The following is a 72,089-nucleotide window of genomic DNA, read 5'->3' on the forward strand; positions in this document are numbered from 1 at the left end:
TTTCCCATTAAATATCGCACCTCAAATTTCCGTTAAAGTGGACCCCAACCCTTTTAAAATTGCACATGTCTCATCCTTCCAAGATGATTCAACATTCCTCGTGGGCCCTTGTTCATCGTACTAGCGAATGGAATGGTTCCTTTTTACTCTGTTGCACTTGTTGCATTGGTCTTTTCCACATTCGCCTAGTGCCTAATCACCTCGACACTCCTTTGTGCACATCTCCTTTATTCTTCTGGGTAACAGACTCCGAGGAACGAAAATTTTCCCATCTCTATTATTTGATGAACTGTTGATGCTTTGTAAACCACATCACATGTGCAATTTTCTGACATGTCTTCTAGTCTTTTCCATGCCAATCTTCTCCACGTCACCTTGTCTCCCAGTCATCCTGAATTTCTAGTTGTGTTCTCCCTCTTTCGATCTTCTGGGGAAGACACTTGGAGAAATATCACCCTAGAATCTATCTCTTGATGAATACTTTTTACATAACCTTAGTTTTGTTTCCCTGACCTTTGTCGGTTGATGGATTCTTATAAAAAGCTAAAAAACTAAGTTTTCGCTCCTTTGTCCATATCCACCCTTTATAATCTCTACTCGGCCCTTCTGCCTGCAAGCCTTACTTAAGTCTTGACCCAGTTACAAGAAAATGTTCTAATGCGCAAACTTCAATACAGACTCTCACACTCTTTGTCTATGTTCTTTGTGATTATGGGAGATCCTCTAGACCTCCATGCTTCCATTGCGCCTCTAATATTTTATCTAGTTCAAAGAAACAACTCCAACACAGGTTCAACAATCTTGCAATAATTCTATGACATATTTGGTGCTCCTCTTTGGTTTTTTATTGAACCTGGATCGTTGATCACACTGTTAATCAATTATTACAATCTTAGTTGTTCCAACTGTGTTCTTGAAATTCTCTCCCTCCCGAGCGTTTCTACTACAAGCCTGCAACACACTCATGCTTAACAACATAAATAAAATTACATATAATAATAAACAAAGGCTTACTAGCACACTCGAATAAGGTGTTTTCTCATATTATATGCATATTGTTTACAAAGGCATCCATACCCCCTTAGGCATGATTTACATCAAACTAGCCCCTTTTATCCTATTTGGCCCACTTTTCCTCACTCCTCTGCTCTCGACTCTCCTTTCCACACTCCCACATATATTTCCATGCTTTGGTTACATAATTATACAAATAGGGTTTTGAATCATAATTAGTACACATCTACTAATTACTCAACAAATCCCTATTTCTAGATCCTCTAGCTCCACACATCTCTCAAGAGATCTAACTAACTCTAAATATCTCTAACTCTCTCGAATATTCTTGGTATCTCTCCTAGGAGTAGATCTTATTACAATATTCCTCACTCTCATCACTTATGTACAATTCTTCTAAAAACATAGGAAAATACATTTAAACTAAATAATCCAATCCAAATTAGGGAAACTAATCCCTTGATAAATGAAACCCATAGGTCTAGTAAAAATGAGTTTTGATTTGGAGGTAAGATGCTCATGCATCATCCTTCTTGGATATGATTGCAGTTACAAAGAAACACAAACTCAGTGGGTTTATTGTTGACATTGTAACATGTATGATTGTTATAAGGTGTTTTACTTTCTTTCTTCATGTACCACCTTCATCCAACATCTACCCAAGTAATTGTCCAACCAGGGTAAACACATGACGAGAGGTTACTATGATATGATTCAACCTCCTAGGTGACCTTAAAGAAGTGGAATCAATGGAAACACATCAAACATACCTTCCACATCAACAACAACACTCCCAGGAGCCATCCCAACCAATCAAGTATCATGCCCCTGGGTCCCACTTCATTTTTAATATATTAAACCTCTAGACATTCCCATGCTATGTGCATGCCAACATCCAGAGAGATATTTATGCTCCCACAAGCTTGCATGCCTGCGTCTAGGGACTATTTCTAGCAGACCTGTGCCAGAGTCCGGGAATTTAAGGCACTTTTCAAGACTACAATTCCTACCACTGCATAGAACTTGTTGTAACTTTCAAAATCCATTAAACACATGATGAAAAGACTAATAAACTAAAAGCTAACTCCATTACTAAGCCTAGCCATCCCCAACTGAGACTGACATTTGGTCAAACAATTGACATCAATGCAATCTACAGGTGTAAATGACATATCTAAGCATAGGGGTTTTATACTTATCTGAGATTTTCTATGAGGAATTGTTTCCTTATCACTTTAGCTGCAGTTTCATCCATTATTTTATAGATACATTTTTCATTCACTTACAAGTAAAAACATGATGAGAGCCGTACATAGCCACTGTCATAATACATATTTTAACTAGCATAATGACAACAAAAATACCAAGGAAACAACCATATAATCCACATATAAAACAATATAATACTCATGAGCTAACAAGGATAAATAACCTCATATCAATGATGCAAAATCCAAACACGCGATGGGACTACCACGCTCCACCTGATCATAGAATGTCTGAGCCAAATCTCTCTTCAGCCATTCGCCCCCATGCCATATTCTAAGCATGAATGTGGGACTCATAACCAACCAAAAACAACCAAACTAGCATGGATGCTACCAGATTTCTTTACCTACACCTTGAGGAATTTGAGTGCTTCCTAATTTCTCAAGATTTACTGTAATCCACAGTATGATCCAAGGATCACTAGGCCCTACACCGAGACCCACTCTCTAGGCTTTACTGTACATCCCATCCCGAGACTATTAGGACCAACGGAGAGCAATCCACCTCTTGGATTTATCGTATATTCCACCATTCACGGGTAAGTATTTCTAGGCCCACCAAGGCACATAATCCTAGCTTTACCACAACCCACATTCTAGCTCAGGGGTTACTAGGCTAGTGGCTTTATCGTGATCCATCGTCCGGTTCAGGGACCACTAGGCCATGTGTTTTTCATTTCTGAGATCAATCCCACTCAGCTTCAAATCCATCTGGAAATCCAGCTCAACCGAAGTATGAGAACCCATTTGTTATCGGGAAAACTAGTGTCCATTCAGAGCTACTAGTCCCACTAAGACGGGTAGCTATCTTAGAAACAAACAAACTAAAGTTACTTGTGTTTTCCTTTATGAGAGATAAACGAGAGAGAAGTAGAGAGTACCAACCTCAGTCTTTCGCTAGTCTCCTTGCTTGTTTCCTCTCTCCCTTGATAGAGCCTTCGCCACTCCTTTCTCACTTGTCCCGCTTCAAAGAACACCTGTAGAGTCAAGGTAGCAAAATACCATCAAAGCATAGAGATCTATAACCATAAACAACGTAGGATCAAATGTACATTAACCATATAAATGCATATACAAATACAAGATTCAGAGATATACAAGCATATGGAGGAAAACTCAAATAGCTTTATTGATAGAAGTAGTAGAAGAGAGGATTACAACCAAGCTGTCTGATCCAGCATCATCCTCCCAACATGAAAGCCCTCTTCACCTCATACAAAGCAAGATCACCCAACAATGTCTTTAAAGAGAAACCAACAACACTTCCTCGCAAATTACAAAATTCCAGACTTTGGATCTCTAGGATGAGGGATCCATATATAGATGTTTACAGGAGAGTGAGTCAGCTTCTGGGATTTTGATTAGTGTCATTTCATTGATAGTTCTTGGTTCCACTTGGAGATTTCAGATCTCTTACTCATCCCTGGGTGAATTCAGAGAGGCAAGTGTCATATGAGCAGTTTCTAGAAGATTCTATGGGTTTCCACCTAGAAAACTGCTTCTGCCATTTATCTGCTCTCGCTCATCGTACCCTATAGAAGGGCTTTCCAGTATGCATCGCACCCCCCGTGTGTAATAGGTGAGATGCATCGCACCCTATGCATGGAGCAGTTTGTATGGTCCAGTTTTGACCAGTTCTGAGTAGTTTTTCATGGAGAACTTCTGGGAGATGATGTAATCAGCTAACCTTGTTCCTTTAGGGTATGAAACAACACTTTTAGGGGTTTAGAAGCCCTTGGTTTATGGACATATGTGATTTGGGTTGCAGTGCCCAAATATGTCTATAACAGTTGCCCCCTAAAGCATGAGGTCGTAAATCTTTTGATGTCGGGTGAAATGCTTTATAATGAGGATCTGAGGTTTTTCAAACTGGAAGGTGACCTGTAATAAGATACAATACAATACATTATCTTCATAATATTTTCATGATCTAGCTGAGGCGGGCATTCCCATGCTCAACTTTATAAATTCATTTTCATGTACATAAGGCAGACAATCGTCTGTGTGGCAGACTGATGATTCTGGTAGAGCCATCATCCTTTAGTTTGGATGATTATCTGTGCAGCTATGATGTACATTTGATGTCTTTATTTTCCTGAATATATCGCAGCCCGGATGGATGCAACTAGATCTGGGGTCTTAAAAATCGTTCAATCTTCGCTCGAAGTACAAGTCAATCCATGTGAAAAGATGTTCTGATGTCGAACATGGAAAGACATCGCCTGATTACCATCCAATGATGTAAGCTGTTAACAGGCGCGAGAGGAATCACCGATAATGATGATGACCCTCAAAGTACTGTAGTAAAATTCACGTGGTGTGAATACATGACTTGATGTCAAACACCACGTAAAATCTTTCGGTCGAAGGCCATTGATGTAAAGCTATCGTCGGAAGTGAGAAACTTGCCATTGAGGCATGCAAGCTTCAAAGTACTGAAAGGGTTGTACCTAAGTCAACTTCTTGGATAATGAGCTGATGTCGACAAGAAGTGATCCGTCATAAAAGGGCCTTAATGAATCCCACATCTATGACACAGAACAGAGTAAATGATTTTGTGGAGGTGAAAACGATCTGATGATATAAGGTTCAGGGTGGCGGTCATGAAAAATGGAGAGTGAAGGTATTGCAACGGATGAGACGTTAGCTAGGTTGGTGAATTCTCTGAGCGACTTCTCTTGAAAATACCGATGACACTAAAATGGATTGGTAGCATTAACCCCAAGGTGAATGGTACATTGGACCAATGGTGATATGACCGGTGAACGGAATAACCCAACCTGACTCAATCATGGTGACGGAGTGAAAGTGTCATGTTCAAGAGCGACCTACCAGCAATGAAGCTATTCAAGTTTTCTTCCCTTTTTCCCCAGTCATTGCTGACCAGTACCTCTTTATTTTTGTCAAGCTTGAGGAGGATAACATATGCTTGTTCTATAATTTGCCCTTTGGGCAAACCTATTGCTATGTTTTAATGAGCCTAGCAACAGTGAAACTTGCTCTTGTCTGCATGGACAAGTTTGTCGCTATTGTTTTAATGAGTTTAATGACAAAGATAACTCAGTCCTTTTCAATTTTAGAGAGTCTAAAAAGGGACGGAAAGGCAACTCCAGTGGTCCTTTTTCGTAATGTAATCCCTTAAGTCTAAAAAAGTGTAAAATAATACGAAAGGGATGACTTTTTTGATAGTTTTAATGAGCCGAACAAGACAAGCGCTTGATCTTTTTGTGTAATAATCCCTCAGGTCCAAAAAGATTAAAATCTAGAGTAGGGATGGAACTTCCGATCGCTTTAATGAGCTGGAGAGGCCAATTGCTCAGCAATCTTTTCATATTTTACGATTCATATGAAAAGAGCTTAAATGAGACTCTTTTTTTGAGGAATGAGTGATGTTTTTGGATAGCAATAGGTTCCAGGTAAGGTTTGGAACTTTTCAATCATGGCAGTGTAAATAAGGTGGCTAATAGAATCACTCGTCGCAGCTGTTCCTCAAAAGGGTAAACAATCAAATGGAGGATTATGATCGGCTAAAAAAGAGTGGAGGTGATGGTAAGAACACGACCAAGGTTCAAAAGATAATAATTATGTGATCACAATGGTTATTTACTGAAGGTGGGGTTCATTTTTTAATGAGCTTGAACTCTATGGAAACACTTGCTCATTGCTAAGTTTATTTTTTAACGAGCTTGAACTTCGCATAAAACTGCTCATGGCTAGGTTTATTTTTTAACGAGGTTGAACTTCGCGTAAAACTGCTCGTGCTAGTCGTATAATAAGGATGTCTCATCGATAGGTTCATTTTTTAGGGGGTTTGCACCATTCGAAACTTTGCTCTGGAGCCTTTCATTATGCAAGCTAGGAATGACCAACCTACAAGTTTAAAGGGTTAAGAGCCTACAAACTAAGAAAAAAAGTGGTCGCTTTTCACTTGCATGCAAACCTTTCATTATGCAAGCTAGGAATGACCAACCTACAAGTTTAAAGGGTTAAGAGCCTACAAACTAAGAAAAAAAATGGTCGCTTTTCACTTGCATGCAAACCTTTCATTATGCAAGCTAGGAATGACCAACCTACAAGTTTAAAGGGTTAAGAGCCTACAAACTAAGAAAATAAATGGTCTCTTTTCACTTGCATGCAAAAAGGTTTGCATGCCCCCAGGTATAATGTAGAGTTTCCAGGTCACCATATGGAATTTCTTGCATTAGCAAGATTGTTTCATCTGCATTTGCAGAAAAAACACTTCCTTGGCTTTGTCCATCGAAATGGACGAAGGTGATTCAAGTTCCAATCACCTAACCTTTTACAGGGGAATCCTTTTCCAGTCTGATCCATTTTCCTAGACAAACCGGATTGTCAAACTAGTCATATTCCTCCGCGGAAACCTACCTTATATTTGGGGTTTTCCTTTCGAAGCAGACCAGGGCGCATGCCTCCTGGGTTTCAGTCACAATCACCGAATCACTTGTGATCATCAGGTGGACGGACTGGAGAGTGATGAGACATTCCTTGTGCAAAAAGACAAGTTAGGGATGGCATTTGACTAATAGCTATGTTTGAACCAGGGAATGAAAGCTTGTCAACTAGGTGGACCACTCTGCCTTCATGTGGAAAACACATCATTTGGAAGATTGAGGAGACTATAGCTCCCATGCTATAAATGTAGTCACGCCCAAGGAGTAGATTGTAATCTATAGGTCCTTGGACTACCATCACGTTTAGATGAACGGTTTTCCTTCTCAAAGTTATACGCATGTTTGGAAGGATCCCTAACGGTCGACTGGTTCCTTTGTTGAAGCCTGTTAGATTTCAAATCTCAGGAAAAAGCGATGGCAAACCAAGCGCTTTCCAAGAAGTTGAGGAAAGGATACTCACAGAAGCCCCTTCATCTATAATAGTACCAACCATGATCATTCTGTAGGCTTTTACTATGATTCGGAATGGTACATTAGATGGTAGGCGGGGTCTGCCTAGTAGATTCCAATCGAAGGAAACGACTAGATTGCTTGGAGGTGGGACCGAATAAACGGCCAGATAAATCTATGACGAACTTCCTTCCTGCGGTAAAGGAATGGGTAGATTGCCGCCATGTTCATTGAAGTCTGTGTTTACGAAGATAATTTGAATGGTGTCATTCTCATTCTCTTTGGTGACAATATCATCTAAAGGTGGATCCTCTGAAGACAATATTAGGTCGACTGCCGTCTCGAGCTGTTGACTTTGGTCCGGTGTCGACTTCGAGGGTTTATCTTCAATGATAGGTGCTTCAACTGACAATAGTGGCGCGTCAGTCAGATTTTCAACTAGCGATGGACTCGGTAAGAGTTTCTTGTATCCAAGAGGAAGTCGCTGCAGTGATGCAGGACGGTTATCCAAGACTCTTTTAGCTTCATCTAGGAAAGGACAACGGTGGAGGACATGATCACCTTCACACAATCTACAAGGAAATTTAGATCTTCCTTTCTTTCCGTTGGCTTCGTTTTCACTAGTTGATGGTGTGCTCTCAACGTGATCATCAGAGGTTGAAGACACCGAATTATGCAAGCGGGGAGACCAGTCCCTCAGGATCCATGGGATGCAGGGACAATCTCGATGATAGTGGTCTCCCTTTCAAATGACACATGGAGATTTAGGTTTGGAAGGTGCAGTGTGTGGATTTTCGCTAGATGATGCACGGTTGCCCCCTTTCGTGGTTGGATTCTTCTTCTTCTTCTCCTTCCCTTTCTTCTTCTTCTCAGTCACTTGGTTTTTAGTGTTACTAGCTTCACCAAGTGAAGAGGAAGAAGGAGACGAAGAAACAAACGAAGTAGAAGGTTGGGGAGCAACTTCATCTGGTTGCTGATTGGATTGCTGAGGAATTGCGGTGTTTTGAACAACAGAGGTCAAGAAAAGCCATACTGGCAGGCCAATTGTGAGTCATGGGAGGGACAATGTAGCCATGTGTGGAGCACCAACATCCGCCTAAGAGGAGAAGGGACTAGGACTTCCCCCAAGGGGAAATCCTTGATTTGTAGACTCCATTTCTCAACCTAAAGACCAACGAGGGAACAATGACGTTATTCTGATTAAAATAAATTTTATGACGCTTTGACACAACTTGCTTTTTCAATCTTTAAGAGTCGAGAAAAAGCTAAAGATGACTCTATTCGCCTTCGATTTTTAATGAGCCCGAAGTGACAAGTGCTCAAATGGACCTTTTCTTTTAAGGAGTTTGAAAAGGAACGAAAGTGACTACTATGGAAATCTAGATAGAGGGGATTACCAAACCAATCGCAAAACTACAGAATACTTTTTACGGTACGGCAGTCAATCTTCCCGAATGTTGTGTTCAGTGCATTGTGATCGATAGGGCGGCAGACACGACTTCCTAAGGATAAAGGATGTAGCCTATTTTGGTCTCCCAATATATACTTGACGGTACGTGGGAGCACAAGTCCGTACTGGCACTTGTCGTCTCAAAGAGGAGTAATCACCCAACCTACAATGAAAGCAATAGTTACCAGGCTTTACGACACTGAAATACGTCTCTAGCCTAGACTTCTAAATGTTGTGCGTTAGGTTCCAAAGCGTTTTTATCTTCATTGAAGTTTATTTTACAGTTTATCTTTCTTAAGAAGTTTTCCTTTAAGGTTCACCACGTGATGTAGATATACAATTTCTAAATATGCAATCTAAGATGATAAACAGTCGTTTACTTTCTTTTTGCAATGAAAATCTTAGCTACTAAGGAAAGAGAAATGAAATTCTTTCAACATAGAGCAGAGAGCACACACTAGATGCACTTTTCCTAAATCAACTTCACCATGCATTCTTAATGCAAATGCACATGCATGTATTTTTTTTCAGTTTCCTTAATGTGAGAATGACAAAAAGAAAACTAAGTATAGATCTGAACTATTTTCTTTCAAATCGATAGTACTAACAATTTTCTTTCCAAAAAACGAAAGTAAAGCCAAGACGACACTTTGCGATTTCGAATTTAAAATTGCTTTCGACACTTGAAATACTAATGATTCAAATCAAATACAATGGCAAAAGTGTAATCAACTATCGAAAAGAGGAATGCTTTGTGATACTCTTTTCTTGACTGAAAACGACACTTGCGACACTTTCAAATCAAAAGACGACAGTTCGATTAAGCTACTATTTGCAAAGGATAACTGTAAATGATGAAAAAAACATAAAAAACATTCACAATTCCTTCTAATGGAGGATGAATAATGCAAAGGAATATGGTTTCAACAGAGATATACTGATCATAGACAACAAAACTACTGAATAAAGCTGAAGACAATGAAGAAAAAACCAAAATCTGGAGGCAGAAACAGTCTCATTCAATCATCGCACCTGTAACACAGGGAAACAAGGATGCATCTCACCTGCAACACACGGGAGGTGTGATGCATCCAGGTTGCCAAGAAGAGACAGTGCGATGGTCCAGGGATGAGACTATGCTTGGTTTTCACTCACAGTTTGCAGCTAAGTTCAGGGATTTAGGCTGAGCTAATGATTGTCAGTAAACACAAAGTATAGGGGCTGATCTAATGAGGTTATTTTAGCTACCACCAGGGAACTTAGGATGTTTGCAAGCTAGATTTTCAGTTCATAAACCAACCCGGAGATTGACTAAAGCAGCGTTGATCTACTTTGCAGTTGCATAACAAAAGTAGTTCGAAGGGTAGCTAGCATAACTTCAGGCTCCGTCTGTGTTTCATAAAGCAAACAACAATAACAAAACAAACAAACTATTCTCTCCCCAGTGGAGTCGCCATTTTGTTATCGGGAAAACTAGTGTCCATTCAGAGCTGCTAGTCCCACTAAGATGGGTAGCTATCTTAGAAACAAACAAACTAAAGTTACTTGTGTTTTCCTTTATGAGAGATAGATGAGAGAGAAGCAAAGAGTACCAACCTCAGTCTTTCGCTAGTCTCCTTGCTTGTTTCCTCTCTCCCTTGATAGAGCTTTCGCCACTCCTTTCTCACTTGTCCTGCTTCAAAGAACACCTGTAGAGTCAAGGCAACAAAATACCATCAAAGCATATATATCTATAACCATAAACAATGTAGGATCAGATGTACATTAACCATATAAATGCATATACAAATACAAGATTCAGAGATATACAAGCATATGGAGGAAAACTCAAATAGCTTTATTGATAGAAGTAGTAGAAGAGAGGATTACAACCAAGCTGTTTGATCCAGCATCATCCTCCCAGCATGAAAGCCCTCTTCGCCTCATTCAAATCAAGATCACCCAACAATGTCTTCAAAGAGAAACCAACTGCACTTCCTTGCAAATTACAAAATTCCAGCCTTTGGATCTCTAGGATGAGGGATCCATATATAGATGTTTACAGGAGAGTGAGTCAGCTTCTGGGATTTTTATTAGTGTCATTTCACTAATAGTTCTTGGTTCCACTTGGAGATTTCAGATCTCTTACTCATCCCTGGGCGAATTCAGAGAGGCAAGTGTCATATGAGCAGATTCTAGAAGATTCTCTGGGTTTCCACCTAGCAAACTGCTTCTTCCATTTGTATGCTCTCACTCATCGCACTCTATAGAAGGGATTTCCAGTATGCATCACACCCCCCGTGTGTAATAGGTGAGATGCATCGCACCCTATGCATGGAGCAGTCTGTATGGTCCAGTTTTGACGAGTTCTGAGTAGTTTTTCATGGAGAACTTCTGGGAGATGATGTAATCAACTGACCTTTTTCCTTTAGGGTATGAAACAACACTTTTAGGGGTTTAGAAGGCCTTGGTTTATGGACATATGTGATTGAGGTTGCAGTGCCCAAATATGTCTATATCAACATCTCATCAAGGCTATCCATAAATGGCAAGGCTAGGCTAAATACATCATGCAATACCATGCATGCAAAATCTAGCAAGGAAATCACACATGAAATTTAATATCTAGAAATCCTATTGTAGCTGCTTGATCCCACTCTTCCTTGTTTTCTCCTTCCTTCTTCTTTCCTTCTTTTTCCTTTCTTGCTCCAAGGCCAAGTGCTCTAAGAAACTCTTAAGTGTCCAAGGGTGAGAGAGAGAGAGAGAGAGAATAATGAGAGAGCTCCAAACTGAACTGAACAAGCTTTCCAATTGATCCTCGAAAGCCTTTTTATCAATTATTCATTTTCCATTATTTTCCTTCATTTTTATCCTCACATGCAACCTATGACCTTTCCTCTCTCTTTCCTCCTAATTTCCATTATTTTCATAAATAAATGTATCAAAAATGCCATTTTTCCTTTCCAAAGCCTTTGCTATTGCCTTTTCCATTTTCCTTTATCCATAATAACCAAAATGAACACACACTAGGATGTCTTGCCCGTCATTCAACTTGGAATATGTGTCCCATCAACTGTGGTCTTATATTTTCTTACATGGACTTTTAACGAGGGCGGTTACATAACCCTCCCCCTTGGGGGAACATCATCCTCAGTGTTCAATGACACCTATAACCAACAAGACTGCTGAAAACAAAACATATTTCCCATGGAGCTTTATAACATAGATTGATGCAATATTTACAATGATCACCTTGCCGAAACATGACAAAAATACCATTTATTAGAGCTTTATAACACAACTCATTATTGTATTTACAATAATAACCACATAAACACATACACATTTTCTTCACCCAACAAATAATCATACTATCTATGGAGCTTTATAAATTCAACTCGATACAGTATTTACAATAATACACACATATACACATATGCACATTTTTTCAACTAGTAAATAAAAGGATACGATACCTGCATCCACAACAAGGGAATCCAGAGACTCACACCTCCACCCTCAATGTAATACTAGGATTTACCTCCTTCCCAGGAAGTCCAGAATCCACTGTCAAAGTCAAAGTTGCATCATTTGTCAAATGTTGCAATCCTGCGCCACTTGTCCTCTCAGTGAACAGTTATCGGCTCATTGTTCTAGAGTGCACTCCCAATGTGCATATGATTTCATCTGGCAATGCTAATGACCAAAAAACATCCATCCCCGATCTTCCCTTCTCTTCTACACAGTCCCTTGGAAAATCTGGTCACCCCCTTCCGTGCAGTCACTCACCTTCCAAGTTCCCCGACATAACCTATCCCGGGTGATCCATCCCTTGGAAAGGCTTCCTCGCATCGGAAGGTCAACAACCAAGGCATATGCTTGCCTCAAAACCATCATACCGGTTAGCATGCTCATGGAAATCAATGGAAACTATTGGGTATCAGTGTCCCATAATGGCCCTACTCTTGAATACTGATGCATTTTCAAATTCCTTTTGTTGCTGCAATTTATTGCAGTCAATTTCAACCACCCAACTGGGCATTTCATGCTTTCGTATACCAAGAACATAATTTCCATTAGATTCAAAATAAATTGAAACAACATCAAATCATACCTCATTGGTAGTTCGTCAATAAGGTACACTTACAATCCTTATTACTTCGTGTCACAAGTCAAACTAGCATCTTTGACCAAATCATCATGTATAAACACATCACATCAGTTTAGATCAAAACACAACCATCATAGATCAAAATCATAAATCACATGTAACCATCATAAACCAGAATCATATATCACATGTAATCATCATAGACCATAATCATAAACCACATTCATAGTAAAACTGAAATAAAATACTTATACTTATCCTTAATCAATCCCTAGCTTCTACCTTTTTCCTTATTCCATACACACTCCGGATCAGTTTCCACACCCGAGAAGCACTCAGTTTCTTCTCCTCATCCAAGTGCACATACACATAGTCTGCATCACACACATACAACCACATACGACACACAACACCATGCAATACATGCACCTAGACCTCACATACAAAGCATACACCTACACCCAATGTACAAAAAAACACATGCATACACTTACACCCGATGTATGACACAACATAATACATACATACACCTACATCCATTGTATGACACAATACATATACATATACATAGTACAACACAAGGAATACACATGTCACGATACCACGAATACACAATGCACATACATAGTTACGCATGCCTGCAACACATCATGTGAGATATGCATATAATACCACATGTACACCAGTACCATATGTACAACATGTACACAGTACCACCTGTACATACACGACCTGCACAACATCACATGTACAAGGCATCACCTACACAACGTGTACACAACACCACATGTACACAGTACCACATGCACAACATGTACACGACACCACATGTACACAACATCACATGCATGACATGTACACATCACCACATGCATACAACACCACATGTACAACATGTACACGACACCACATGCTCACAACACCACTTGTACAATCATGCACACAACACCATATGTACAATATGCACAAAACACCATATGTACATATCATTGCATATACAACATGTACACAACACCCTATGTGCACAACACTACATATCCAACATGCACACAGTAAAATATGTACACACACTATATATGCACAACACTTCATGCACACAACATCACAGGTGAAACATGTAAAACATATACAAAATATACGCATCAGTAATACCACACATCCAAAGCCACATTGTATCTATGAAGCAACCTTGCTTCTAGTGTTTTACCCATGCCTCTCCCAGCATGTCGCAGACCACATTTCTTTCATTTCAATGATGTATCACTCAACATTACTTGTCCAATGCATAATTTAAACACATAACATCAACTCATATCCACATGATACTGACCTCATAAATTTGTTGGGGCTACTCTTCCCATGTGATTCCTCATAAGACCAGGAACCTCTTCATGTTATTCAATTGCATAAGCAATCATTCCTCCACAATAATGGTTCCTAACAACCTCATCAGATAGTGACATAGGTATATACATTCATACATACATGTATACACATATATAGGCATCAACATAATCATGATCAGAACATAATTACTAGATTAGCCTAAGGTCAAGGTTAAGAGAATGCCCTTTATCCATGCAACACATGTGCAACATCGAGAACAACAGTTCCCAACATAACTAAGGCATCTGACACCTCAGATTCATTTACTTTACCTTTTCTAGTTACCTTTCTCATGTTTGTACTGCCACCGTCCATTTACCACAATGGAACCAACTAGTCCAACTGACTGTCATAGTATTACCTTCCACTGTGCTTACTCATGCACTGGCTTCATTTGTGTCTTACATTACCTGTTGGGTACCACACAGCTCTCCCCGAGCTCCATTGACTTTCCTCTTTTCCCAACCAATTCCCAAGACTCAAAACATAAATTGGCAAGTAAAAGAAACAAACAAGGAGAAAACTATGAAAACCAATAACAATACGACACCATAAACAAAGTGTCATGGCCATGCACAAGATGCCAACAAAACCACAATAAAGCACAACAAATCACCAAAAGACCAAAAACTATTGAGTTCAATTTTTGTTATTTTGTAGCCACGAGATCCAAGAGCTTTAAGAATTCAAATGCGTGAGCCCAACCATAAATAGAACCATCGTGGCCTCAAATCTTCTATACAATAAGCACACACACACACATATATCAATGCACAACTCCACTCTACAAACCTTTGACGTTTGTATGCTTTCCTCCTGCTCTTCTTGATATGTTAAACCGCAAGACCTGGGTCCAACCCTTTTAACCTTGGTGCATAACTTTTATCCAATGAGACATGTCCTCTAGGGCTTACATCACCCTGACCTGTCCCAAAAGTGTGCATAACTTTACCTTCTGGAAGATAGACTCCGAGAAGTGAATTTTCCCATTAAATATTGCACCTCAAATCTCCGTTAAAGTGGACCCAAACCCTTTTAAAATTGCACATGTCTCATCCTTCCAAGATGATTCAAAATTTCTCGTAAAATTTCTCGTGGGCCCTTGTTCATCATACTAGCGAATGGAATGGTTCCTTTTTACTCTGTTGCACTTGTTGCATTGGTATTTTCCACATTCACCTGGTGCCTAATCACCTCCACACTCTTTTGTGTGCTTCTCCTTTATTCTTCTAGGTAACAAACTCCGGGGAACAGAAATTTTCCCGTCTCTATTATTTGATGAACTGTTGATGCTTTGTAAACCACATCACCCGTGCAATTTTCTGACATGTCTTCTAGTCTTTTCGATGCCAATCATCTCCACATCATCCTGTCTCCCAGTCATCCTTGATTTTTAGTTGTGTTCTCCCTTATTTGATCTTATGGGGAAGACCCTTGGGGACATATCACCATAGAATCTATCTCTTGATGAATACTTTTGACATAACCTTAGTTTTGTTTCCCTAACCTTTGTCAATTGATGGATTCTTATAAAAGGCTGAAAAACTAAGTTTTCGCTCCTCTTTCTATATTCACCCTTTATAATCTCTACTTGGCCCTTCTGCCTGCAAGCCTTACTTAAGTCTTGACCCGGTTACAAGAAATTGTTCTAATGTGCCAACTTCAATATAGACTCTCACACTCTTTGTCTCTATTCTTTGTGATTATGGGACTTCCTCTAGACCTCCATGCTTCCATTGTGCCTCTCATATCTGATGTAGTTCAAAGAAACAACTCCAACACATGTTCAACACTCTTGCAATAATTCTATGATATATTTGGTGCCCCTCTTTGGTATTTTTTGAACCTGGATCATTGATCACATTGTTAATCAATTATTACAGTCTTAGTTGTTTCAACTGTGTTCTTGAAATTCTCTCCCTCCTAAGATTTTATACTACAAGCCTGCGACACACTCGTGCTTAACAACATAAATATAGTTACATATAATAATAAACAAAGACTTACTAGCACACTCGAATAAGGTGTTTTCTCATATTATATACAGATAGTTTACAAAGGCCTCCATACCCCCTTAGGCCTGATTTACATCATTAGCCCCTTTTAGCCTATTTGGCCCACTTTGCCTCACTCCTCTACTCTCGAATCTCCTTTCCACACTCCTACATACATTTCCATGCTTTGGTTACATAATTATACAAATCGGAATTTGAACCATAATTAGTACATATCCACTAATTACTCAACAAATCCCTATTTCTAGATCCTCTAGATCCACACATATCTCAATAAATCTAAATAACTCTAAAATATCTCTAACTCTCTCGAATATTCTTGGTATCTCTCCTAGGAGTAGATCTTATTACAGTATTCCTCACTCTCATCACTTATGTACAATTCTTCTGAAAACATAGGAAAATACATTTAAACTAAATAATCAAATCCAAATTAGGGAACTTAATCCCTTGGTAAAAGAAACCCATAGGTCTAGTAAAAAGGAGTTTTGATTTGGAGGTAAGAGCTCATGCATCATCTTTTCTTCTTGGATATGATTGCAGTTACAAAGAAAGGGACTATTTCCTGCAGACCTGTGCCAGATTCCGAGAATTTAACGCACTTTTCAAGACTACAATTCTAGCCACCGCCTAGAACTTGTTTTAACTTTCAAAATCCATTAAACACATGCTGAAAAGACTAATAAACCAAAAACTAACTCCATGACTAGGCCTGAATATCCCCAACTGGTACTGACATTTGGTCAAACAATAGGCATCAATGCAATCTACAGGTGTAAATGACATATTTAAGCATAGGGGTTTTATACTTATCTGAGATTTGCTATGAGGAATTGTTTTATTATCACTTTAGCTGCATTTTCATCCATGAGGTTATAGATACATTTTTCATTCACTTACAAGTAAAAACATGATGAGAGTCATGCATAGCCACTGTCATAATACATATTTGTAACCAACAGAAATACCAAGGAAACAACAACCATATAATCCACTTATAAACCAGTATAATACTCATGAGATAACAAGGAGAAATAACCTCATATTAATGATGAAAAATCCAAACACGGGATGGGACTACCACATTCCACCCAACCGTAGAATGGTTGAGCCAAATATCTCTTCAGCCATTCACCCCCATTCCATATTCCAAGCATGAATGTGGGACTCATAACCAACCAAAAAGAACCAAACAAGCATGGATGTTACGAAAGTTCTCTGCCTACACCGTGAGGAAATTGAGTGCTTCCTAGTCTCTCAAGATTTACCATAATCCACAGTATGATCCAAGGATCACTAGGCCCTACACCGAGACCCACTCTCCAGGCTTTACAGTACATCCCATCTCGGGACTACTAGGCCCAACAGAGAGCAATCCACCTATTGGATTTATCGTATATCCTACCATTCACGGGTAAGGATTGCTAGGCCCACTGAGGCACATAATCCTAGCTTTACCAGAAACCTTAGTCTGGCCCAGGGGTTACTAGGCCAATGGCTTTATCGTGATCCACAGTTTGGTTTAGGGACCATTGAGCCATGTGTTTTTCATTTCTGAGATCCATCCCACTCAGCTTCGAATCCATCTGAAAATCTAGCTCAACCGAAGTATGGGAACCCATCTCATCAAGACTATCTATAAATGGCAAGGCTAGGCCAAAAACATTATCACACTTGGAAAAACCCATGCCGTGATAGAAAAGAACCACATGCAATACCATGCATGCAAAATCTAGCAAGGAAATCACACATGCAAATCAATATCTACAAAGAATCTTGTTGTAGCTGCTTGATCCTGCTCTTCCTTGCTTTCTCCTTCTTGCTTCATTCCTTCTTTTTCCTTTCTTGCTCCAATGCCAAGTGCCCCAAGAAACTCTTAAGTGTCTAAGGGGGAGAGAGAGAGAGAGAGAGAATAATGAGAGAGCTCCAAACTGAACTGGACAAGCTTGCCAATTGATCCTCGGAAGCCTTTTTATCAATAAGGCCTCTATTTTGTTCATTTTCCATTATTTTTCTTCATTTCCCTCCTCACATGCAACATGTGACCTTTCATATCCCTTTTCTCCTAATTTCCATTATTTTCATAATTAAATGTGCCAAAAATGCCATTTTTTCTTTCCAGAGCCTTTGCCATTGCCTTTTCCATTTTCCTTTAGCCATAATAACCGAAATGAAAACCCACTAGGATTTCTTGCCCATCATTCAACTTGGAATATGTGTCCCATCAACCGTGGTCTTATATTTGTTTACATGGATTTTTAACCAGGGTGGTTACATAACCCTCCCCCTTGGGGGAACATTGTCCTCATTGTTCAATGACACCTATAACCAACAAGACTGGTGAAAACAAAACATATTTCGCACGGAGCTTTATAACATAGATTGATTCAGTATTTACAATGATCAGCCTGCTGAAACATGACAAACATACCATTTAATAGAGATTTATAACACAACTCATTACAATATTTACAATAATAACCACATATACACATACACATTTTCTTCACCCAGCAAATAATCATACTGTCTATGGAGATTTATAAATTGAGCTCGATATAATATTTACAATAATACACACATATACACATATGCACATTTTTTCAACTAGTAAATAAAAGGATACGATGCCTGCATCCACAACAAGGGAATCCAGAGGCTTACACCTCCACCCTCAAAGTAATACTAGAATTCACCTCCTTCGCAGGAAATCCAGAATCCACTGTCAAAGTCAAAGTTGCATATGATATAATCCTATGCCACTTGTCCTTTCAGTGAACAATTATTGACTCATTGTTCTAGGGTGCACTCCCATGCAGTCACTCACCTTCCAAGTTCCCCAACATAACCTATCCCAGGTGATCCATCCATTGGCAATGTTTCCTCGCATCGGAAAGTCAACAACCAAGGCATATACTTGCCTCAAAACCATCATACTGGTTAGTATGCTCATGGAAATCAATGGAAACTATTGGGTACCAGTGTCCCATAATGAACCTACTCTTGAATACTGTTGCATTTTCAAATTCCTTTTGTTGTTGCAATTTCTTGCAATCAATTTCAACCACCCAACCAGGCATTTCATGCTTTCCTGTACCAAGCACATAATTTCCACTAGATTCAAAATAAATTGAGACAACATCAAATCATACCTCATTGGTATTTCATCAATAAGGTACACTTGCAATCCTGATTACTTCGTGTCACAACAAGTCAAACTAGCTATCTTTGACCAAATCATCATGTATAAACACATCACATCATTTTATCTCAAAACACAACCATCATAGATTAAAATCATAAATCACATGTAACCATCATAAACCATAATCATAGATCACATTTAATCATCATAGACCAGAATCATAAATCACATGCATAATAAAACTGAAATAAAATACCGATACTTATCCTTTAATCAATCCCTAGCTTCTACCTTTGTCCTTATTCCGTACACACTTCGGATCGGTTTCCACACCCGAGAAGCACTCAGTGTCTTCTCCTCATCCAAGTGCACATACACATAGTGTGCATCACACACATACAACCACACATGACACACAACACCATGCAATACATGCATCTATACCTGACATACAACTCATACACCTACACCCAATGTACAACACAACACATGCATACACTTACACCCAATGTATGACACAACACAATACATACATACACCTACATCCATTGTATGACACAATACATATACATATACATATGCATAGTTCAACACAAGGAATACACATGTCACGATACCACAAATACATAATGCACATACATAGTTATGCATGCTCGCAATGCATCATGTGCGACATGCACATAATACCACATGTACACCAGTACCATATGTACCACATGTACATAGTACCACCTGTACACTGCACCACCTACACAACATGTGCACAACATCACATTTACACGGCATCACCTGCAACACATGTACACAATACCACATGTACACAGTACCACATGCACAACATGTACACGACACCACATGTACAACATGTACACGACGCCAAATACTGACAACACCACTTTTACAATCATGCACACAACACCATATGTACATAGCATTGCATATACAACATGTACACAACACCCTATGTACACAGCACTGCATAGCCAACATGCACACAGTACAATATGTACACACACTATATATGCACAACACTGAATGCGCACAAAATCACAGGTGCAACATGTAAAACATATACAACATATGCACAACAGTAATACCACACACCAAAACCACATTGTCTCTACCAAGCAACCTTGCTTCTAGTGTTTTACCCATGCTTTTCCCAGCCTATCGCAGACCACATTTCTTCCATTTCATTGATGTATCGCTCAACATTACTTGTCCAATGCATAATATAAACAAATAACATCAACTCATATCCACATGATACTGACCTCATAAATTTGTCGAGGCTACTCTTCCCACGTGATTCCTCATAAGACCAGGGACCTCTTCATGTCATTCAATCGCATAAGCAATCATTCCTCCACAAGAATGGTTCCTAACAACCCTATCAAACAGTGACATAGATACATACATGTATACACATATACAGGCATCAACATAATCATGATTAGAACATAATTACCAGATTAGCATAAGGTCAAGGTTAAGAGAATGCCCTTTATCCATGCAACACATGTGCAACATTGAGAACAACAGTTCCCAACATAGCCAAGGCATATGACACCTCAGATCCATTTACTTTACCTTTTCTGGTTACCTTTCTCATGTTTGTACTGCCACCGTCCATTTACCACAATGGAACCAACCAGTCCAACTAAATGTCATATTCTTACCTTCCACTGTGCTTACTCATGCACTGGCTTCATCCATGTCTTACATTACTTGTTGGGTACCACACATCTCTCCCCAAGCTCCATTAACTTTCCTCTTTTCCCAACCAATTCCCAAGGCTCTCAAAACATAAAAGGTAAGTAAAAGAAACAAACAAGAAGAAAACTATGAAATCCAATAACAATATGACACCACAAACAAAGTGGCATGGGCATGCACAAGACGAAAAAAAACCGCAATAAAGAACAACAAATCACCAAAAGAGAAAAAACACAAGACTAACAATAGACACCATGAATCAATCCCCATGGCTCCCAGTGCTTCTAAGGGAAAGATCAATCTAAGCATTCTTCAAGATTCCATGGCAATTTATTTTCCATGTAATCCGTTGCATGATTCTGCCATCAACACATAATTGTCAATGCTTAAATAAACATAACAATACACTAGTTACCTTACCTTGATGTGCCAAGCACATTGCTTGCACCTGAACACATCCATGCCATCTCTCAAGGGACTCCAATTCCTTTGACATATCCACCTGTAACTAGAGACTAGCTAATATACCTGTCAAATACAAGTTCTTGAATCTAGCACATATCCCCATAATGTCAGACAAATTCAAGGTTAAGAAGACTTCCTATATGTAAAGCACTCATTTGTTTGAAATTAGGGTTTCCAAACATGGCCAAAGGAATTCCTACCCAATTCCTTTCTTTTACCAATTACCTTGTTGCGATTGAGTCTTATTATGTGCTATCACATCATCCAACTGTTAGTTATATAAACACATCAACTATTACTTTTTCATGCTAATACCAAGCATGTTTCTTGCAACTGCTCACACATGTCAACCACATGTTCCAAATATCAAGACAATCATATCTACCAATTGGAAATCAACCTTTACCAAGACTAACAATCGTGTCATAATCCATAGTCAACTCATAGTCATTGGACATAATGATACAATTGTCACCTACTACACTCAAGTACATATCAACTGTCTCAACACATATGTATTAGTACAATCATCTTAAAACAAGATCATGGGAATACATACTCATATTATGCAAGTCATCAAACATTCAACTAACTTGAAAACATACCATGTTAAATAAATCAACTAGACAACATAATAGACACCAAACACTCCAACACCAAATAGACATCATAATCAAACAGTCAAGCACAAAGTAGACGACATAAGCAAGTTCATACCTTAATGTATCTAAGGGGAGGCAATCTTGTTTGCACAATCAATCTATATTAGCATGATATAGCTTCACAACATATCAACTCGACAATAAATATGATCATGATACCCACAACAATAACTAATTAACATGTTCACATCAAATTTCATAAACATTTGTCGCTCATGCATAACAATCACATATGTACGATCAGTTTAGATTAGTATGACATAATATCACAACATATTAAATCATACCTAAATGTCATAACCCTAACCATCTGCATAGGTAAATACAGGTTAGCGTGATACATATAACATCAAGGTCTTAAAGGAAATAACCCTACTCATCCAGTTAACTAACATATAACAACAACAAGCTAACATATAACATACTCATCAACAACATATAACTTAATCATCAAGTAATTATCATATAACAACAAAACGTTAAACTATAACCTACTCATCAATAACATATAACATATAACATATAACATAAACAAGTTAACCTATAGCATATTCATCAACAACATATATAACATAATCATCAAGTTGTCTAACCTAAAACAACAATAGCAATGCATACAACCACGTATTATTATCATTCATGACTATCTAACACATGTACATATGACTACACTAATAAACTAAAATCTATCATGTATGTAACCATAACATCAATAGAATTAAAGGCATACACATAACCATAATGCATATAACAATCCTTAACCTACATACCTGCATGCCCAACATACAAACTTGTAGGACGAAATGCTCTTGCCTCAAGGTCCCTTGCTGCAACTTCACTTTAATTATTTGCATCTCCTTTTCTATCTCAGTCAACATATCAGCATCATAACATAACAACAACATCATGATGACACAACTACATACAATGACCTCCTAATGCATGTTGACCTGCTATACATGCATAACCATAACCATAACCATAGCAATGCATGCATAACAACATATAGACACTAACATGCATAACAAATGCATATACAACCATACACTCATGAAGACACATTCCACAACAACACCATCAGCCTTCACATGGCGACATCACTACAACCATGATCAACACCATGCAAATGCAACAAGCACATGGACTATAAGCATAAGGGATGCATATGCAATCGACATGAATGCATGACCAACACATCACCCATCTTGTTCGAGGGGTGAACCATGTTCTGATACCACTTTGTAACACTCTCATCCCACATCTACCCAAGTAACCATCCAACCGGCATAAACATGCGACAAGAAGCTACTATGATATGATTCAACCTCCTAGGTGACCTTAAGGAAGTGGAATCGATGGAAACACATCAAACATACCTTCCACATCAGCAACAACACTCCTAGGAGCCATCCCAACCAATCAGGTATCATGCCCTTGGGTCCCACTAATTTTTTAAGCTATTAAGCCTCTGTACACTCCCATGCTATGGGTATGCTAGTGTCCAAAGATTTCAGGATGCTCCCACAAGCCTGCATGCCTGCGTCCAAGGACTATTTCCAGCAGACATGTGCTAGATTCCATGGAATTTAAGGCGCTTTTGAAGCCTACAATTCCGACCACTGACCAGAACTTGTTGTTACTCTAAAAATACATTAAACACATGATGACAAGACTAATAGACCAAAAACTAGCTCCAGGACTAGGCCTGACCATCCCCAACCGGGATTGACATTCTATCGAACACTTGGCATCAATGTAATCTACAAGTGTAAATGACATATCTAAGAATGGGGGTTGTATACTTATCTGATATTCGCTATGAGGCATTGTTCTTTTATCACTTTAGCTGCAGTTTCATCCATTGGGTCATAGATACATTGTTCATTCATTTACAAGTAAAAACATGATGAGATCCACACGTAGCCACCATCATTATACATATTTGTAACCAACATAATAACAACAGAAATACCAAGGAAACAACAACCATATAATCCACAAATAAACATGCCTCCATGCCCCATTAGGCCTGATTTACATTAAATTAGCCCCTTTTAGCCTATTTGGCCCACTTGGCCTCACTCCTCTACTCTTGACTCTCCTTTCCACACTCCTACATACATTTCCATGCTTTGGTTACATAATTACACAAATAGGATTTTGAACCATAATCAATACACATCCACTAATTACTCAACAAATCCCTATTTCTAGATCCTTTAGATCCATACATCTCTCAAGAGATCTAACTCACTCTAAAATCTCTCTAACTCTCTCTAATATTCTTGGGATCTCTCCTAGGAGTAGATATTATTACAATATTCCTCACTCTCATCACTTATGTACAATTCTTCTAGAAACATAGGAAAATACGTTTAAACTAAATAAACAAATCCAAATTTGGGAACCTAATCCCTTGGTAAATGAAACCCATAGGTCTAGTAAGCAGGAGTTTTGATTTGGAGGTAAGATGCTCATTCATAATATTTTCTTCTTGGAATGAATTGCAGTTACAAAGAAACACAAACTCAGTGGGTTTATTGTTGACATTGTAACATGTATGGTTGTTATAAGGTCTTTTACTTTCTTTCTTCCTGTAACACCTTCATCCAACATCTACCCAAGTAACCAACCAACCAGGGTAAACATGTGACTAGAGGCTACTATGATATGATTCAACCTCCTAGGTGACCTTAAGGAAGTGGAATTGATGCAAACACATCAAACATACCTTCCACATCAGCAACAACACTCCCAGGAGTTATCCCAACCAATCAAGTATCGTGCCCCTGGGTCCCACTGAGTTTTTAAGATATTAAACCTCTAGACGCTCCCATGCTATGGGAATGCCAACAGCCAGAGAGCTCTGGATGCTCCCACAAGCTTGCATGCTTGTGTCCAGGGACTATTTCCAGCAGACCTGTGCTAGAGTTCGGGAATTTAAGGCACTTTTCAAGACTACAATTCTGGCCACTACTTAGAACTTGTTATAACTTTCAAAATCCATTAAACACATGATCAAAAGACTAATAAACCAAAAACTAACTCCATGACTAGGCCTGACGACCCCCAACCGAGATTGACATTATGTCGAACACTTGGCACTAATGCAATCTAAAGGTGTAAATGACATATCTAAGCATAGGGGTCTTATACTTATCTGATATTCGCTATGAGGCATTATTTCTTTATCCCTTTAGTTGCAGTTTCATCCATTAGGTCATAGATACATTTTTCATTCATTTAAAAGTAAAAACATGGTGAGAGCTATACATAGCCACTGTCATAATAAATATTTGTAACCAACATAATAACTACAGAAATACGAAGGAAACAAAAACCATATAATCGACATATAAACCAGTATAATACTCATGAGATAACAAGGAGAAATAACCTCATATTAATGATGAAAAAGCCAAACCCGAGATGGGACTACCACATTACACTGACCATAGAATGGCTGAGCCAAATCTCTCTTAAGCCATTCACCCCCATGCCATATTCCAAGCATGAATGTGCGACTCATAACCAACCGAAAAGAACCAAACAAGCATGGATGCTACCAGATTTCTTTGCCTACACCGTGAGGTGTTTGAGTGCCTCCTAGTCTCGAAAGCTTTACAGTAATCCACAGTCTGATCTAGGGATCACTAGGCCTTACACCGAGACCCACTCTCCAGGCTTTACCGTACATCCCATCCTAGGACTACTAGACCCAACAGAGAGAAATCCATCTCTTGTCTTTACCGTATATCCCACCATTCACCGATAAGGATTCCTAGGCCAACTAGGGCAGACAATCATGGCTTTATCACAACCCACAACCTGGCTCAGGGGTTACTAGGCCAATGGATTTACCATGATCCACAATCGAGTTCAGGGACCACTAGGCCACTTGTTTGTCATTTGGGAGATCCACCCCACCTAGCTTCAAATCCATCCAGTAATCCAGCCCAACCGAATACGAACCCATCTCATCAAGGTTATCTGGAAATGGAAAGGTTAGGCTAAAAACACTATCACACTTGGCAAAACCCATGCCATGATAGAAAAGAACCACATGCAATACCATGCATGCCAAATCTAGCAAGGAAATCACACATGCAAATCAATACCTGCAAATAATCCTGATGTAGTTGCTTGATCCCTCTCTTCCTTGCTTGCTCCTTCCTTCTTCTTTCCTTCTTTTGCTTTTCTTGCTCCAATTCCAAGTGCTCCAAGAAACTCTAAGAGTCTAAGACTGCGCGAGAGAGACAACCAATAATGAGAGAGATCTAAACTGCACTGATCAAGCTTGCCAACTGATCCTCGGAAGCCATTTTATCAATGAGGCCTCTATTTTTTTCATTTTCCATTATTTTCCTCCTCACATGCAACCTGTGACCTTTCACCTCCCTTTTCCCCTAATTTCCATTATTTTCATAAATAAATGTGCCAAAAATGCCATTTTTCCTTTCCAAAGTCGTTGACAATGCCTTTGACATTTTCCTTTAGCCATAATAACCAAAATGAACACCCACTAGGATGCCTTGCCCACCATTCAGCTTTAAATATGTGTCCCATCAACTGTGGTCTTATATTTTTTTACATGGATTTTTAACTAGTGTTGTTACAGTTCCACTTTAATTTCCCCTTCTCTTCTTTGCTCAACTATGGAATAGTAAATCAATACAACAAGAAGAGAAATCCTTTCTTTATTAATGTTTAACGTGCCTTGTTAGTTGTCTAAGGTTAGGGTTCATACTGTCTAGAATCTTCTTGAAAATCCACACATGACTTAGTTTCATGGTGGTCAAAACATAAGTTAACGTGTAGGAGGCATACCTTCATCATACAAATTTCGATTACGGTGCTCTTTACATCTTTGGAAAGATCTCAATGTATCAAACAATGTTAAGAGGTTGTAAGCTACCCCAACAAATTGTTAACCCCAAAACAAGTGTTTACTTCCCCAAATAGGTTTAGGAAGTTATTGGACCCCAAATCACCAAAAAATAACTTGCCCTTGAATTGGACCTTCTTTGACAATAACCCTAGTTTTTCCTCTCAAAAAATGTCAAATAATTAACACATTTATAGTGACCCATTTCATATCATACAAATTATATACAATCTATTTCAAAGCATAATTTAAACAGTTTAGTAGTTTACAACAATATTTTGAACATTTTTACAATTAGGGTAAGTAGAAAGTTAATGATAGAGATCAGGGTTTATGTTTTTCTTGCTCTTTTTTTATAAATTGTTTTTATAATATATTTTGGACAATTTTAATTCATATGTTACCTTGGGATTAGATTAATATTTTTGATGTTTTTAATACTTATTACCATAATATGAGTTATTACTTTTAGTAGAAAAGTAAAGGCTTGTATTTTTTCTCTAATTGAAGTAAAGACCTTACTACTCCAATTGTGTTGAAAGGTGGGGATCATAATTGGACACAATTTTTGGATCATGAAAAGATTGCTTTGTGACATAGAATTTGTTTTGAACAAGGTGCCATTGTCATGTTCATAGGAAAAATTGTCACAGGGTTTTAAAAAGAAGAGTCAAAAAACCTTTTTTGGAAAGATACAAAGTTGCCCCACCATTGCGTGGAACAAATCAATCTTCATGGCAACACTAATAATTTGTGCATGTATATTTCCACAACCCTTAATCATGTTGATAAGTTTTTGGATATATGTTGTGTGTAGGTTTAATGGTTCCATACATTTTGAGTGGTCTCACCACTCATCTTTAGGGAGACCACTCGAAACATAGGACATCATTAAACCTGCACAAAAATCAACAAATGATCATGTTCCATTGATAGAGAATTCCAATGACACCATTAATGTGATCATGAATCACGAAGCAAATCCCCCTTAAAAGGTCTCACTGCAAGAATTTCAAGTACTTTAAGAAGGGAAATTATGAAACATAATCTGGGCTTTGTGGATCAAGAAAGAAATCCCACTATTGTGAGTTTAAGAGATGAGATAAAAACTAGTAATAATAACCAAATCTTATAGTATCATGCACAAAATAATTAATTAGATTGAAAGGAAATAAAGTAAACAAGATTAATAGTTGTGATGTAGCATAGTCCCTTCCTCTACACTAATTAATCCATTCTTGCATTTTTTTCACTGCACATGCTTCTTCTGCATAGCCACCAACACATTGATTTCTCCGCACAATCACTCAACACAAATTCCTCTGCACAACTTGCAACTTATATTTTCTTAAAGCTTGTGTTTGTGGCAATGTCATGTGTTGGATGGTTATGTCGATTATGATATTTGAATTATGTTTAAATGAACTTTGTAAATAACACAAAGTTTGTCAACTTTCTTGCTGGGTTGCAACATCAAGCATGACAATTTTGAACAATATAGTGTTTCCATGATCCCAATTCCAACGAGAAGCACAAGTTGATGAATTCCATTAACAAATGAAAGTTGACATGTTTTCCTAGTTTTCATTGCTAATAGGATGGAATCCACTCGATTTCATTCCATGTGATTCCATTTAACTGGTTGGTTGTTAAATTCAAAAGGAAACATTTAAAGCTCCAACTATTCAGAATGATTCGACTCTCATTGGCTAAATAGTGTGACCGTAAAACTTAGATTCCAAGACTTTTTCTTATAGCAGATGTTTTGTGTAGCCCACATTTTTCTTTTAAGAAATAAAAAGACGGGTGGTGGTTTGCTTGTACGAAGGTTTTATTGTGCAGAGAAAATATCTGCATATTGAAAGTCAGACATATTTACCTTTGCACAATGGGTGAATGAATTATATTTAAATATTTAAATTACAATTTCCACTGCATGTGCAAGTGGGTCTATTGAAGCCCCATGCTCGTACAGATCACTATGTAATATAATATGGACCACTTAATCAACCAAGCCCAAGCATTTTCTAAAATGGAAATTTGGTTCACGAGCTTTATGGTTGATAATAACCATAAATTACAATATCATAATTGCACAATTGAAACATACAATTAAGAAATTATATTAAATGGAAACAATAACTAAAATTAAGTATCAAACATATTATTATTACATAAAGATTAGTGTTAATATCTCGCACTTCTAGGTTTTTATGCTTTGTAGGGACCACCACCCTAAATTTCATTGTGCGGAAGTTCATTGTACATTTTTAGGGACCTCCACATAATGAACTTTCGCACCAGGAAGTTTTGGACCGCCGCACAAGGAAGTTCCAAACCCCTGAATGTCAACGTAATTAATAGTATCCCTCAACATGTTGGGTAATGATGCTTTTTTGGGTATCTTGAAAACTGAAGAGGGTATGTATCAGACACTCTGTTTGATCCTTTATTGATTATGAATTTAAAGTAATAATAATGAAATTTCCAAATGATATCAACGACCCTTGGGTTTTTATGTAGAGTTATTAGTAACTTCTTTGATCATGAAATAGGAAAAAAAAATTCATTTTGAAAATGTATTTGCGTACATTAGTATTGCAATTTTGAGTTACTTAAATAGATAGATTTAGCATCTACGCTTGCCTACACTATCCATGGTAGCAAAATATACAAGCGATTAAATATATCCTTGCTCATTCAAGGACTAATTTTTGTCACTATTTATTCTTCTACTTAGCAACTGAAGCCCCGATCAACATTGTGTAGCATCGGATGGTTTACTAATCCACTCAATGCATTATTCATTGCCTCTACAGAGCCATTTACATTATCATCCGTAAATTTGTTTAATAGTTTCACCTCATCAAACGGGGAAAGAAATTCCAACAAAAATATCATTTACACGCTACTAAGCCAACTGACATGATGGTAAAGCATGTGCATTATTATATTAAATTTTATATAGATTGAATGTCTTATTTCCTTTACACTTTCATCCGTAAATTTGCTTAACAATTCCACCACATCAAAGAGGGAAATCAATTCCAAGAAAAATGTCATTTACACGCTACTGAAGCAACTAACATGATGGTAATCCATATAAATTATTATATTAAATTTCCTATTCATTGAATGTCTTATTTCCTTTCTTTGTTCAATTCACAACATATAGCCATTGTGCAGAGGTGCGAAGTAGAAAACACACCTCCACATAATTCGCACTTTCGTATACGCCCTCATGTTACTATTGTTACCGTTTTCTAGTTTCAAAGAGCTATGGATTGTAATTTAATGATTAAGGGAGGTCATTATGTTGTTATTGAGGAATCAGGAGAAGGAATTCATGGTATCGTTTGTAAGATAATGGATAAGGTGGAAGACGAATTTTGGGCCATCAAGAGACTCAACGGAAACTTCTCTAGATATGAGGATTGCGCAGAGGTGAATTGTTTAGCGGATTTGAGGTTTCATCCCAACATACTTTACCTGCATGATGTCATATTGGAGGGCACCACGTTGTACGTGGTGCTTGAGCTGATGGACTGTGATCTGTCAGAGCTCCAGAGAAGAGTTAGAGATCGTTCATTCTCAAAGGATGAGGTGAGTAGCTTTTACTTCTAGATTTTAAACAGGCTTGCGGGCGTGTACAATGAAATATATTGTCACTGTGACCTGAAGCCACAGAATAGAACACGCAGCACCGGAAGAGCCTCAAACCTCTTCTTGAACGTCATGTTCCCAATGTTGATACCTCTGACAATGAAGGTAGTCACCAGAATGTTGGGATTCCCAAGAACATAACTCAATCCGCTCTACATAATATCCTAGCCGCTAAGAATGGCCATGGTTGCGTTGAGACTATGGCCGACCAAAGTGATACTCACATCATCTTCCTTGTAAAGCTCAATGAGTCACTTGATCTCCACCAAGAACTGTAACAGCCCTGGTTAAAAATCCATGTAAAAATATATAAGACCACGGTCATGGGACACGTGTTCCAACCTGAATGTTGGGAAAATATATCCTAGTGGGCATCACTGTATGTGTTTATGGCTAAAGGAAATTGGAAAAGGAAATGACAAAGGAATTAAAAAGGAAAAAATGCATTTTTAGCACACTTATTTATGAAAATAAAGAAAAATAAGAGAAAAGGGAGGTGAAAGGTCATAGGTTGCATGTGAGGAGTAAAATGAAGGAAAATAATGGAAATTGAAGAAAATAGAGGCCTCATTGATAAAAAGGCTTCTGAGGATTAGTTGGAAAGCTTGGTTAGTTCAGCTTTGGAGCTCTCTCATTATTACCTCTCTCTCACACTCTTGGACGCTTAGAGTCTTCTTGGAGCGCTCTAGTTTTGGAGCAAGGAAGGGAAAGCAAGAAAAGGAAAGGACAAATCAAGCAAGGAAGAGCAGGATCAAGCAGCTTCAACAAGAATACTTGCAGGTAACATATTGCATGTGTGATTTCCTAGTTGTTTTGGACATGCATGGCTTTGCATGTTGGTGTATGGTTATCTTGATGTCGGTGGTATGGTTTTTTCAGGTTATGACAGTTGTTTTCAGCCTAGCCTTGCCATTTTCCGGATGCCATGGTGTGTTGGGATGTTGATCTTAGTTTTGAGCTTTGGAATTGTCGGATGGATTTCAGAATCCAGAGCAGAGGTGGTCTCAAGGTTCATTCCCAAAGGCCTAGGAATCCCTTGACCAGTTTTGGCGGTATACACGGTAAAGCCTGACAGTGGAGTCTCAGTTTAGTGCCTAGTAATCTGATGTGGATTGTGGAAAATCCTGAGAGACTGGTGTCTTGGTTTAGGGCCTAGTGATTCAGGATTGGATTGCAATAAACCCTAAGAGACAAGGAGACGAAAATTTTCTCAAGTATAGTGATGGATTCCAGATGGCATTCCAACTTCGATTGGGTTTTGTGATCAGAGCACCAGTTATGGTGTGATCATGGACTGGTGAAGGTGGATGTGGTTTAATCTATGGATTCCCTTAGTTGTTTTTGGATTGTTTTATCCATGATATCCCACATTCATGCTTGGAATATGGCATGGCAGTGATTGGCTGAAAGAAATATTTGGTTTAGCAATGTCTACGGTCAGGTGGTACATGGAAGTCTCGAACCTGGTCAGATTTTCCTATTTTTAATAAAAGCTAAGTTCTCTTGCTTTTGTACTTATTAATATGTTGATTTAATGGTTTTTATCTCATTTTTATTTTCATGGTTTAATGCTAGTTATATGACTGGTTATTGTCATGATTATTTCATGTAATTACTTGTAACTGTTAAAACGATGGATGCAAGACCTAATTGATGTCATAACAGTTCAAAGGAAAAGGTGGTGATCCTTCTTGTTATGTGTCATAAGAGTTTTCAGTCATTCATGCTCTATCTTGTATCCTACAAATTTAGATTGCATTGATGCCAAGTGTTTGACAAAATGTCAGTCTCAATTGGCAATGGTCAAGCCTAGTCCTAGAGTTAGTTTTTGGTTTATTAGTCTTGTCATCACGTGTCTAATGGGTTCCATAAATTACAATAAGTTCTAGGCAGTGGCCAAAATTTTGGGCTTGAAAAGTGCCTTAAATCTTGCAGACTATAGCACAGGTTTGCTGGAAATAGTCCCTGGACACAGGCATGCAAGCTTTGGGAGAATCTAGAGCTCTTTGGACGCTAGCATGACCATAGCATGGGAGCGTCCATACGTTTAATAGCTTAAAAAATCATTGGGACGCAAGGGCACAATACCTGTGTGGTTGGGATGGATCATGGGAGTGTTGCTGCTGATGTGGAAGGTATGTTTGATGGGTTTTTGGCGATTCCACTTCCTTAAGGATACCTAGGAGGTTGAATCATATCATAGTAACATATCCTCTCATGCTTATCCTGATTGGATGGTTACTTGGGTATGTGGAAGGAGGGTGTTACATAGTGGTATTAGAGTGGGTTGCACTCTCTTTAGGTATTTGATACTACAGTGTGGTACCAGACCATGGTTCACCCCACTTACTAGATGGGTGATGTGTTGGTCATGCATTCATGTTAGTTGCATACATGTTCCTTATGCTAGTAGTCCATGTACGTGTTGCATTTACATGGCGTTGATCATGGTTGTAGTGATATCGCCAGGTGAAGGTTGATGGTGTTGTTGTGGAATGTGTCATCATGAGTGTATGGTTGTATATGCATTTTTTATGCATGTTAGTGTCTATATGTTGCTACGCATGCATTGGCATGGTGAAGGTTGTTGTGCATGAGGACATTGTATGAAATTAGGTCATCATGATGCTATTGATATGTTATGATGCGTAGGAGATGAAAATCATTAAAGTGAAGTTGCAACAATGGACTTCGAGGTAAGAGCAGATCATCATACATGAATTGTATGTTTGACATGCATGTATGTTAATTAATGGATTGTTATATGCATTAGGGTTATATACATTAGGTTTATGTACATGTCTATTGATGTTATGGTTACATACATTATATATGCTAGTTTATTAGTGTAGTCATATGCACATGTGTCAAATAGTCATGAGTGGTAGTAACCTGTGGTTGTATGTGTTGCTCTTGTTGTTTTATGTTAGATAACTTGATGATTATGTTATATGTTGTTGATGAGTATGTTATAGATTAACTTGTTGTTGTTATATGATAATTAGCTTGATGATTAGGTTAGATGTTGTTGATGAGCATGATATATAGCTTGTTGTTGTTATATGCTAGTGAGTTGATGATTAGGTTATCACATTAAAATATTGATGTTATATGCATCATGCTAAATTGGATTGGCCTATGCAGATGGTTAGGGTTATGACATTCTGATATGAGTAGAATTATTTGTGACATTGTGTTGTACTAATTTAAACTGATCATACATATGTGTTTGCTATGCATAAATGGAAATGTTTATGAGAATATGATGTGAGCATGTTAGCTAGTGACTATTATGGATATCGTGACCTTATTTATTTTTAAGTTGATATGTCATGAAGTTATATCATGCTATTCTGGATTGATTGTGCAAACACCATAGCCTCCTCTAAGACACATTAAGGTATGAGCTTGCTTATGTCATCTACTTTGTGCTTGAATGCTTGAATATGTTGTTTAATTGGTGTTTGAGTGTTGGTGTCTATTATGTTGGATATCTATTGTCTGAATGTTTGATTACTTGCATGATATGAGTATGTGTCTATAAGATTTCCTGAATGAATAATCTTGTTTTAAGATGATTGTACTAACACATATGTGTTGATATAGCTAACATGTACATGAGTGTAATAAGTGACAGTTGTAGTATTATGTCTAATGACTATGAGTTGACTATGAATTATGACATGATTGCTAGTCTTGGTAAAGGTTGATTTCAAATTGATAGATATGATTGTCTTGATATTTGGAACATGTGTTTGACATGTGTAAATAGTGCAGGAAACATGCTTGATATTAGCATGATAAGGTAATAGTTGATGTGTTTATATAACTAACAGTTGGGTGATGTGACAGTGCATAGTAACACTCAATTGCAGCAAGGAAAAGGTCAAAGAAAGGAATTGGGCAAGAATTATTTTGGCTATGTTTGGAAACCCTAATTCCAAACGAATGAGTGCTTTGCATACATGAAGTATTCTTAACCTTAATCTTGTTTGACATTATGTGGATATGTGCTAGATTCATGAACTTGTATTTGACAGGTATATTAGCTAGTCTCTAGTTACAGGTGGATCTGTCAAGGGAATTGGAGTCCCTTGAGAGATGGCGTGGATGTGTTCAATTGCAAGAAATGTTCTTGGCACAAAAAGGTAAGGTAAATAGTGTATTGTTATGTTTATTTAAGCATTGATAGCTATGTGTTGATGGCAGTATGAAGCAAGGGATATCATGGAAAAGAAATTGCCATGGAATCTTGAAGAAGGCTCAGGTTGAGCTTTCCCTTGGAAGCATTGGAACCATGGGGATTGAGTCATGGTGTTTGTTGTTAGTCTTGTGATTTTGGTATTTTGGTGATTTTTTGTGCTTGATTGCAGTTTTGTTTGTGTCTTTTGCATGGCCATGCCACTTTTTTTGTGGAGTCGTGTTATTATTGGTTTTCATGGTTTTCTTCTTGTTTGTTTCTTGTGCTTTCCTTTTAAGTTTTGAGTCTTGGAAATTGGTTGGGAAAGAGGAAAGTTAGTGGATCCTGGGCAGAGATGAATGAAACTCAACAGGTGATGTAAGGCCCGGATGAAGCTCAGTGCATGTATAAGGGCAATTAAAGGCAAGTGTATAACAACTAGATGGATTGGTTGGGTCCATTAGTGTAAATGGATGATGGCAGGACAGTCATGAAAAAAGTAATTAAGAAAGGTAAAGTAAATAGATTTGAGGTGTCAAATTCCTTATCTACATTGGGAATTGTTGTTCTTGATATTGTACATGCGTTGCACGGATAAAGGAAGTTCTCTTAACCTTGACCTTATGATATCTGGTAATTATGTTGTGATCGCGATTGTGTCATTGTATATATGTGTATACATGTATGTATGTAGGTATGTCATTTTCTGATGATATCATGATTTTTTTGTGCTAATGTTATATATATGTGTGTACGTATGTATCTATGTCACTATCTGACAGGGTCATCAGGAATCGTTTTTGTGGAGGAATGATTGTTTATGTAGGTGAATGGTATGAAGAAGTTCCTGGTTCATGAGGAATCAAGTGGGAAGAGTAGCCTGACAGATCTTTGAGGTCAGTATCATGTGGATATGAATTGATATTATGTGATTACACTATGTCTATGTTTATGCTATGGAAGGGATAATGCTGAGGGATACATCAATTAAATGAAAACAACGTGATGTGTGGCATGCTAGGATAAGCATGGATGGCAGAGAGACACTGGAAGCAAGGTTGCTTGGTAGAGACAGTGTGGTTTTGGATGTGTGGTACTATTGTTGTGCATATATTGTATATGTTGTACATGTTGCATCTGTGATGTTGTGCGCATGTGGTGTTGTGTATATATAGTGTGTGTACATGTTTTTATGAAATGTTATGTACAGGGTGGTACAGATAGTGTTGTGTGAATATTGCATATGCAGTGTTGGGCATAGATGGTTCTATGTACATGTTGGATATGCGGCGTTGTGTGCATATGGTGTTGTGTGCATGTTGGATATGCAGTGTTGTGTACAGATGATGCTATGTACATGTTGGATATGTAGTTCTATGTACATGTGGTGTTGTGTGTATGTTGTACATGTGGTGCTATGTACATGTGGTGTTGTGTGCATGACTGTACAAGTGGTGTTGTGAGCATGTGGTGTTGTGTACATGTTGTACATATGGTGTTGTGTGCAAGTGGTGTTGTGTCCATGTGGTGCATATGGTATTTTGTACATGTGGTGTCATGTACATGTCATGCATGTCGTGTTGTGTATGTCTAGCATTGTGTACATGTTGTACAGGTGGTACAATGTACATGTGGCATTGTGTACATGTACAGGTGGTTTAGTGTACTTATGATGTTGTGTACACGTTATGCAGGTGGTGTTGTTTATAGGTGGTACTGTGTACATGTTGTATATGCAGTACTAGTGTACATCCATTATTATGTGCATGTCGTACATGTTGTGTTTTGCACATGTGATATTATGTATGTGCATGGTGTAGTCGTGGTAGCATGACATGTATATTCACTGTGTTGTACTTTGTGTACGTATATGTATTGTGTTGTACATCAAGTGTAGGTGTATGTATTATGTTGTGCTGTACACCAAACGTAGGTGTATGTATTGTGTTGTGTTGTACACTGGGTGTAGGTGTATGTGTTGTATGTCAAGTATAGGTGCATGTATTGCATGGAGTTATATGTCATGTGTGATTGTATATGTGTGATGCACACTATGTGTATGTGCACATGGTTGAGGAGAAGACACTAGGTGTTTGTCGGGTGTGGAAACTATTGTAACATATTTTGGCACACTAAATGATTTTATAAATGCACAGGCTTCTAGTCTAAATGTGCCACAAACAAACATCAAATGTGTTTTCATGGCAGAGGAGTAAAAGATTTTCTCTTAGTTTTATATGTCAATTAGTTGATATTAATCCTATTTCTAAGTTTTAAATCCTTATATCACCCCTCCGCTCACATTTATCTCCACCTTCATATCCCTAAGTATTAACACCCCTCTTAGTGATCCAAAATGGATTCAGTATTGCCTCTAGATCAAAAGTCTTCAAATGCAGGTGAAAGTGGGATCACGTTGAAATGCTCATTAATACGAATCCAACGGTGCAAACGACATGTAAATATGAGTCCGGATGAAGAAATTAGAGCCAATTAAAGATTTAGGTCAAAAGTCAATGCCTAAGTCAACACGACACGTGGAAACCCGAGAATGAGTCAGAGGTTCTAGATGATGTCAGCACAGAAGGTGACGTGGAAATATGAGATTAGTTCACACCACAGTCATTGGATCGTTCGATTAAAGGAGATTGACGCATATCACGTCGAGACATGCAAGCAATATAACCTTGAAAATGGACGCGATGTGGTTATTCAAAAGAAGTTAAACTTCTTTGAGTTCCAGCAGGAAAGCCGTAAATGGTTTCTCGCGTGCCTTAAAGGCTGGAAATGGTTTTTCAGAAATCTATGCGATTCCACTCAGCAACGTCACATAGCACACCAAAACAGCCTTTCTCGTGTGCTTTCAGAGATTTTCCACCGGCCCCACCGGGTATCCCATCACTTCATTAAACTCCATTCACTTTCCTTCCATCCCTTGAATCTCCCTCCAATCTGACGACCCATATTCCTCCTCGGCCCTCCCTTGCTGTCCGAAGATTATCAGTGGCAGGGGGGTCTGAAATAGGAAATTTTCTATACCGCCCACTTAAACAACCTTATCCACTTTTTAGTGTTTCGGGACTTAGAATCCCGAAACTACTTACCACCTCACTTTACCCTCGAACGCAGTATAGCATATAGCCCTTTACTGCCGCTCCCACGTCATCATCCACGTCCGCTCCCATGTCACTCCCTTTGTCTAATCAACCACTGCCACTTATCTCCTCCTTCCTCATCCCACTCCAACTTACCATTCCATCCCATGCCTTCTTTCTGCGTCCACATCATCTCATCTTTGTATTCAAAGAACACCTAGCAATTATTTGAGCATATTTTGGCATCGAAGATCAACAAAACATAGCGAAGTAGCTCATAAGGTGACAGTGAGGCCAATTTAATAGTGGCACAACTCCACAAGAGGATCCAATCATTAAAATGAATACAATAGAATAAGCACCAGCATTTCATTCGGTTATCTGTAATTGATTTTAAAACAACTTTAGTAATTGTTATTTTAAGCTCTTCCGTTCTATTTCTAATAAATCTTGCATTCTGTTGCAAGATATTTTTTATGTAAACATTATAAATACTTCATCAATTAAAGTAATGGGTGTGGGATTTTGATGCCAAGACTCTACACTTTGTAATAGCTCCTCTTATTTGATTTCTAATGAAAGCCTTATGGCTCTGGTTTGATAGAATTTTGTGTCTCTGGTATGTTTTTCTGGTATTTCCATATTTGTTTTCTGCACATGTTCACAATATTTTAGAAGACCTAGGTAAGAACATATTTTTTTTCAATCTCTCTCAAATCCCCTACAGATTTATAATTGTTTAAAGAGATTAGTATAGCAGAATGTCTGTCTGATCTAGCTCCTCTTTGAAATTGGTTGTTGTTTGTCCTTCTATTTTCTCCTGAATATGTTTTATTGGGCTGTAGAAATCTTCTACACACATCCAAATCTTCCTAGTCGTTAAGTAATCAGTCTGGCTACTCAATTATTAGGAATCTCCTTACATTCTTCTGCCAAATTCTTATACAAATCAAGTCGTTCTGTTAGGCTGGAAGATGACACGTTCATAAGGGACCCTGTGAGAGACTCCACATTTAATATGAATAAGGATTGTCATTGATCTCCAACCACCCCCAATTAAAGCCATAAATGTGGCCATTGTGCTTCAAGGTTGTTGTTTAGTGACAAGTGAACAATGTTAAACAAAGTCTTGTAACAACCGAGGGAGCCCCCTCTAGTTCAAGGGCCAGCTTGAGCCTAAAGACTGTTTGAGTTGGTTTCCTGGCATAGTTTTTGCAGCCAAGGACTATCTACAAGAAATAGGTACAACAATTGGCACCGCTGCCAGGGAGAAAAGTAAAAATCTTTCTACAGGGAATGATAAAGTTTAGACCTATTTCTCGTTGGTGAACAAGGAATAGGCATTTGTATTGGTTACATTATTTTCACATGGTGACTTCACTTTGTCGGATGAAGATTCCACTGGATTACCGATCCCACTCTTGTTTTGAAATTTCAACTGCCATTACTGCTACGCAAGGTTCATTGATACTTGTAATCAGTAGGATATGTTTTCTCCTCTCAACCTTGATCAGAAATATAAAATGTCAGCATAGGATGCAACTTTTAAAATACACCTGTGAGTATAAGTTTTCCATGAGATTTTATGTTCATATTGTATATATTCTTCAGATTTTCAGCTGTTGGAAATGTGGTTTGTCATTAGATCCACTCCGCACTTGGTTACATTGGAAAACAGATTTCACCTAATAGTGTAACGTTTCCAGTTCAATTAGATAGAAGTGTGGGGATTGGATAGATATTCAGAATTTTAGTATGCAGTAGATCAGTGTGCTCATTGTTTAATGAATGGTGTGATTTGAAGAGTATATGATAGATCAGCTTATATTTTCAGTCTTTAGAATTTTTCAGTTTTCAGAATTGAAAGAGTATCTGGATTAGTGCTCGCATATGGCTGCATTTCACAATTATAGGTTGCAGTCTACACTAGCAGGCTATTCAAATGACAGGGTTGATCCAGGAGAGTTGGTTATGGAAGATGATGCTTGATGATCAAGTTTACAGTATGAATCCATGCCCAATGCTAAAGACAAATGATCTGCTTGTTCTTTTCATCCCATAGGGGGAAGCAGTCCCCATTGGAGTCGATGTTGTAACATATTTTGGCACACTAAATGATTTTATAAATGCATAGGCTACTAGTCTAAATGTGCCACAAACAAACATCAAATGTGTTTTCATGGCAAAGGAGTAAAATATTTTCACTTAGGTTTATATGTCAATTAGTTTATATTAATCCTATTTCTAAGTTTTAAATCCTTATATCACCCCTCCACTCACATTACTCTCCACCTTCATATCCCTAAGTATTAACACCCCTCTTAGTGATCCAAAATGGATTCAGTTTTGCCTCCAGATCAAAAGTCTTCAAATGCAAGTGAAAGTGGGCTCACGTTGAAGTTCTCGTTAATACGAATCCAACGGTGCAAACAGCGTGTAAATCCGAGTCCGGATGAAGAAATTCGAGCCAATAAAAGATTTAGGTCAAAAGTCAATGCCTACATCATCAAGACACGTGGCAACCCGGGAATGAGTCACAGGGTCTGGATGATGTCAGTACAGAAGGTGACGTGGCAATTTGTGATTGGTTCACACCACAGTTGTTGGATCGTCCTATCAAAGGATATCGATGCATATCACGTCGAGACATGCAAGCAGGACAACCTTGAAAACAGATGTGATGTGGTTATTCAAAAGAAGTTAAACTTCTTTGAGTTCCGGCAGGAAAGTGGTAAACGGTTTCTTGCACGCCTTAGAGGCTGGAAATGGTTTTTCAAAAATCTACATGATTCCACTCAGCAGTCGACATGTAGCACACCAAAACAACCCTTCTCACATGCTTTCAGAGATTTTCCATTAGCCCCATCGGGTATCCCGTCACTTCATTAAACTCCATTCACTTTCCTTCCATCCCTTGCATCTCCCTCCGATCCAACAGCCCATATTCCTCCTCGACCCTCCCTTGTCGTCTGAAGGTTATTAGTGGGGGGGGGGGGGGGGGGGGGGGTGTCCGAAATAGGTAGTTTTCTATACCGCCCACTTAAACAACCTTATCCGCTTTTTAGTGTTTTGGGACCTAAAATCCCGAAACTACTTACCGCCTCACTTTACCCCCGAATGTGGTATAGAAAATAGTTGTTTACCACTGCTCTCACGTTGTCGTCCATGTCCGCTCCCATGTCACTCCCTCTGTCTAATCAACCACTGCCACTTATCTCCTCATGCCTCATCCCACTCCCGCTTACCGTTCCATCCCACGCCTTCTTTCTGCATCCACATCATCTCCTCCCTCCACGTCATATACCTGTCTCAAGGTCAACAATTAAAATTGTTTCAAGATTTGAAGGCAACATCTTTGTATTCGAAGAACACCTAGCAATCAGTTGAGCATATTTTGGCATTGAAGATCAACAGAACACAACAAAGTAGCTCATAAGGTGACAGCGAGGCCAATTTAATAGCGGCACAGCTCCACAAGAGGATCCAATCATTAAAACGAATACAACAGAATAAGCACCAGCATTTCATTTGGTTATCTATAATTGATTTTAAAACAACTTTAGTAATTGTTATTTTAAGCTCTTCCGTTCTATTTCTAATAAATCTTGCATTTTGTTGCAAGATATTTTTTATGTAAACATTATAAATACTTCATCAATTGAAGTAATGGGTGTGGGCTTTTGATGCCAAGACTCTACACTTTGTAATAGCTTCTCTTATTTGATTTCTAATGAAAGCCTTATGGCTCTGGCTTGACAGAATTTTGTGTTTCTTGTATGTTTTTCTAGTATTTCCATATATGTTTTATGCACATGTTCACAATATTATATTAGACCTAGGTAAGAACAGATTGTGTTTCAATCTCTCTGAAATCTCCAGTAGATTTATAATTGTTTAAAGAGATTAGTATAGCAGACTGTCTATCTGATCTAGCTCCTCTTTGAAATTGGTTATTGTTTGTCCTTCTATTTTCTCCTGAATATGTTTTGTCGGGCTGTAGAAATATTCTACATGCATCCAAATCTTCCTAGTTGTTAAGTAATCAGTCTGGCTGCTCAATTATTAGGAATCTCTTTACATTATTCTACCAATCTCTTATACAAATCAAGTCGTTATGCTAGGCTGGAAGCTGACACGTTTAGAAGGGACCCTGTGAGAGAGGAATTTAATATGAATAGGGATTTTCATTGATCGCCAACCACCCCCAATTAAAACCATAAATCTGGCCATTGTGCTTTAAAGGATGTTGTTCAGTGACAAGTGAATAGCATTAAACAAAGCCTCGTAACAACTAAGGGAGCCCCCTCTTGTTCAAGGGCCATCTTGAGCCTAAAGGCTAGTTGAGTTGGTTTCCTGGCATAGTTTTTGCAGTGAAGGACTGCCTACGGGAAACAAGTATAACAAAAACTGATCCAGAGTGCGTACGGAATAAAGACCAAGGTAGAAGCTAAGGATTGATTAAAGGATAAGTAACAATATTTTATTTCAGTTTTATTATGCGTGTGATTTATGATTATGGTCTATGATGATTAAATGTGATCTATGATTCTGGTTTATGATGGTTACATGTGATCTATGATTTTTATCTATGATGGTTGTGTTTTGAGCTAATCGGATGTGATATGTTTATTCATGATGATTTGATCAAACAATTAGTTCGACTTGTTGTGGCAAGAAGCAAACAAGATTGCAAGTGTACCTTATTGACAAGCTATCAATGAGATATGATTTGAAGTTATTCCAATTTATTTTGAATTTAATGGAAATTATGTGCTTGGTACAGGAAAGCATGAAATGCCTGGTTGGGTGGTCGAAACTGAAAAAAATCATTAGCAACAACATCAAAAGGAAGTGGAAGCGCAGTAGTATGTTGGTAAAGCACTTCAGGAGCAGGGCCATTGTGGGACATTGGTACCCAATAGTATCCATTGATTTCTATCAGCATGCTATGAACAGTATGATGGCTTGAGACAGGGATATGCCTTGGTTTTTGTATCTTCTGATGTGAGGAAGCCTTGCCAAGGGATGGAATGCCTAGGATGGAGATTCCAGAGGAACTTGGAAGGTGTGTGATTGCATGGAAGGGGGTGACCAGATTTCCCAAGGGATTGTGTAGTAGAGAAGGGAAGGTCATGGATATATTTGTTTTGGTCATTAGCTTTGTCAAATGGAATCAGATTCACATTGGGAGTGTGCCCTCGAACAATGAGTCGGTAACTGTTCACTGAGAGGACAAGTGGCACTGGATTTTAGTACTGAACATTGGATGCAACTTTGACTATGGCAGTGGATTCTAGACTTCCTTGGAAGGAGGTGAATCTTGGTATTAATTTGAGGGTGGAGGTGTGAGCCCCAGCTAGATTCCCTTGTTCCAGATGCAGCCATTGTATCCTTTTATTTGTTGGATGAGAAAATTGTATATGTGTATATAATTGTAAATAATGTATCGAGCTGGATTTATAAAGCTCCATAGATAATATGGTTATTTGTTGGTCGAAGCAAATGCGTATGTGTGTATATGTGATTATTATTGTAAATATCGTAATGAGTTGTGTTATGAAGCTCCAGTAAGCAGTATGATTGTTATTTGGTAATGTTGTCATGATGTTTTTCTTTTGATCAGGTCTTTCATTATAAATACTGCAACAAGCTAAGCTATAGAGCTCCATGGGTAGTATGTTTTCTTTTCAGCGGTTTTGTTGAATTCTTGGTGTGGTTTAACACCGAGGATGATGTTCCGCCAAGGGGGAGGGTTCTGTAACAAACCTGTTTAAAAATTAATGTAAAAACATCTAAGACCATGGTCATGGGACATGTATTCCAAGCTAAATGTTGGGCAAAGATATCCTAGTGGGCATCATTGGATGTGTTTATGGCTAAAGGAAGTTGGCAAAGGCATTAAAAAGGAAAAAAGGCATTTTTGGCACAGTTATTTATGAAAATAAAGGAAAATAGGAGAAAAGGGAGGTGAAAGGTCACAAGTTGCATGTGAGGAGGATAATGAAGGAAAATAATGGAAATTGAAGAAAGTAGAGGCCTCATTGATAAAAATGCTTCTGAGAATCAGTTGGCAAGCTTGGTTAGTTCAATTTTAGAACTCTCTCATTATTCTCTCTCTCTCTCTCTCTTACTCTTAGACACTTAGAGTCTTCTTGGAGTGCTCTAGCTTTCGAGCAAGGAAGGGAAATCAAGCAAAGGAAAGGAAGGAAAGCAAGGATCAAGCAAGGAAGAGCACGATCAAGCAGCTTCAGCATGAATACTTGCATGTAACATATTGCATGTGTGATTTCCTAGATGGTTTTTACATGCATGGCTTTGCATGTTGGTGTATGGTTCTCTTGTTGTCAGTGGCATGGTTTTGTGAGTTATCACAATGGTTTTTAGCCTATATTTTTTGGATGTCATGGTGTGTTGGGATGTTGATCTTGGTTTTGAGCTTTGGAATTGCTGGATGGATTTTGGAACCCAGTGTGGAGGTGGTCTCAAGGTTCATTCCCAAAGGCCTAGGAATCCCTTAACTGGTTTTGGCGGGATGCACGGTAAATCCTGAGGGTAGAGTCTTGGTTTAGGGCCTAGTGATCCGATGTGGATTGCAGTAAATCCTGAGACATTGGTGTCTTGGTTTAGGGCTCAGTGATCCAGGATTAGATTACGGTATAGCTTGAGAGATAAGGTGATGGAAAATTCCTGAAGGATAGTGATGGATTCTAGATGGCATTCCAAGTTTGGTTTGGTTTTGTGATCGGAGCACCAGTTTTGATGTGATCATGGATTGGTGAGGGTGGATGTGGTTTAACCTATAGATTCTCTTGGTTGTTTTTGGATTGGTTTATGCATGAGATCCCACATTCATGCTTGGAATATGGCACGAGGATGATTGGCTGAAAGAAAGATTTGGTTAAGCCATGTCTACGGTCGGGTGGTACGTGGAAGTCTCAAACCGAGATGGATTTTCCTATGTTTAATAAAAGCTAAGTTCTATTGCTTTTGTACTTATTAATATGTGGATTTAATGGCTATTATCTCATTGTTATTTTCATGGTTTAATGTTGGTTATAAGCATGGCTATATGACTATTTATTGTCATGGTTATTTCATGTATTTACATGTAATTGTTAAAACGATGGATGTAAGACCTAATTGATGTCATAATAGTTAAAAGGAGAAGGTGGTGATCCTTCTTGTTATGTCTTGTAAAATTTTTCAGTCATTCATGCTCTGTCTTATATCTTAGACCTATAGATTGCATTGATGCTAAGTTTTTGACATAATGTCAGTCCCAGTTGGGGATGGTTAGGCCTAGCCCTAGAGTTATTTTTTGGTTTCTTAGTCTTGTAATCATGTGTTTAATGGATTATGAAAGTTACAAGAAGTTCCGGGAAGTGGTCGAAATGCTGGCCTTGAAAAGTGTCTTAAATATCGCAGAATTTGGCACAGTTTTGCTGGAAATAGTCCTTGGATGCAGGCATACAGGCTTTTGGGAGCTTCCAAATCTCTCTTGACATTGGCATGCCCATAGAATGGGAGCTTCCAGAGGTCTAATAGCTTAAAAAGTCAGTGGGACCCAAGAGCACGATACCTGTGTAGTTGGGATGGCTCCTGGGAGTGTTGTTGCTGATGTGGAAGGTATGTTTGATGGGTTTCCATCGATTCTGTTAGCGCTTGAAATTTCACCTCAAACTGAGAAAGGTAAACCTCAAGGCTACATCAAACCATTTAGCCTCGTAGCTAGCCCTACGGGGCAGGAGAAGGCTCTCTCCGGTCAATCTCGGCAGATCTTCAATGGGATGAGATGACCAACAAGGTAACACTGATATTAGGCTAGTAAAGTGATTTAAAAGGTTGATTTGGGGTTTTTTGGGTTTTTGGTGGCAATTTGAGGAATTGCAATTTTGGGTGCGGGGATTGGACACAGTTTCTGCAGGGGGGTCTTTGGGGCAAGGTAGGAACCTGTATTGATGTCTTTAGCTGAAGTGGATGATTAGGAAGAAAGATAAGAAGGCTAAAGAGAGCAAAAAATGGATTTGAATTCTCTTTAGACAACAGAAAACATAGAAATTAAACAAATTTAAAAGTAGAGCATGGCAAGCATGAATTCTAACTTTATCACTTCATTTGTTTAATATGCAGCAGTATAGAAAGGAAATGAATCACATAACAAATCTTACAATAACATGAAGAAACACACCATCAACACATGAGTCCACAAGAATCCCAAAGATGACTGCAAAACCCTGGTCTTCCTTAGCCAAAAATTGCAGAGATACAAGTGATAATACAATGATAGCTTATCCCTCAAGAGTCCAACCATGAAAATGAGCAAAAGAGTGCATAATATAGATGATCTAACCTCTTTCCCCACCTCTAGGGGTCGAGATCCCCTTTCTAGGAGCTGTTTCAACTACTTCTAAACTGAGCACTAGATAATAGGCAGTCAAAACAACTTTCCTCTATAAGCTAGGAAACCTATCCATACATTAAATATTTACCATTTACATTCAAGAAACTTCTAGAAGAGTTAAAGAAGAGTAAAAGTATCCAAAAAGTGCTACAAGTATAGTCAAGAGGACCACCATCGACCTCAGAAAGTCAAACTGGAGCTAAACTGCAATTTCTGGGCTGAACTGGTCAAAACTGGCAAAGTTCCCTCAACGGGTCGTGCACATCCTCCTCAACGGGTTGCACACTTTGGAGCCCTGTTTGGAGGCCTTCCTGGTGTCAGAATGAGGTGCAGGATAGCTCGTTGGAAAGGTCTCTGAGTCTAATTTCCAACCCAACTGGAATTTTTGGATTTGGAGATCATTTGCCCAGTAAAAGTCAATTATTCCAAGACTACTTCTGCAGCTCAAAAAAGGGGCAGAAAGTCAAAATTTGGCTGTATTTTGACCTTTTGGAGGCCCAAAACTCCATAAAAACTCAATTCCATCCATAGGCATGTGTAACTTTGCATGAAAAATCCAAAAATGTTGAGTTTTTGCAAAACGGAGCTACGATGACAAAGGGTCTCACCGGGGGTGAGACCCGTTGAGAAGCCAAAACCTGTAAATTTCCCAAAAATACCAAAATTACCCAAAATTCTCCAAAATTTTTGGGATTTGTGCTGTAGATGATGCTAGTGAGTGCCATGAGCCTTGAGGGATGCCTCAGCCAAGATACGGAGTGGATTTGGCCTTTTTCTCCGTTTTAGTGCCTCGGTCAACCTCCTTTGGAACATTTTCATTTTTGCCTTGCAAACATGCATCCTCGCCCAATAGTGATTCTTCATGTTCCTTAGCAGCTTTTTCTCTTGGTTGGCCTTAGCCAACAACCTCTCCAAGTGAGCATTCTCCTGAATGAGCAATGACTCCCGGTCAGCAGGCAATAGGTCACCGGGCCTCCTTCTTTTCAAGATTCGGTCTCCTCGAATCCTCCATAGCTCATCAAGGACTTTCTCATATCTCCCCAACATTTGGAATCCCCGTAGCCTGTGCAATCACCTCAGGTGTCAAAGTGAAATCCACCCCGGCAAGGTTGACATGTCCTTCATGCAAGTGCAATACAAATAACTCATAACAGGACATGTACTGAAAGCAAGAAACTGCCAAAGGACAAGCTTGTAGACCTGCCAAAGAAGTAGGCTCCTCTCTCCTGTGATGGCCACCTTTTCCACCTCTATGTGGCCTCCTCTGTACCTGAACCTCTGAAGATGATGAATGGTCATCACTCTGCTCATATGTTTCAGTGTCTGACATGTTTGAGGAGCCATTTAAAATTTCATCCACTTGCCCAATTCAACTTTTGCACACGAGAGCCATCAATCATGACAAACCACCAACTGAAGTGTAGAAGGCCTACCTCAAACAAATTTGATGATTTGGAGGAAGATTGAGCAATTCTGTGGTCACTTGGCAGCTCACTGGCAAGTTTTTGTGGAGAAATCCTCAACGGGTCGCGCACGTTGATTTTTTACACTGCAGGAGGGCTCTCAACGGGTCGCGCACCTCCCAACGGGTCGCGCTTTTTCAGGAGGCTTTGGAGGCCTTCCCGATGTCAGAATCGGGTGCAGGATGGCGCGTTGGAAAGGTATTTGAGTCTACTTTCCAAACCAAGTGGAATTTTTTAATTTGGAGTTGATTTGACCTGTAAAAAATCAAATCTCCCAAGACTGATCAAAAAGTGCCAAATGAGGCTGCCTGAAAGAAGAGTACTGTTGCAGTCAACTTTTGAATGCCTTCCTCAACCCCAAATTAAGCTCATGATAGCTCATTGGAAATATATTTGTGTCTAGTTATCATTTTACCCATCAAGAAAATCATTTGGCCAACCCAGCTAGGATAAAACTTGATTTTCCCAAGGTCACTTCAAAGGTGTCTTTGATTCTCCTGAGGAAACGGTATTCTTGACATTTCTCTCAAACAATGACACCTGTGCAAAAAGTGAAGGAGGTTTTTCTTCTTTGGCATGTTATGAAAAAAACCTCTCTCATTTTTCCAAAATTCATCTTTGATTGCTCTGGAACATCACTTGAGTGCGACTTGTCCCGATGTGTGAAGCAAGGAATTTTGTCGAAATGGAGCGAGATGAAGGGGATAAGGGGCTTCTAAATTCTTGGGGAAATTTTTGGGAGTGAGGAGGGATGTTAGGAAGCAGGGAAAGTGGAATCTCAGTGATTGAGTGAGGGGAAGGGGTCCAAAAGGGAAAAACACAGGCCCAACCTAGAAAATTGCCAGGTTGTAGCTAGAAACTAGGGTTTGTGGAAAAATGAGGAATTTGGCGGATCTAAGGGATGGGAAGTGTTTTATAAGGTACTTTAAGGATAGGGGAAGGTGTATGAACATCAGGATATGAGTTTTTCTGATTATTTAGCCGCCCAAGAGAAATTGCCTTCAAAACCCTAGGAGAGGGAAATGACCTTGCTTAGGCACAACTGAAGCATGAATAAGTTGTAAAAAGACTCATTAGACACTGACATGATAATGAAAACCCTATGAATGATGATAGGCTCAGATGAATGATGACATGGACTGACATTTGGGCAAAGCCTAGACCTAATGCCTAGTGACCAAATTTTGCTTGAAGACTCACTGAAATGACAAAATTTGACCTTGACACTCTGAGACCACTTTGTAAGAGCACATTTGATCACTGGAGGAAGGCTGGAAAGACTGACACTAACAGATTCCACTTTCTTAAGGATACCTAGGAGGTCAAATCATATCATAGTAGCCTCTCATCTCATGTTTACCCCAATTGGACAATTAATTGGGTTGATGTGGGAGGAGGGTGTTACAAGAGCGATTCTGTGGCGCTAGTTTTAGTAAAGAGGGACTTGGGGTCCATTGAAGTGTGAATAATGAACCATTCGTTCATTAATTTGGGCTCCTCTTCATTACCGACATGTAGCACTCTATCGTACCAATGGTGTTTGTGTTCGTGGTTGTGGTCGTGGTCGTGGTCATGGCATAGTTGTTGAGAAAGAATGGGGATGATGGGGACTAGAGTGGGATTGAAGATATCAAACCACTCCAAAATGTGTATGGTTCCTCTCCAAGCGGCCATGATTTCACTCCTACTGAGCCTTTGCTTGCCTCGATTTATGGCCACAACAACATAGCTGATCCATTTGGATTCTCAACTCCAGGCCTCCCTGGACAAGGACTTGATCATGAAGGCTTGAGGGAGCTCAAAGAGAGATGTGGCATAGAGGAAACAAGTGACTTGGTAGTCCCATTCATCATTGTCCCATGTGGAGAGTGAAACCTTGTGGAAGAAAATTTTCTTTCTATACCTGCTACTGCCACAAAACTTGGAGTGAGGATCATTGTTAAAGGCATCATAGGTGGCCTACGTGAGGTCTCTGTAAAGGTGTATGGATTCTCTCAGGTCGTTGTCCAACATCTCCAACAACCCTTGCTATTTATGGTTGGCCTGAACGACTCTCCATTTCACATTACTGTTCTTTTTCTCACCCATTCCCAACATTTTATTCTCAATATTCTTTCTTCTCACATGTGTGGTCTTGGCTGATTTATCAACACCATCTATAGACATAGATACATTCGAATTGAATTAGTTGTGAGTAGCATATTATTGAATTTTGGTTTTTTTTCTTCGCTGCTCTTAAATGAAACACAAGATTAGCCTGCACAACTAGTGTAGTAACAAGGGAACAAAACCTCGAGGTACATGTGCGAGAGAAGAGAATGTGTGTGCGGGAGGATGTGTTTTCTCCGAACCTCCGCACTTCAACCTCTACATCAAATGCGAACTCTTCACATGAAGTACTAATTTTTCTTCACATGATTTTTTTTTCAAATTAAATATTTGTTTAGATACATCAATCATAAATCTCCATCATAGTGGCATGATTTTAATATTATTGAATTCATTTCTAAACACTTTTTAATACATATCATATTATAATGTTTATATTCATCTTTGCTTGATATTTTGAATAACAGTTCACATTCATGAATTAAAATTTTTGAGTTTTAGTTACCTGATTAGTCAGAGATTTTGCATACACTCTAATTCATGAGAAAGATAGCCCAGACGAGGAGAGCGTGTTCCATTGGTATAAAATGTCTTGATGATTCAAATATGATTTGTTAGTGTGGATATCATTCTGAACAACGATTTGAAACATTGCAGAATATTTGTGGCAGACACCAATGGTACATGGAGATCGTATTTGAGAGTTTCATCATGTATGCCATGATTAGCGGTTCATGATCCTCGGTCAATGGAACTAGTAGTTTTATAACAACTCGAGTAAATTGGTAACGGTGGACAAAAAGGGGAGAATTACCAATAAAGATGCAATGGGAATGGGTCATCCTTTCCATCAACAGTTGAATGTGCGTTAATGGGCAAGATTTTATATATTTTAGTTAACAGTCTTAGATTTTTCATGTTTGGTTTTTTTCCGATTTTTTTCTTTGGTTTTCAGCTTGACTTACTTTTATAAGATTTAATGCTCATGGATTTTGAGTTCACCCTTCCCTCGTTTTCCATTGCCTTGTAATTTATAATATTTAGTTTTCTGCATTGAAGAATTCCACAATTGGAAATTGAAGGTTCTTGCTATGTTGTTCTTGAATTTCTTGAATTTGGTTAAAGCTAAGATGTCATTGACTATAAATTGATAGGGTTCAAAAATTATGTCTTCATTTTCAAAGTTGTCCCTGTCCAAGAACAATATTCCTTCATTTTGACATCGTTTCGTGAATTCTCTGATCCAGTTTGGGCTCTTGTGTATCGTTGTATGTTAGATTTTATTTCATTTTCAAATCTTAGACATGATAGAATAGAAATTCTTCACCAGGGGCATCATGATGGTCGGCTAATATTTTGGCGATACGACGGTCGAGCCCAATTGTAACGTCCTCGGGTGTGCGACACGTTTGGGCACCGGGCAGACCGGGCGTGTGCGCGAGTGTGCGACAAGTTGGAGCGCACGGGCGGTTGTGTGACGGGCGTGCGGGTGTGCGACGAGCTGGAGCGCACGGGTGGTTGTGCGACGGGCGTGCGCGGGTGAATGACGAGTTGGAACACACGACGGAGGTGCAACGGTAGGGTGACCCGGTTATGCGACATAACTTGCGACGAAACCTGCGATACAATGAAATGCGATGGGAGTTTATACCCGATGGAGCGTGGAGTGAGACACTTGAAGGCCGACCCATGATGGAGGGCGAGCCGACTTGTAGTGTGGGCGTTCAAGCGATGGTTAGGGGGTGTGAACGAAGGTTGGGTGGTCGGCTGGGCAAGCCCCACCCACACGTTACAAAGGGTATATATGAAATGCGTTTGGGAAGCATTTGGAGAGCACAAGTTCGATCAACATCTTCGCACAAAAGGAGTGCACAATCTAGTGCGCAGATTAGACAAGAGGAAGAGCGCATAGCTCATGCGCTAAGTCTTGGTTAGCCGCACGGAGGTAGCTCGCACTTGGAGTTGGGTGAAGGCGTTGGGCAAGGTGTGCCCATTGGTCAGTTAAGGCGTGCACGATGATCGTGTAGCGCCCGTTTGTGCCAAGTCTTGGCGTGGGTTTCTTGGTGGCTCAGGTGAGCGCCCACCCATTGTGCAAGTGTGCACGAAGGTGAACGAAGGTTTACCTTGTTTGTAAAATTGGCTAAGTATGAAACTTGGACTTCCAAGTGTACTTGTGAAAGCTTGTAATATTGAAGATTGATTAATACATATATTTCGGGCAGACTCATTGTTCAGGGAGTTGCCCCTCCCTTTATACTGTGCAATTGTGTTCTCGTTTATAATTGTTGTTGATAATGAATGTGTGTGGGTGTTCATTGGTATAAAGGATAAACATAATAATACTTGGTTGCAAAACACAAACTAAGTAGGAGAAAGTGAATAAGGCGTAGTCCACGAACATAAGTATTGGTGAAAAGAAAACGGTTGGTAGTGCCGCACCTCGCTATAAGCGGTTGAAAGACTACTGCAGGTGTAGGGGCGTGACAGCTGGTATCAGAGCTGGCTGATGACCGGGTTGACAATGAAGTGCTAATCCCACTGCACTATCGTGATAGGTGGTATCAGAGCAGGGTTGCTCGTGACGAAGTGCAGATATCAAAGTTGATTCAGGGTTGAAGAAGCTTGACAGTTGGTGACAGGTACTTGCAAGTGAAATAAGTTGTTTCACATACAAGTGGAACAAGGGCTGGTTCAGGTTGTATGCATTTGGGTGAAGCTGTTGGATGATCGAAACTAGATTGCAAAGAAGAAGGAAGTTTTAGCAATGGCAGCTGAATCTTGGGCTGGGTCTAGTCATGGTGTGCAGGATGCTACTATCACACTTATGAAAAAGGTGTTGTTGAGGATGGAGGTTATGGAGACTTCCTGGGATAAGAAGATGGACTTGTTCGCTAAGGAGCAAGAGGCTAATTCGAAGATGAAGGAAGAGCTCGATGAACTCCAGACACAACACGAGTACACTGACCTTTTGTGTACACAACTGGAAGTAAGGGTCAAGGAGGTTGAAGAAGCAAGGGACCAGGGTCTTGCAGAGATCATGGACTTGAAGAAATCTCTTGATGAAGCCAGAGATGAGATCGCGGTGTTGAAGAAGCCGTGAGGCATAACTCAGGTGGAGGAGTGCCTCATGTGAAATTCAAGGAACCAGAATCTTACGATGGTACAAGGAGTGCAAAGACTCTTGGCAACTTTCTATGGGTCATGGAGCAATACTTGGAACGATTGGGTCTATCTGATGATGAGACGAAGGTCAAGGTAGCTGCTTAGTTCTTAACAAAGGATGCTAAGATGTGGTGGCGAAGGAGGATGGATCAGATTGCCAATGGCAGTGCTGGTGACATTACTTCGTGGGATGAAATGAAGAAAGCTTTGCAGACCCATTTCAGTCCTCAGGATGAAACGTGGGAAGCAAGGATGAAGATTAAGTTCATAAAGCAGATAGGAAATGAAGAAAGCTTTGCAAACCCATTTCAGTCCTCAGGATGAAACGTGGGAAGCAAGGATGAAGATTAAGTTCATAAAGTAGACAGGAAACCTACAAGCATATCAGCGGGAGTTTGCAAGTGTGGTTCTGGAACTTCCTAACATGGCGGAGAGGGACAAGGTGTTCAAATTCATTATTGGGTTGAAGCCTTGGGCACCCAATGAAGTGAAGAGGTAGAGGATTAGAACGCTTGAGGAAGCTTTTGCTGCTGTTGACAGGTTGGTGGAGCATTATGATGAGACTTCTGATGATAGGAAGAAGAAGTCTGATAAGCCAAAAGAGAAGAAGAAGGATGATGCTTCGAAACCGGATGATAGTTCGAAGACGAAGAAAGCCTTGAAGTGTTGGATATGTGCTGGACCACATACGGTGAAGAATTGTCCTTCTAGACCAAAAGTGGCTGCAATTGCACAATCTAATGCAAAGAATGAAGGAGCTTCTGTGGGGATGATGCAGATACTTGGTGCTTCTGCTACTACAGAGGTGGTATCTTGGAGGGATCTTGAGAGGAACAAGTTGGAGTATGTTCGGATGAAGGTTGGAGGTGCTTATATACTCACTATGGTGGATAGTGGGGCATCTCACAACTTCATGGGTGAAGATACTGCGAGAAGAATTGGGCTGAAATTTGTACCGGCAAGGGCATAGATGAAGACAGTCAATTCTCCTCCTATTGAAGTTCTTGGTATAGCTGAAATGGTGGACACAACACTTGGTGAATGGACGGGGAAGGTCGACTTCACTATAGTGCGGATTGATGACTATGAGGTTGTGCTAGGGATGGAATTCATGAAACAATTTGATGCTATGATTGTTCCACATTTGAGGAAGCTCTACATTTATGATGGAAGGGAAGATGTACCCATTGGTGTGCCAACCATTGGAGTGACAAGGCCTGATTGTAAGTTGGGAGTGATGCAAATGGAGGATGAGAAGCGAATGGGAGACATGAGTAAGCGGTTGTCTACTGTTGAGGCAAAGCTTACCGAGCAGTCATTGGTCATCAGGACACTTTCAGATAGCATCTTGGATTTGTCAAGAAGGCTAGAAGTAGTTGAGGATGATGATGATGATGATGAGGCATATGTGAGGCCGAATGTCCGGGAGGAGGATTGGGTCACTTATCTACAGAGGATGGAGATTAAGGATCCTGACAGATGGATCGAGTTGATTAGTAAGGGAGAGCCTTCAGGCTCTACTCCCTCCACATATTCTTAGGTGGACAAGAAGATGGGGCTCATTGTTAGCTGCTCATGGCAGTGAGTCCTTAAAGCAGGTTGAGCAGGTATGACAGATGGTGCAGGGATGGCTTGGCATCAAGCATCATGACATGTTGCAGATGAGATGAGGACTACTTCATGGACCTGAGCATGGTTTACACTTGTATGGAGATAGATTCTTGATGAGTCGAGGATGTGACAAAATGTTTTGAGAAATGACTGATGGTGATATGAGAATGTGCATTCTTGTGGTTTGGGCGTATGGTTGGATTAGCTACCCAACTAGTTCGAGTCATGAGGGGATCCAGTGTACAGATTGATGTTGTTATTGGGATGAGATGTTGGCACATGGTAGAGATGTGTTAGCACTTGTTGGAGTATCATGGCAGAGGTTCACATGGTGACACATGATGGGGTCGACACGAGATGTTGCAGTGGGCATGTAGCTTGAGATGGAGGGACCAGCCTTCCACAATGGAGAGCAACATGTGGAGTTTGTGATAGAGTGGTCGATGATGATGGATTGAGATGATATCTGATGTATGACATACCGATGAGGTGTATACCTTGGTATGGGGGAGCTTGGTGACAGATGGTATCTGAGGCGAGACATGATGGAGATGGAGTTCTACATATGTTGCAGGGATGTTTGCAGTATGTGGAGGAGTTGACATCATGGATATTGTTGATCTTGGTGGATGGCTACCAGGATGATACGTTGTCGAGGACGACAACGATTTCAAGTGGAGGAGGATGTAATGTCCTCGAGTGTGTGACGCGTTTGGGCGTCGGGCAGACGGGGCGCGCGCGCAGGTGTGCGATGAGTTGGAGCGCACGGGCGGTTGTGCGACGGGTGCGCGGGTGTGCGACGAGCTGGAGCGCACGGGCGGTTGTGCGACGGGCGCGCGCGGGTGAACGACGAGTTGGAGCGCACGACGGAGGTGCGACGCTAGGGCGACCCGATTATGCAACATAACCTGCGACGAAACCTGCGATACAATGAAATGCGATGGGAGTTTATACCCGATGGAGCGTGGAGCGAGACACTTGAAGGTCGACCCATGATGGAGGGCGAGCCGACTTGTAGTGTGGGCGTTCAAGCAATGGTTAAGGGGTGTGAACGAAGGTTGGGCGGTCGGCTGGGCAAGCCCCGCCCACACGTTACAAAGGGTATATATGAAATGCATTTGGGAAGCATTTGGAGAGCACAAGTTCGATCAACATCTTCACACAAAAGGAGTGCGCAGTTTAGTGCGCAGATTAGACAAGAGGAAGAGCGCATAGCTCATGTGCTAAGTCTTGGTTAGCCGCACGGAGGTAGCTCGCACTTGGAGTTGGGTGAAGGCGTTGGGCAAGGTGTGCCCGTTGGTCGGTTAAGGCATGCACGACGGTCGTGTAGCGCCCGTTTGTGCCAAGTCTTGGCGTGGGTGTCTTGGTGGCTCGGGTGAGTGCCCGCCCATCGTGCAAGTGTGCACGAAGGTGAACGAAGGTTTACCTTGATTGTAAAATTGGCTAAGTATGAAACTTGGACTTCCAAGTATACTTGTGAGATCTTGTAATATTGAAGATTGATTAATACATATATTTCGAGCAAACTCATTGTTCAGGGAGTTGCCCCTCCCTTTATACTGTGCAATTGTGTTCTCGTTTATAATTGTTGTTGATAATGAATGTGTATGGGTGTTCATTGGTATAAAGGATAAACATAATAATACTTGGTTGTGAAACACAAACTAAGTAGGAGAAAGTGAATTAGGCGTAGTCCACGAACATAAGTATTGGTGAAAAGAAAGTGTTCGGTGGTGTTGCACCTCGCTAAGAGCGGTTGAAAGACTACCGCCGGCTTGGGGGCGTGACACTAATGGTGGAATACGTGAATGAGATTAATCATTGTGTGGAGCTTCCTCCGCACAATGAAAGCTCTACACAAGGAAGCTCCATTGTAAATTACCTGCAATAGATTCCTCCACACAATGAAAATTCCCCGTTGCCCCGCTTCTCAGCCCGCCCCTAAGTAAAGGACCCGCAACCGGCTCAATGTTGGCACCATTGGGCAGAGAAACAACATAACATTGTCATTAAAGCTTGCTCAACCAATTGAAAATTAGAAATATGATTTCTAGAAAAGTAGAAAACTGTTTTTGAATTTATGGAAAAATAGAAATATTCAACATTTTCCCAAAAAATTAGTTAAAATTGCAAAAAAATAGTCAAATAATTAGAGTCAATGCACTTTGACCATGAGTTGAATACTATTGTCGCTACAAGCATAGACCAATAACCATAAAAATGGGAAAAAATACTTTTTTCCCTTTAAAGTTATAAACATTTTAACTATACTTTATAAACCAATCAAATAAGAACATACAATTTTTACAAATAAATTAATAATTTAATAATTTAGATATTTTTTACAGTGGTTTAGAGAGAAATCACATTTAAATATGATTTTGAAAAATAAGGTAACAATAATGTTGGAAAATATTTAATAATTAATTATTAATGTATATATTCAAATGCTATTTGTTTTAATAGATTTATATAATATAATATTAATTACTATATTTTTTTTTTGTAAGCTAGTGCGGTACTCAATTTCCATTACTATAAAAACATTGGACAAATACATAATATGGACAGGTCATTGCCCGCCCTTAAGGGAAACCAGGCTAACCATCTGAAATGTTTGAGAGCCATCCAAAAACAAAAGATAACCAGTCTTTCTATCCATGCGATATAAGCAGCTAAGCTTACTACTAAGTCAGAGTCCTTGTCTTTCAGCATATATATAAACAAAACAGGAAAGAACCAACCAGATTAAAAAACTGCTGCACTACTGCAAACATGGCTGTTAATACTGGGTCTACTGCAACGGAACCTCTTGCTCCTTCGTCGGCAACCTCTCCTTCTCCAGCTTAACCCCCAAACCGCCCGTCTGTAACAGCGCCACAATGTCATCCATTTTCTTTTCTTGCATCATAAGAATAATCTGAATATTTTTCAACTCTTTCTTCATGGTGGGAATGCCCTGAATCAACTCCGCCATCTCAAGAGCCACCTGTTCCATGGCTTTAGCTAGTAACCTCTTCATCCCCCAGTACACGTGCAACGACTGTTTGTAAAGTGACCGTCTGCCACGGGTATGCCCAGGATCAGGTAAGTATTGTTCCCAATCGCCCATCTCAGGCTCTGAATAACCCTGCAAAGCTTCATCTTCCATTTGTTCAATCATCGTGCGGATATCCGGATGAGTATCTGTGACATACGCAGCTTCTGCCTCCTGCAGTCGATGCCTGATATCCTTCTTGCCCCGTTTATATCGTCGGCCCTCAGTGGCAGCCCCCTCGCCAAGATCATCCAACTGAGTTACGCTTCTACGTCCCCCACCACCACGACCTGCTGGGCGACCTCTCCCTCGCTGTGACCCTCTTCCTCGCATTACCCCACGACACCCTCGTTCAACATCACTCCACTCTTGACTGTCATCCTCACTATTCTCCACAGTACACATCGGTGGCCTCCGAATACCCACTTTCCCTTTCCCTCCGCCGCGAGGAGCAGCCTCTGCAGAAACCCTCGGATTCTCCAATTCCTCATCCGAATCCCCCTGATTATCAATAAACGCCTTCTTCATGGTATCCCCCATAGGGCTTTTGCCCTTCTCCATGAAGTTGGCCGTTTGACTACGCGTAAGCCTACCTTCGCGCCCCTGATACTCCATCACCTTAAAGACGTCGGGCTGATAGAATTGAACTATGAAATGGCTATCAGTTATACAATGCAGAGGAAAGTTAAAGAGACTGCATGCAATGGTAGAGGGCCCGAGATCCTGCCACCTTGCTAAACAAGCCCACCACGATCGATCTAAATCATTAATTGCTCTGCCTAAAACACCACCATCAAACAAGGATAATGGGGATACTTCACCGTCATAATATGCACGTCGTCTTGGTACCCTAACCCAATGGCCACTTGGGAATCGCAATCTCCCTCTTGGTGGCATGCTCTCCTTAGTACTGTCATTAACCATATTAAATCGAAAGGCTGGATAATATGATCTTGTCTTGAATGCTCTGTCCTTCCGTCTACAAATTAACCTGCCCGTATGTGTGATGGCACCTGTGGGAGGTCGTTGTAACATCATATTCGATGGAGAGTGAAATCATTGCGTTGAGCGCCTCTGCCAGGCAACCGCATCAGCATGATCTTGATGCAGGATGTTATGTAAGTCATGCCAGCTGGGGTCATTTTGTACCGATGCCCAGCTGCAATCCATTCGTCTATTTGGCCCTCCACCCCCCCAATTAGCCAATAGGTCGGCTGCGCGGTTGCCATCCCGTAGCACATGAGTAATCAAAAGATATTCAACCCGACGTAGGAGGAGTTCAATATCCTGCAAAATCGTAGCTGTCCGCCAACTCTTTGACACAGAGGCCCAGCTCTTACCATTTCGTAACTTCTTTAACATATCAACAGTAATAAGTGAATCGCCCTCTATCTCTAAACCCATGTAACCCTGTCGAACTGCTATTCGGAGACCATGAAAAACCGCCCAGAGTTCCGCTTCATTGTTTGTCATCTCTCTGCCATCTTCAGCAAAAAGCCATCTTGTATGACCATTATGATCCCTGAACAGACCCCCAAAGCCTGCTTGCCCCGGGTTACCCTTAGACACGCCATCGAAATTAAGCTTCAATCTTCTTTCACCAGGCATTCGGTAATGATTGGGACTTAGTACTTCTCGCTTCAATTGGCGGTCAGGCCTGGGATAAAGCATTTGGAAATCCAAATTGAGTTGGAGTATAATCCGCTGTTCCTCCGGATTTATTAATTATTATATTAATAAATTGATAATTAATTATTTAAATAAAGCAATATGTAAAATATTTTATGAATAAATGAAATTAAATATCATTTTAATGATATAGTTATAATTTAATATAATTCGTAAAAATAAAACGTAAATGCAATGAGTAGCACATTTATTGCATTGAATGTAATCATAATTTGATATTTCCCCAAAAAAAACATAGGACAAAAATGCAATGTACTACACATTCGTTGATAATTGTATCTATCAAAGATTGTCATTAATTTAAAAGTTTTTAAAATATAATATAGTATATTGAAAGAATAAGGGTTGCACTCTTTCCTATGATATTTAGTTAAAGTTCTTAATCTTTTAATTTTGATTTTTTATTATTATTATAATTTTTGAGAAGTACATAGGTATTCTATTTAATATAAATTGTCCCAACAATGCGCTTATAATACTAATTGTTAGAGGGAATCTTAAACAAATACTAATGGTTAGAGGGAATCTTAAACAAATGTCTTTAAAAATGGTGTGGGCGTTTAGTATATACAAATTACAGAGATGACTTTGCAACAAGTTATTGTTTATATAGGAGATAGAGAGACACAGAGTTTGACATTTATAATTATATCAAGAGTGAAATCATTGGATGGCTTGCGGATTTCACAACATTTTTTTTCAACATTTTGTTAAAATGCAAAATAGTGGATATGTCACAATTATGAAGAAAGAGGAGGAATGGTTAAAGACAATATCATTGTAACAAAGTATTTTTGTTTAATTACAATATTCCAAAAAACATATTATTGTAGCGATTGTGAGAAAGTACATTGCTTGGAAAGAACCTTTGTTGAGAAGTAGAACAACTAGGTGCATTGTCATTTGAATGTCAGGGTTCATAGTAAAAAACATATGCACTCACAACACATAACAATGTGCTTTGACAGAGAAAAGAAAGTGGAAGATATAGTAACAAGTGTTCAACAAAATATCGTTATATACAGGTAGATTTAGACATGAATAAAGTCAACAAATGAGTAGGAAATACTTGCACTAACAAAATAAATTGAAGACAAGAAATATGTGTGATAGCTAAATAGGCATTCAACTCATGATTTTGTTTTACAAAATCTTTCACTACAACAATTGATTGGGAAATAAAAAATGTTGTTCCAAAAAAATATTTGCATGTGGTGACAGAAAAAAGTTACTTGAAAAGAAGTTATGATTAAAACATGAACGATTAAGTGTATTGTAGTTTGAATAACAAGGTTCACTATGAAATACATATGCAATCAGAAAGTAGATGACAAATTTCTTTGACAAAAAGAAGTAGCCAAAAATATATGTTGAGAAGTGTTTAACAAAATATCCTTTTATGTAGGCACATATATACATTGATAAAGTTAAAAATTGAGTACAAGATATGTCCGTTAAGAGATAAAAGTCATGACAAATAATCAATGTGGTGGCTCAGTCAGCATTGAAGTCAGAGTTTTGTTCTACATAAAGTTTTAACTTGAAAATTTTCATGTCTAAATACAAACCTTGTTCCAAAAATATATTTGCATGTACTACCAAAAATAAACTACATGAAAAGAATTTACATTCAAAATGAGAGTGATTATCTGCACTGTAGTTTGAGTAAGACGCTTCACTATGAAATAGATATGGAATCAAAGAACATATAAAAATTTCCTTTGACAGCATATGTTGACAATTGTTTAAGAGAATATCCTAATATCCAATGAGGCACATATATGGATAAAGTTATGATCTAGATAGAAAATATATGCATTAATAAATTAGAGTGATGACAAGAAATCCATGTCATAGGTCGAAATGCATTCAACTCTGAGTTTTGTGTTGCAGAAAGCTTTATGTTAAAAAAAATATTGGAAATACAAGTCTTGTTGCATAAATATGTTTGCATGTAATGGTAGTAGTAAGAAACTTGAAAAGAAACTATATTGAAAACATGAGAAACTGAGTGCAGTATAGTCACAATATTGTGGTTCAGTGGAAAAGAGATATGCAAGTATAGAGCAAAAACCAAACATGTTTAATTTGACAGAGGAAAACAAATAGTGTGCCATATCCTAAATAGTGTTTAAGAGAATGTGGAAATATTCAGCCATAGATAGACATGAATAAAGTTAAGAATTGAGCACCATCTAAATTCATTCAAAAAATGAAAGAGATGACAGTGAATCAATCTCACAGGACAATACACATTCAACTGGGAGTTTCGTTTTTGGAAAAAACTTCGACTTTCAAAATTGCTTGGGAAATACAAGTGATGTTTATATATATATATATATATACCCTGAAATATAGATCTTGAAAATAAACTATGTTGAAAACGATAGTAATTTAGTGTGCTATAGTTTCAATACAAGGCTTGATATTCAAATAGATATGCAATCACAGGAAAACATAGAAAATTTCTTTCAGCAAGAAAACAAGGTGTACCATATCCGAAAAATACAAGTGATGTTCGAAAAATATATATACATGTAAACCCTGAAATATAGAGCTTCAAAATAAACTATGTTGAAAATGATAGCAGTTTAGTGCGCTATAGTTTCAATACCAGGCTTGACTTTCAAATAGATATGCAATCACATGCAAAAATAGCAAATTGCTTTCAGCAAGAAAACAAGGTGTACCATATCCAAAAAACTATCGAGCACAATATGCCAATATTGAGCCAGAGATAAACATGAGTAAAATTAAGAATTGAAGAGAAAGTATATCCATCAAGAAATGAAAGTGATCAGAGGAACAACATGCATTCAAGTCCAAGTTTTTGTCTTCAAAAATATTTGAGTTCAAAAAATACTTTGGAAAATAAAAGTCTTGCACATTGTCAGCATGCGAACCCTTACTCCAACGTAAGAGGTCATATAAATAGCATTGAATAAAAGGAAAGTTTGTTCAATAGTCTGGAATCAGAAAATCTGTAAGGTTTGTCTGCAAAAAATAAGAATTTCTGCTTTGAAATTGTGATCCTTCCAAAAAGGATTTTGTGCAGGGGAATTTGGCAGGTCGTTCAAGCTTCGAGATCCTCATTTGACTCTTCCTTGTCCATTTTGAGCAAATGTGGCGTGTTTTCCTTGATGTAGTTAGCCCAATCTAAGTACAATTGAGAAATTGTTGAGAAGTGGATATGATGAAAATGAGTGATATTCACTTCGCACATAGATATGAAATTTTGTACAACTCTTTTCCTTTTTTTGTACTTGATTCTAAACTTAGAAATCAGTTTGATTTGCTCGAAGGGAAACAACATAAATCTCTAAAAGTTTTCTTGATTCTAGGTTTTGAGGTTGTCTATGACTCTTTGGTTATATGTGGTGGTGTCTTTCAGATTATGTTGCATTGAGTCGGGTTTTGCATCTATCAATGGCTTGGATCCTAACAAATCAAATTCCTCTATAAAAGTTATCCCCAACTCCCATACTGATAGATAATGTTCAATGGCCCTTTTGATGCATTCTTTGATTTCTTTTTCCTCAAATTGTCATTGACTCAAAGAAGCAATCATTAGTATTTTATCCATTTTGGAGACTTTTGAGATGTTGTCAGGTTGGAGTTGTGTTTCCCATTCGAGATTTGATGTTAATTTTTCTTTGATGTACTTGTCTTCTTCCACCAAAGATTCTATTCTCTCTTGAAGATCTTTTTTTTTTTTTTGAAAAAATCTGGAAATTTTATCCATTGAAAAACTTAGCCTTCTCTTTCCTCAATATTTGGCTTGCTTGTATTGCTTGGACCTTAAAAATATGGAGACTATTTTCTGCTTCATGACTTTGAATTGATTGAAACTTAAGAGTTTCAATTTTTACCTCCATTGTTGTTGTCATGGCTAGAATGTTGTTGTCATATTCTTCTTTCAATATTCTAATTTGTTGTTCATATGCCTCTTGGATTTGGTGGATCTTCGTGGAGTGTTTAAGTTTCAAATTGTTCAACTGATTTTGGTATTAATTTTTCAAGTTTTGTCTTTCAATGACAAACCCAACTACAAATGTTGTAGAATCGTTTTGCCAACTTTCTTCACTGAAAGCTTTTCTTTTCTCTATTTCACTTTCCAAAAGTTTTGTCTTCTGCAGACTATTCTTGTAGGCTATGGAAAGTTCGCCAACATGGTGTTGGTTGTAATTGACAAAGGCTTCTAGAGCCTAGGAGGATTCTTCAGCTTTTTCCTCAACATTTCCTATTTCCTGCCAACTGAATTTTGAAATGGTTTCAAAACTTTCAAGCTTTCTTTTCTTCGTTCTTCTGACAATTGACTTGGTTTGAGAATTAAAGTAGTACTCAATCAAGGATGGAACAACAATTTCTACTTCAATGACAGGTTTAAATAAAAAAAACTCCAGATGGGTTTTTGTAGATAGTGGAGTCATCGATGTGTCATTAGAAGTTTGTGGAATAGATATATGGATACTTTGTTCTTACTGCGTAGAAAACTCTTTTTCTCTGCCAGAGAAAGAGGTCAATGTTGACAGAGTGGTCCTAGTAATTTTCTCTTCTTTGTTTGTATCAACATGTATATTAATTTTCTTCGACTTTGTATGTACCTTGGTGGTGTCATCTGGGATGTGAATAATAGTGATAGTGTCGCCAGAGGAGCTTTGTTTTTCTATTGCATGTTCTTCTTATAGTATTTGTTATTTCTGGCCTTTGACTTATGTGTTCCACTGACCCTGTTGGTCTATCTCAGTATTAGACTCTTTTGTTTAAGAGTGACTTATTTTGTTTTGCTTGTCTCTGGAGATGTAAAACATACATCAGGAACATTTTCAAGTTGGGATTCTTCTATTTTTGGAGAGGAGGAAACATGGTTTGAAATAATATCATTGAAATTGTATTTCAGACTCTCAACAGAGTTGATCTCTTCAATTGCAGTATTTGTATGAAGGCTCTTCTGGTTAAGGAAGTCCTCATAAAGAGAGTGTCTAAACTCATGGAGCCTACTTCTATCCTCCCTAGTCAACAACTTTCCTCTTTTAAAATCTTGGCGAAAATGATCAATATTAATGAAAATTTCATCAAAAGGAGGTTACTGGTGTGTGTAGGTTTTGATGTAGCTAATAACCTTATAATGGTCATTGATGATTCCCCGAGGGTCATATTCATGAAAAGGAAATGATTAAAACCAAACAAGGTTGAGTTCTTCAGCCTCTTTAAATGTATGTCCTCGGTCCTTGAGGCAATGTTTTCCAAACTTAATTGGGAAGTTCGGCTATATTTTCTTCTGAAGTTTATTCAATTTATGAGCTTGACCATTGAAGGCAGTCTGATTGGCTACCTCTCTTAAATTGATCCTCTATGGTATATATCTAGGAAGAAGGTGAAGACCAACTTCACTTCCGTAGACTCTGATATATGAGAATAATTCTTCGATGAACCAGTTTCATATTTCTTCTAAGGCCTTCACTAACCCTATGAGGTGTTTCTCCAAACAAAATATGATGGAAAAGGGCCATTATATAATTATAAATGTCATAAAAATAGAATTTGAAGTTACTTTCCCACAAAAGAGGGGCATAATTATGAATAGGAAGTTGTTGATCAATTGGGTAATTCTGTTTCATGAGAGGAAATAGGATAAAAGCAATGATAATATCGATAATATAGACTGACATGAAAAACATCTGATCATATCTTGGGGGAGGAAAAATGAAAAAAATAATGGCATCTGTTAAATTCTGAGAAAGAATTTCGTCCCAATTGAAATGCTTTGAATGATTGATTAGGTTGTGTATTAAAGCCATCCATTGCAGTTTGCAATGCGCAGAGTATTTCTCTCCATATAGACGAGACAACATTTTGATGAGGAACCTAACAGGTCTTTTGAAAATGGAACCTGGATATTATTTTGATCTCTTAAGTTTGTAGCCTTCTCTATCCTCTAGTAATCAATGTTTGACAACTTTGTCATAATTCCCTTCACACTTCGTGAATACTGTGTTGTTGAAGTTATCAAGAAACTAGGTGTTTAAGAAAGCTTCAGGAGGACTAAACTTGTAAATTGATGAAATTACTTGTGTATTCGAAGAGGCTATAACATTTTTGTTGTAGTCTAATACAATGTGAGTAGGAAAATCCAGTTGTCGCATGGTCCATGCAACCATGTCATAATAAGGAAAAAAATCGCTCTAGCAACAACTTTGTGGAGTTTTGTACCTCTATTTTCAAACTGAGTGTTTTTGTCCTCAATTGAAGTTTCAAAATTTAACCAACTTATATTTTAAAATAAATTATAAATTTCTTCCCACTTCATCATACCTGCCATCTGGGTTTTGAAGGTGGTGTCGAAGATGAGAGTCGTGTTGACATTGTAGAGTTATGGTTTAGGATTTTGTAGTCCCTTTAGGTATTCCTTAAAGTGTCATATAGCCTGCTTTGACATCGTGGATTTACATTTCTTTCCCATGCTGTGCCCTGAAAATGAATTAAAAATTCACCTTTTGATGAGAGATATCTAATTTACTAGTGCAATTATGTATGAAAGTGCATGTTTACTAGAAATAAGAAGCCTTGTTGTAACACCCTCCTACCACATCTACCCAAGTAACCATGCCAACCGGTAAAAATGCGACAAGATGATATTGTGATTGGATTCAGCTTCTTGTGTGACCTTAAGGAAGTGGAATTGACGGAACATATCAACCAATCTATCCAAATAAGCAACAAAACCCTCAGGAGACATGTTAGCCACTAAGGAATCTTGTCCTTGGGTCCCACTGATTTTCTAGACATCTCATGCCTCAGTCGTTCTCATGCTATAGGAAAGAGAGCATCCAGAACCCCAAAGTCGCTCTCACAGGATTTCCTGCCAGCGACCATAGACTAAATTTGTCAGTGCTATTCCAACGACCCTGAGATTTGAGCCACTTTTTCAGGCCCAAAGTCCAAGTCACTACCCATAATGGAATGAGAGCTTGAGATCAGTCAAAGAATAGGGAAAAAGTGATGCAAAAGCAATAATTTAAACAAGACCTTAATCAGACCCCTACTATCCATGCCAAGAATTTCGTCAAACGTATCATCAACATGTAACCTATAGGTGTAAAAAAAAAAATTAAGAGTAGGGATCCCATACTTAATAATGATGGTAAGAAGTAGGAATTGAAGAAAGAGGCTGAGAGAAATAACACTGAAGCAAAAAATGCAAAAATATAGAGACAAGAGAGCCAGTCTAGTGATACCCTTAGAGTCAATATCCTACATAAGACACACACATAGAGACTGATGGTCAAGTCTTCAGAGTTGGTGAATTCACCTGCAATGCCTTGGCAACACAATGATAATGTTTTGAAGTGATGAAACATTATTTCATGTATAAATTGTAGTCCAACCAATATTAAGTTCGAAACTCATATTGTAATACTTTAACACTTCATATAATATAATTTATGTGGAAAGCCCCAAGGGTTAGCTCAGTTGGTCAAAATCAATGCCTCGCCGATCGGGAGGTCACAGGGTCCATTCTCCCCGAAGGCCTTAGGGTTAGGCCTAGCTAGTGGGCTGCGAGGCTAGATTCCCTTCAGGGTCGATTAGCCCAGATTTTTCCATGGACGTAGCCACCACTCGTTGATTAGGGTGTCCATGAACCACAACCATATATATATGTGTGTGTGTGTGTGGGGTTGAAATTATTTATAGTTGCACTTGATATTGTTTAGTATTGTAATTAACATATGCAACTTTGTGTTTTCATATTAGATGAACATGCACATTGTATGACATTTTTAAATTTAGTCGCAAAATCATACTAATTAATTTATGTTGATTAATAATGAACACATAAAATCAATCTAAAACTACTAAATTAGTCGTTTATATAATGAATATGAAACTACCAAAAAAATATAAATGACTACTGCAAATGATAAATTTTTGATTACAAATGACAACTAAATTTTGCATATATACAATTATTAGTAGCTAATTTACAGTATCTTATAACACGACCAAAATTTAGTCATATTTCTCTAGTCATTAATTGGTTTCAAACGATGACTAAAATTTACATATATATGACTATTAGTAGTTAATTTACAGTATCTTATAACACAAATAACATTTTGGTCATATTTCTTTGGTCATTAATTGGTTTTCTCGGGTGATCATATAGTAATATATTTTGTTGTATATTTGGTCATTAATTGTGGCAATTAATAACTAAATCAATGACTAAATTTATGAATAAATATACTACTAGACGATAAAATTGAGACAACCAATTAATGACTAAGCTAAAAACAACTAAAAGTTGGTCGCGTTATAAGATACTGTAAATTAGCTACTACTAGTCACCGACTGAAAAATGGTCATTTATATGCAAATTTTAGTCATTTTTTTAGTAATTAATTAGCCATTTTGTATTAGTGATCTGAGAATCACTATGAACCATTTTTCCCTCATGTCATTTGCTACATTATCATCTATTAGGCCATAGATACATTATCAATTCATTTACAAGCAAAAACATGTTGAGGGACATGCATAGTTGTTGTCATAGAACACACATATAACCATCGTAATAACAACAAAATACTCATGAAAGTACAACCATAATTACCACATATAATCCATCAAATTCTTATAGAAATACAAGGAGAAATAACCTTCCATTGATGATGCAAAAACCAAACTCGGGATGGGACTTCCATGTTCCACTCAACCATAGAATGGCTAAGTCAAATCTCTCTTCAGCCATTCACCCCCATGCCATATTCCAAGCATGAATGTGGGATTCAAATCAAAGAACCAACCAAGGCATACAGAGGCTAAACCACCTCGCCCTCATCAATAGAAACCAGGCTTTATTGTAATCCATCCTGGATCACTAGGCCAACTTAATGAACACAACATAACCAGATTTACTTTGATCTCCACCCGATCACTAGGCTAAACAAGCACGGATGCCACCGGATTTCTCCACCTACACCGTGAGGAAATTTCTCGTCTCCTAGTCTCTCAAGTTTTACCGCAATCTAAACCCAGATCACTAGGCCCTAAACTAAGACTGACTCTTCAGGTTTTACCACATATCCCAAACCTATGATAACTAGGCCTAATGGAGAGAAAACCACCTCTTGGCTTTACTGTATATCCTACCATTCAACAGCAAGGATTCCTAGGCCCACTGAGCAACACAATCCTGGATTCACTCAAACCCACAGTTTGGCTCAAGGGTCACTAGGCCAGTGGATTTACTATGATCCACAGTGTAGTTTAAGGACCACTAGGCCATGTGCTCTATCATTCGGAGATCCACCCCACTCATCTTCAAATCCATCCGACAATCCAGCTCAGCCAAAACATGAGAACCCCATCACACCATGGTTATCCGGAAATAGAAAGGCTACGCCGAAGACACTGTCACACCTAGAAAAAACCATGCTACAACAACAAATAACCACATGCAATACCATGCATGCCAAATCTAGCAAGAAAAATACACATGCAAATCGATACCTGCAATGAATCCTGTTGTAACTGCTTGATCCTACCTTTCCCTGCTTGATCTTTGCTTCCTATTGCCTTCTTTTCCTTTCCTGCTCCAATGCCAAAATTCTCCAAGAAAAATCTAAGTGTTCAAGAGTGAGAGAGAGAGAGAATAATAAGAGAGATACAAAACTCAACTGACAAAAGGTTACCAACTAATCCTCAGAAGCCTTTTTATGACTGAGGCCTCTATTTTCTTCATCTTCCATTATTTTCCTTCAATTTCCTCCTCACATGCAACCTATGACCATTCACCTCCCTTTTCTCCTAATTTCTTTTATTTCATAAATAAATGTGCCAAAAATGCCATTTTTCCTTTCCAAAGCCTTAGCCATTGTCTTTGCCAATTTCCTTAGCCATAATAAACCAAATGAACACCCCCTAGGATGTCCTACCCAACATTCAACTTGGAATACGTGTCCCATCACTGTGGCCTCATATATATTTTTACATGGAATTGTCACCAGGGTTTTTACAGAACCCTCCCCCTTGGGGTACATCATCCTCAATGTTAGACCATACTAGGACCTTAGCAAAACTGTTGAAAAGCAAACATACTGCCCATGGAGTTTTATAACATAGTTCGATGCATTTTTACAACGATCGCCTTGTTGAAACATGAAAATCATACCGTTTACTGGAGATTTATAGCATAGCTCATTATAGTTTTACAATAACCACAGATACACATACACATTTTATTCAACCAACAAATAACCATATTGTCTATGGAGCTTTATAAATCAAGTTCGATACAGTATTTACAATAATACACACATATACACATATGCACATTTTATGAAACAACAAATATAAAGGATATGATTCCTACATCTGCAACAAGGGAATCCAGAGGCTAACACCTCCACCCTCAAAGTAATAATGGATTCACCTCACTCCCAGGAAGTCCAGAATCCACTACAAAGTCAAATCTACATCCAATTTCCAACACTATAATCCTGGGCCACTTGTCCTCTCAGTGAACACTTATTGGCTCATTGTTCCAGCGCACACTCCCAATGTGCATATGATTCCATATGACAATGCTAATGACCAAAACCAATATATCTGTGACCTTCCCTTATCTGCTACACAATCCCTTGGGAAATATGGTCACCCCTTTCCGTGTAGTCATTCACATTCCAAGTTCCCCGGCATCCCCTATCCTGGGCAATCTATCCCTTGGCAAGGCTTCCTCGCATCGGAAGATCAATCAACCAAGGCATATACCTACCTCAACCATCATACTAGTCATAGAATGCTCATGGAAATCAATGGACACTATTGGGTACCAGTGTCCCACAATGGCCCTGCTCTTGAAGTACTCTACTAGCATACTACTGCATGTTCCAATTTCTTTTGCTATTGCTGCCAATTCTTGCAGTCGATTTCAACCACCCAACCAAGCATGTTCATGCATTCCTGTTCCAAGCACATAATTTCCATTAGATTCAAATAAATTGAAATAACCTCAAATCATACCTCATTGGTAGTTCGTCAATAAGGTACACTTGCAATCATGTTCGCTTCCTGTCACAACAAGTCAAACTAATTGTTTGATCAAAACATCATGTATAAACATATCACATCTAGTTAGCTCAAGACACAACCATCATAGATCAACATCATAAATCACATGTAACCATCATAAACCATAATCATAGATCACATATAATCATCATATACCATAATCATAAATCACATGCATGATAAAACTGAAATAAATACTGATACTTATCCTTTCATCAATCCTTAGTTTCTACCTTTGTCTTTATTTCGTATGCACTCTGGATCAGTTGACACACCCGACAAACACCCAGTGCCTTATCCTCAACCATGTGCACATACACATAATGTGCTTCCCACACATACAACCACACATGACATATAACACCATGCAATACATGCACCTAATACCGCATGCCTTCAACACAGCAGGTATGACATGCGCACAATACCACACATACATCATTACCGTATGTATAAAGCACCACCTGCACAATGTGGGCACAACGTCACATGTACATGGCACCACCTACACAATGTGTACATAACGCCATATGTACACTACACCATTGTATAACATGTACACAATACTGCATGTACACAGTACCACACGCACGACATGTATGAGACACCACATGTACACAACGCTACATGCATGACATGTACACATCATCTCCTACACACAATGCCATGTGTATGACATGTACACAACACCATATGCACATAACATTACTTTTACAATCATGCACATAACACCATATGCACACAACGCCACATGTACAACATGCACACAACACCACATGTACATAGCACTGTATATCCAACATGTACATAACATCATCTGTACACAGCACCATATATGCAATATCCACACAACACTACATGCACATAACATCACATATGCAACATGTAAACAACAATAGTGCCACACGTCTAAAACCACATTGTCTTTACCAAGCAACCTTGCTTCCAGTGTCTCAACCATGATTGTCCCAACATGTCGAAGACTACATTGTTTTCATTTCATTGTTGTATCCCTCGGTATAACGCGTCCATAACATAGACATAATATAATCACATAATATCAACTCATAACCATATGATACTGACCTTGTATATTTGTCAGGCTACTCTTCCCATTTGATTCTTCATGAACCAGGAATTTATCCATGCCATTCACCTACATAAGAAATTGTTCCTCCACAAGAAAGATCCTTGACAACCCTGTAAGGCAGTGACATAAATACATAAATACATACATACATACATATATAATAATTACCATAAAATAATCATCATCCTATTAGACAACGATATACATAAATACATGTATACATATATAAAATCAATATAATCATCATCATAACATAATTACCATATAACATAAGGTCTAGGTTAGAAAACTTCCTTATTTGTGCACAACATTGAGAAAAATTGTTCTCAACATAGCCAAGACATCCAACACCTCATATTCATTTACTTCACCTTTTCTGGTTACCTTTTTCATGTCTATCATGTCATCATCCACTTACCACAATGGACCTAACCAGTCCAACCGACTGTCATAGTCTTACCTTCCGCTACGCTTACTCCTGCACCGAGCTTCATCTAAGTCTTACATCACCTGTCGAGTACCACACAACTTTCCCCAAGCTCATCAACTCTTCCTTTT

At 38.8% G+C, this 72,089-nt stretch overlaps 1 protein-coding gene and 1 pseudogene across 1 annotated transcript; one reads left to right on the top strand and one right to left on the bottom strand.

Annotated features, from left to right (window-relative positions):
• Window positions 1-30,237: 30,237 nt before the first annotated feature.
• LOC149141479 (cyclin-dependent kinase F-4-like) lies at window positions 30,238-30,582 on the top strand. The gene has a single exon (XM_089451247.1). It carries the CDS (start codon window positions 30,238-30,240, stop codon window positions 30,580-30,582), a length of 345 nt encoding a protein of 114 aa, XP_089307373.1.
• A 41-nt stretch (window positions 30,583-30,623) lies between these two features.
• LOC149141480 (phospholipase A1-IIbeta-like) lies at window positions 30,624-49,848 on the bottom strand (annotated as a pseudogene).
• Between the last annotated feature and the right edge of the window lie 22,241 nt (window positions 49,849-72,089).

The sequence above is a fragment of the Pinus tabuliformis genome, chromosome X (assembly GCF_031772625.1).
Source record: "Pinus tabuliformis cultivar Carrire ecotype Pingquan chromosome X, CPIR1, whole genome shotgun sequence".
Taxonomy (NCBI): Eukaryota; Viridiplantae; Streptophyta; class Pinopsida; order Pinales; family Pinaceae; genus Pinus; species Pinus tabuliformis.

Bases quoted from the DNA above. Each gene is read 5' to 3' on its own strand.
- LOC149141479 (XM_089451247.1), top strand. From the start codon at position 30,238: ATGGATTGTAATTTAATGATTAAGGGAGGTCATTATGTTGTTATTGAG.